The following is a 72089-nucleotide window of genomic DNA, read 5'->3' on the forward strand; positions in this document are numbered from 1 at the left end:
CCAATCTTGCTAGAAGGTCTAGTAGACAAATGAAAGCACTAGAAAAGTATGGATATTTTCCTAATGATTGGAGGTTTATATTTTATTTAAATGCTAATATTGGTGAATTGAGTGTTAGAGTTGATGGAATAACAACTTGACAAGCTCAGATTATAATCTAACAACAAATACTCAGCTACATGGAAGAATTCAGAGCATGAACACAAACATGATTCTCAACAAGTAAAAACTATATTAATGAGAAAAATTGCATAATAATGTTATATTGAAAGTGTTACAAAATGCAAGGTTTGAACATCCTTATAGAGGGTTTCAACCTTTCACCAAGGGGTAAGGTTGGCAAAGCCAGCCTTGTCATCCACTAGGGTAGAATAGGGGTCAACCCAGTCAACTGTTAGGAATAAGGTGTCTCAACCTTGTATAATTCCTATTCTTATTATTTGTTTTGTAAAATGTATTTCTTGCAAATAATGTTGATGTGTCGACATCTTGAATTGTGTATAAGGAGATCATGACTAAAACGGTTATGACAGATTCCTATGACACGTAAGAGCTATGTTAGGAAGATTCAATGACAGGTGAAGACATGTGGCAACTAAGATATTTGAGTACTATATACTCTACCCCAATAGTGGGGTTCCTATTTTCTCGGAGAATGGTAAAACCCTAATACAGTTTACCTTTGGGAGTAGCCCTAAAGTGAAGCGCATGTTATAAGCATTTTTAGGGTTGCGAAGAGATGTGATGTGAAAAAGGTGTATTGTTGGTACTGCGAGTAGCTACTGGAGTCTTCTGTTGTTGATGTTGAACTTGCATTGCAAATGTATTGTAACCTTGTGTTGAAGATAATACATTGTGCAGGTTCTGAAGGGGTGGGGTTGTTTTACTGAAAGGTTTTTCCCCACCGAAAAATCCTTGTGTTATGTGTTCCTTTCTCTGTCTGTTTTCTGTATGCATGGTTGGTTGCAATATTGTTGTTTACATGATATTGAATCTGTAAGTGTAGAAGATTTTAATAGGATTTGCATCATAGTTTCCTTATGAGATTAGTGTAGGAAGCTATTTCTACACCTAAGTTTCCTTACATCAACCACCCACAAAAGTAGGATAGGGTGGTAGGGTTATGACTCATCCACGCAAAAAAGGAGGATAGGGTGACAAGGCACACTCATCCACTCATGAAGTGGTAGGGTTTCCTTATCATCCACCCTAGGGATTGTTAAAAATATAAGAGTAACTAAGAGGGGAGGGGTGAATCAGTTACTCCAAAAATAAAATCTAGAACCCTTAGATGTCAATAAAAATAAAAACTTTGATTAAATTGCATTCTGTTGTAACTCGACAAACACACATGCACTCGATTTACACTAGCAAATGTTGTAACTCGGTAAACATTGAACTAACTTGGCAAATGCTTAACTTGAAAATCTTAATATATTATCTATGATTAGCCTTATTTAACTTAGTTTCATACACATAAAGGAAATAGCATGAACACAATTGACACCAAGATTTAACATGGAAACCAAATTTGGAAAAAACCACCAATTACAACTAGTTACTGATTTTCACTCTTCTAAAGTGAGCCTTGTTAGGAGCCAACCTTTTAAAGGTTACAAAACACAATGTTAGATGTGAACCTATTAGAGGATTTGATCACCCTATTAGGAGTGTCCTTGTTAGAGGTCTTTAAACAGTTCAATATAGAAAAATAGTTGTTAAGCCAACTCTGTTAAGAGATTTAGACAACTGTTACAATGGTTAGAAAGTAACAATGAGATGACCTGATTTCTTATGCAGCTAAATTGTTGATAAAAGATCTCAATTTTTGCTTCTATACTTGATCCTTTGATTAAATTTATCTTTGTAGCTCAACAAGGATATTCTTTTTATCCTTCTAATTCACTTCCTCTAAGCATCTTCAAATATTTTTTTTTGTTCTACATCTTCAATCCTCAAATTGACCTTATATTTATATCTTACACAATGTCAAGTTAGCTTGAATACAACTTAGAATACTTAATATTCATCTCACTAATCAACTAGAACCAGCAAACAAATTAATTGAACTCAATATGCCAAAACAAGAAAATTCTTCATTAGTCGACCCTAATTAGTAGACACTAACTCAAAACAATTCTCCTATGTTAACCAAGTGAACTTGGTTAACACTACATATCCACAAAGTTCCTTTGGTAACCAAGTGAGCTTGGTTAACACTAGTTCCATCCAACATTTCCTTCATTAACCAAGTAAGCTCAGTTAACACTCAACTTCTGTGAACTTCTCTTTCTCACCCAAGTGAACTCAGTAGACACTATCTTCTAAACTTGGCAAACTTTGGAATGCTCAAAAGACATAGGAAATTATCTTCAATGTTCGAGTGAGCTCGACATACACTAATTGGCAATGATATGAAATTTTGTGTAACATCAAAGAAAATACACAATTAATCAATTATTTTCAACAATCTCCCTCTTTGGCATTGATGGCAACACAACATGTCATAATACAATGAAAATTTTAGAGAAAGAATAAAGTAAGGAACATATCCTTAGTTTCATTATGATTCTCATCCATGAGAACTCCCTCTGTCATTATGAACTCCCTCTACCTTTAGTTTCTCCCTCTATTAGCAAAACTATGTCTTCAACATATTCTTCTAATTGCAAACTTTCTCTTTTTGATATCAGACCAAGTTGTCCTCCTTTGACATCTCTAGAAATATATACTCTTCCTCTTGATAAATTTTTTTTGAGATATGACAACAAAGTTTTCCCTCTTTGACATCTTATGCTAAAGAAAATATTCAATGAATATCAATGTACCTCATGCACTGATTCATATGCAATGTGTCCTTTCCAATATTGCATCAACTGACTGGTCTTCAACATGCTCTGGTCACTAGTAAATGTAGACCTAATTTTTTATGAGGATTTGTTGCAATTTTGACACCACTATGTTGACAAAATGATGAACACTATTCTTGATCTTTTTTCATCAAGCTTATGACACCCAAAAATTTTGTTGAAATTTTGATGTTACTATTGTAGATATATTGACAGAGCTATTTTCAGGATATCTACCTCAACCTATAAGCATTATAAGCATCCTCGTCGAAATGCTATGCTCTTTGTCATCAAATTTGTGAATAGCATCCTTGTCAAAATGCTATGCTCTTTGTCATCACAATTGTGATAAAGACGCATTAAAACTCACATCACATGAATATCATCCTCGTTGAAATGCTATGCTCCATCTCATCGAAATGGCGATGAATAGTTGCCAAAACTTACGTTGCACATATAGCATCCTCGTGGAAATGCTATGGTCCCTTTGATCATAATTTCCATGAATACTCATCAAAACTCACGTTGCACATAGAGCATCCTTATCAAAATGCTATGGTCCCTTTCATCAAAATTGTGACATCTGGTTCTATTTTTTTTTTAAAGATATATTATATTATCAATTAAAATATGTAATGCCTTTCAAATCCATGATGTGTGGATTTCAAATGTAGAAGGAATGTGTTCTACCTCAATAATAATATTATTATTCATTACAAAGTATAATAATACTAATAACAACAAAATTTTACTAAGCTTAATGAAGATTTAAAAAATCAAAAAAATCTATGCTTGAGTAGTTCAAAAATCTTTTCATTAAAAAAATGATCTTACATTATGTTTGATGGAATGATGTTGAGTTTCTTGTGAATGGGTCGATTCATTACATTGAAAAAACTTGAATAACTTGCTTGTTTAATCTGAGCATTTTCTTTCTTAGAGATAAGATATTGTATGTAGTTATGAGGAGTACTACTTGATAGTATTTTCACCGGACTTTTACTAAGGATACAGTTCTAGTAGAACTGTAGGAATCATCATGTAGGGAATTGTAAAAGTTTTGTAAAAAATAAGAGATGGTTTCTAGTCATTGATGGAGTTTCATGATTATTTTAGCCATTTATAAAAAATACTTGGCATATTTTAAAGGGTCACCCTTAAACATTACATACTAATGGGAAAGTTAAGCTTGGAAAAATAAGTCAATTTTGATTATTTAATACTTTTAGCATAGGAATCAAGCCTTAGTGTGTGATGTATAAACTATCCTATTTTAAACATACCACTGTTAGAGTAAATAATTAATTTACTAATTATTTATTCTATTTACTTAAGCTTACTTAGGTAAATGCATTTATTAATTAGTTGTAGTCTAGGAGTTTGTTTAAGTTGTTGACAATACGGGAGTTTGTTCTCTCCTAAGTCATACGTATCCTCTCACATTGTTTGAGGACTTTCCACCTAACGTGGATGTATGCTTAGTTGTCACACTTATCTCCTAGCAACTTCTAGCTTGTTCTAGGAGATTCCTAGAGGCCTTTATAAGTGGTCTCTCCCTCATTGTATTTTCAACATATTCTATTGTAAATACATATTTTCTTGTGTTTGCATACTTGTTGTCTCTCATGTCTATTTAGGGTTTTTCCCTTGCTCCACGCTCTTCCTTCCTTGGCTTCTCTTTGACAGGTTTTTGCATGTAGGTGATCTTGGGTGTCTTTGGAGTTAGATTTCATCAACTCGAACATGGTATCAGAGCCTCCCTATTGCTACTTCATTGAAGAATTTTTGAAGCCATGATTTGGAGTCACAAACTCTAGTTTGTTTGTGCATTTTTCTTCAAATTAGGGGAATAGAAAATTTTTAGAGCACTTTCAGCCCAAACGGACACCACCATTGGATCCAGAAGGCCGTTTGCAGTCAGGATTCATATAAAACTTTGCTGCGTGGCTTCACATGGCACTGCCACGTGGCAACCATGTGGCCTTCTTTTTTGCCAACGATTTATGGGTCGTCAAATTTAAGCCCTAGAATGCTGACATCAGCACTACATCATGTACCCCTTGCACCTCTCCTAGGTCATTTTGGACCTACTTTCAGTTTTTTGGCCATAACTTGAGCATACAGAGGTATTTTTCCAATCCAAAAGAAGCATCGAAAAGCTAGTTCTAAGATGGAGATAGTGGTATAGGTATTCTTAGGTTTTGATGCTTTTTATTGCCTTTTTTTTAGTCAAAGTTTGAAGTTATGTTTTTGACTCTAGCAAGCATATCTTTTGCATCCCATGTCAGTTTTTTGAAAACTTTATATTTTTGGAAAGCTGGTTCTGTCACCTTTTTAGAAATGTGGTCCTTTTCCTTGGATTTTGGCCCATGCTCTTTCTATCATTATTTTTGCATTTTTTTCTATATGGTGGATATCTTTAGTGTTTTAGGCCCGAGGATCATTTTCCTGGCATGGTTTCCTTTGTTTTGAGTTGTACTATGTTTTTTTGTAGCTTGTTTTTAGCTTTGATCATTGTAGCTATCATTTGGAAGCACTTTTATGTATCTCACTAAGATAAAGTGCCACTCTTGCATTTCGAGGGTCATGAACGTTGTTTTGAGTCAGTTGTACCTACACTATTTTCATAAAGCACCATGGGGGGGGATAGTTGTTTATTATTTTAGGCATTCTCCCTTTGTCAAGTGAGTGTCCCTTCCATAAAATTAGCCCCATGTAGCATCACTCTGACCATGTCTTTATGGGTGTTTGTACCTCTTCCTCTCTCGTCGTTCTTGGTTCGTTTGCAGGAGACTTTTGCCCATCTTCTCAGTTGCCTGTCATCACAACCTGTCTGCATTAAGGGGGGGTTATGCTATTTTTCTAATACATCTATGGTTTGATGGTTTGATAGTGTGAACTGTGTATTCAGTGGTTGATCCTATATACAAGGCGATTGCAGTGGCTGGCTACCTATGCATTTCCATGAGATGGATCATCTACCATATAGAGATGCTTGGTTCATGCCTTCTTCTTCCTTGGTGGTACTTTAGATCAGTAGTTTGGAAAATTTGCAGCTTCTTCATGCTTCAATGATGCTCTTCATCATCACTCCTTGTTCCTATTTTAGGGGACATTTCCCTAGTTGGAGGCTTCTTCAGTTCTTCACTAGGTTCTTACCTCTTTTTGGGAGAGGGTTTTTTCCATGTGGTTTTCTCTCTTCCCCATTTTTAGAGGTTGCATCTTTTGCATTTGTACATGGGTACCTAACATGGCCTCATTGTCAAGACCCATTTTTCATTTCATCTTAGTTTTGTGAGCTTAAGGCATTTCCCTAAGTTGCACTTAAGGGGGGGTGTTAGAGTAAATAATTAATTTACTAATTATTTATTCAATTTACTTAAGCTTACTTAGGTAAATGCATTCTTTAATTAGTTGTAGCCTAGGAGTTTGTTTAAGTTGTTGACAACATGGGAGTTTGTTCTCTCCTAAGTCATACTTATCCTCTCACATTGTTCGAGGATTTTCCACCTAATGTGGATGTATGCTTAGTTGTCACACTTATCTCCTAGCATCTTCTAGCTTATTCTAGGAGATTCCTGGAGTCCTTTATAAGCAGCCTCTCCCTCATTGTATTTTCAATGCATTCTATTGTAAATACATATTTTCTTGTGTTTGCACACTTGTTGTTTCTCATGTCCATTTAGGGTTTTTCCCTTGCTCCATGCTCTTCCTTCCTTGGCTTCTCTTTGACAGGTTTTTGCATGCAAGTGATCTTGGGCATCTTCGAAGTTGGATTTCATCAACTCCAACAACCACTCCATTGCTATTTGCCAAAATTTGAGACTTTAAAGCACCCCATGTGTCTATGGCACAGGAATACTATTCTATTTCTACCTATTGCTTTATTTTCAAAGAAATTTTATGGAAAATAAAGAATGAAATGCATTACTGCCCACATATGACTGAGTAGGTTGATGCTAGTGAAAATGTATAGATATTCTTAACATGATATTAGATGATCTGAAAGGAAAACAATTAAAACTATTCTTATATGAATTAAAAAATAACAAAATTGACAATTAACTATTGTGATATTACCACTGGGACTTATTTGTGTAGTTTTTGAGTTAAATTCATTGATCCATGTTTCATGAGTAGTGATTCACATAAATTCATCTCAAATGAGAATAAATGGAATACTTGATAATCATTGGATATAGGTGATGCTCACAGAGGTGAAGCAACAAGACTTTCTAGGAGTTTACCCATCCCAATGCTACTCCAACTTGAGTATGCTTAACCATAGAGTTTCCTCCATAGTTAAGCCCACTTTTCTTGCAACTCCATTTGAAAAAAATTCACCAAATTTTGTGTCTTATTATTTTATGAGCTTAAGGGGCTTTCTAATGAATGGTTCATAAGAAACAAAACTTGGTGAAGATTTTGCAACTGGGCTTGCAAGAAGATTGGGTTTAACCATGGAGGAAACTCCATAGTTAAGCACAATCAAGCTAGAGTAGTACTAGAATGGGTGACTTATGCAGGAAGTCTATGTGCTTCACCCATGTGAGCATCACCTAAATCTATTGAGTGTTGAGTGTTCCATTTATTCTAATGAGAGATGGATTCATGTAAATCACTACTCATCAAACATAGATTAATGAGTTTAACTCAAAAACCACACAGTTAAATCCTGATAGCAATATTACAATTTCTGTGGAAAAATATATCCTACTTGTCCATTTTGAAGGCCAAATGTTTGAAATACATTTATAAAATGGTTTGAAGTGGGTTTAGAGGTGTCTTTGTTGAACTGATAATATATTGTTTATAATTTTAATGAGGGAATGTTTGTGATAAACACTAATGTATAATCATGGCTATAAGAGAATAAATCTTACAAAATGTAAGGTTCTACATCGTATGAAATAAAATTGGTTAACCAAAAAAATTTCAGCCTAAGAAATGTAATCTAATATTAAAAAAGTAAAAACAAATTTGTCACATTCTCACATATTTCAGCCTAAAAGTACATTTCTTAGGCTGAAATTTCTTAGGGGAAAATATTGCAATTCAATTGGATGAATTATCACGTTAAACATTGCCTAAATATGGAAAATAAAAAATGAAAACTGTTTAAACTAGTTAGCACAAAGTGAATATTAAAGTTGGATGTTAAAGTTGTCGATTTTGGTATTAAAATATGTGATTAGTTACACATTGCTTTTTTCCTGAAAGCTTTGTGTTGCAAATTAATAAGACAAAATCAAAAATTTTAAGATAGTTTGCATGCTTTTTTGAATCAATGACAATTTAAAAGAACAAAATGAAAATAACGTAGACTTTAAATCTATCGAATGACATCTTGTTTAGCTACACCAGTCAACTGTACTAGCTAATTGGTTAGCAAGTAATATACCTTTTCTCATAAGACTCCTTGAAGCATGTAAGCATTTACACTAAATCCTCAATAGTCAACTACCCAACAAAAATCTTCTAAAAATAAGAATTTGACTCTTCATCAATATTAGCAGCAAATAATTTAGATGGTGACTACTCTGTAACACCAACACTTAATGATTGGGGGTTCACATGGACCATTTCAAAATGTAACCATTTCATTTCTTCCACAAGATCTCAGGACTCTAATCAACCAATATTAGATTGAAGCACCTAAAAAAAATCACAGTCCTATACAAATCAAGATACATTCATTGATTCTAAATATATCAGGGAGAGAAAAATATGACCAACCTTAAAGAAGCTTGCAATGGTATCCAAAGATAGATTGATTATATGTCTCAAACATTGGGCTAAATTTCCTAGTGCATCATTTGATGCTTCAAATAATGTTCTCTCTCTCAAAAACTTCAGACATGCTTGTAGTCAATGACAAGAAAAAAGTATGCACTAGTGACCAAAACATTTGTTTAGTCATTATTTTCACTAGAAAGGTGAAGAGCCCTTAAAAGACATACAAGTAGTCAATGTCATGAAATAGTATGCATTAATCACCAAAACATTTGTTGGGTCACTTTTTTTTCACTAGAAAGGTAAACCACCTTTAAATAGATAAAATCCATGTCACTAAATAAAGCATACAACATTGCTCATTGTAACCAATTTGAAAGGGATAAGCATCATTCAAAACCTTTACCTAAAATAAGGTATCCCTATGAGTGCTCAAATTGTCATTTAGCCATGTTTACAAATTCAAATACTCCCTTATGGATGTAAAAGCCACAAGTTCAATTGCAAAAGAAAAGGGTGTCATGTCCAACACAAGAGACAATGCTTGAAAATTACAAGTTATGTGTTTAATAATGATGACAATAACCTAAATATTAAACCAAAAGCAACTCTAAGATAACAAAACATAAATTATAGGGGCCCTCTCCAGTTGTTTCTTTGAAATTTACTAGAAGGTAAAGAAAACATGAGGTTCCCCAGCTATCGCTAGTACATAATCCATGAGCAATGACATGGTTAATGTTTCTAATATTGACTTTTGCCCAAAATTACCAGCAATTGCAGCACTTGGTTCTTTCTTTATTGCACATTAGTGAGACATGATATGCATAAATAGTCTTTATTAAAATGTGGGCAACCAATATAGCTTCATTGCTACATACCCAACAATAAAAATATGCACATATAATTGTGTTGTAATGAATTCGCTATCTTACCTTTATCTCTTGGCATGCATATGCAATTTTTGAGATACTGCTAGTATCTTTTGAATAGATGTCCATCATACTCTAGAGGACAATTTGAGGATTAATATGCCAAAGATGGTTAAGCACAAGGATGCTACTAAGATTTCCCCCAAGGCATAAGGAAAAAAGAGTAGAAAATATATCACGCTGAAGCATGTTGAAGTTGGTCTGCACAAGTGGTGTTGCATTCTAATTAGTCAACATAAATTAAGTGTCACAAACATAAAAAAGAAATGAAACAAAAGTGCTACAGGAAACTAATTTTGACTAAGGAAAAAATGACGGGCAAAGTCTTTGGACAATTATTAATAGGATACTCAAACATTGAGTGCACAATAGCCCCATGCCCCATCTCTTCCAAATGGCACAGTACCTCTACCAAATCTATAGACAACCATGCCTAATTCATATTACAAAATGGAAGTTTATTTCCATGTGGACCTTCCAAGGGTGCCTGTCAAAGTGGAATTTTTTTAATTAATCAAAAATCAAAAAATAGCATAACAGTGAAGAAGGTTGTGTCAAATGTGATGGGATAAAATTTTAAATCATTGAAGCTTTCATAGTGGAGAGTTATGTTCAACTAGGTAAACCACTGCATCCAATTCTAAGTATGGTGTATTCCAATGGGCAATGCTTTGTGCAAGTCATAGAGAAATAGATTGAAGAGATGACTCACACTCTTAACATTGAAAGGGAAAGGACACTCCACCATTAGAATATCAATCAAAAAAATAGATTTCAGCTGATGCAAATACAACAAATCTCAAGAATGATAGCCAACCTTCATCATTCTTCCATACACTTCCACAAAATGTCTGAACAAGAAGTGGATCCTATAGGCAATTAAAATCCAAAAACCAATTATATTCAATTCATCATTTATGGTTAGCAAACCTATTTTTTTCCTACTTAGGGAGCATTATAGAAATGCACAAAATATATAAGCATGCAAATAGGATCTGGTGATTTTGAACTCTTCCATGTTCACCTGGAAAATTTTTGCATAGGCTGACATCAATATTGAGAATGACTATTGATCTGGTATACAAAACCCTGACTATTGATCTGGTATACAAAACCCTTCATGATATAAAGCTTTCATTACTTTAACCAAACTAATGTTTGGGTCCTACAGTAACAACCAATATCAACTTTTTCCAAAGCTCCTTAAAGCATGACATAAATAAAATATATAGCTTTTCAACAAGTTAAGTAAATCGTAGAAGACTCACCAATTCCTTAATAGAATCTAAAAGAACGTTTATATTCCAGGAGGTTAACCATGAATAGTCATTGTGGAACTACTCAAAAGTGAAGAATAAAATGTTCCATGTATACCATGAGCATCAACAAGGCCTATGTGAGTGCAAACAATAGTACTGGTTATCTTGGAAATAGTCTACTCTGTAAGTGGGAAAAACAATGACAAAACATCTTTGCAATGTGCAACATTGATTGTACAACCATATCCAAGGTCCTCCATTATTCTTGCAACATTAGTAGCCTCTTCCAATTGTGTCAAAATAGTATCTAACATTGCAAATTGCATGCACAAGATTGAAAACTCCTGCAGTGACCAAATAGTACAGAATTGAAGTAGTGTGCATATAAAACTAGCAAAAAAAGGCCAAAAAGAGACATTTTCGAATCAAGGATCTAATCTTGTCTATCCTCTAAGTTCAATAAATAAGAATTGTTGGAAAATTACTAGCTTCACAATAATAAAAGAAAAGAAAAGAAGAAAATACCTTAAAGTGCTAACAACATTTACATCATTTTTTAATAGTGGTTTGAGAAGTAGTGACATGTGCACTTTCAGCTCTAACAATGACAAAACCTAAAGGAAAGAAGCTACACATTTTGATAGCCCTTCACTCTGATGGAGGAATAACAAAATCTTCTCAATAAGATCTTTAGAGATTCCAAATGTAGGATTCTCACAAATTTTAGCCTAAGAAATGTACTCTAATATTTTCCTTCCAAGTTAATGACCAAAATTCACAATCATGAGTGGGACTTGAAGCTTTCTAGGTGCAACACAATACCTCAACAAGTTTGTGAAAAAATCTTATTCTTTCACCACTGAATGAAGTCATAGGTAAAGGAAGAAATTTTACATTGTTACATGAAGACCCATCTCTGACACTTGAGAATGCAAAAACCAACAACAGCCAAACTGATAATCATTCCTTTGCTTGTGAATTTCCTTCTACAATAATCATGTCCTTCATAACAGAGATGCACATTTCCTAAAAGACTACAAAACAAATCAATTTTAAATTAGATAATTATGAACTTTTGGGTTTCAAGCAAAAATAAAAGTTTTGGCAAAGGGAAAAATGACCGATAAAACTGTAATAAAAAGTACTTATTTGTAATGGATTTTTGTTGAGTTCACCTAAGAGTTGGGTTCTTATTATTTTTCAAAGTTACAGGCACTATTCCTTTGAGGTCATTGTTCTGCAAGTCACTGAAATCAATGTTTCATTTGCAACATACTCAAATTGAAGAAACATTATCATCTACTTGAGTTCTATAGCATGCAAAATAATTCCTTTGACATATAAAATTGTAGAACAACTACGAAAATAGAGAGTGCACAATTTTAAAATTTGAAGGAGATACTCACAGTTTCTTCAAGTTTGTCAAACTAGCGAGTGATTCAGGTATTGTTCCATTTAAACTGTTGTCAGACAGATCACTGGAAAAACATAGATATAATTTTTTTACTTAGAGCCTTAAGAAACATGTTATCCCTATTTGAAAATAACTCTAATGATTTACAACTTTCAACTATTATCATTGCACTTTGTAAACCAATATTCAGAAGAAGAAGAAGAATATAAGTGTAAGGGTGGAACTTCAGACCTTATGCCATAGAACCTTTGGGTACCAAAATAATGTTTGTTGTTGGCACAATCCCACAACTTAATGAAGCCTATGCATATTATCTTGTACTTTCCTTTGCAACCCTGCAAAGTTTCTTCCATCCTAGTGAAGCAGATTTGGTTATTGAGCCAACAAAATGAAATACAATCAGAATTGGGAAAAATCAAGCAAGATTTCTCTAAAATAGTTTATCTAAATACCTTCACAAATATAAGAGGAATCTTGAAGGTAGTTACCACTAAACTACAACCTAATGGGATGCCAGTTCTTCTAAGAAGAAAAGCGAACTATTTCCTTGTAAAAAGAAATAAGCAAGAATTGTGTGAGAAAGAAATCATTAATCTTATATCCAAATATATAAATCAGACAATGAAACAGTCCATTTTCTTGCCATGCCATGTATGTACCTAAATTTGATGAGAATGGTAATAAACTAGAAGAAAATAGTTTAGTGGTTAATTATAAGCTATGAAGTGTGTGCATAGAAGATAATCAACATCCTCTGCCTAATAAGGCATAGATGATTATATATAGCTAGCCTTAGAAATTTGAATTCTATTTAGTTTAGTTTGAGCTTCACTTGGTTATGAGAATAGTTTAATAGTCTCTACTTAACAAGGCCAACCACATGAAGGTGGAACCTCATTTGGCCGCCATCCACCGCCCCCCCCAAAAATCACTCTAAATTCCCCATTAACATCTAATAACATTCATTCATTCATTCAACCATTTTTGAAATATAGCATTCAATCATTGTAATCACACAATAACATTCATTAACACATAAAATTCATGAACATCTAATAATATTCATTCAACTATTTTTGAAATATAACATTCAATCATTATAATCACACAATAACATTCATTAACACATAAAATTTATTAACATCTAATAACATTCATTTATTCAACCATTTTTGAAATATAACATTCAATCATTATAATCACTTGATAACATTCATTCACACATAAAATTCATTAACATCTAATAAAATCCATTCATTCAACCATTTTTGAAATATAGCATTCAATCATTATAATCACATGATAACATTCATTAACACATAAAATTCATTAACACACAACATTCATGAATAATTCATTAACACACAACATTCGTGAATATTTCATCACCACATAAAATTTATTAACACACAACATTCATGAATTTTTTCATTACCACATAAAATTCATTAGCACACAACATTCATGAATATTTCATTAACACAAAATTTATTAACATCATTTCCTTTTGGGCTTCTTAATGTTCTTTTTTTTAAAGCCTCTTGTAAGAGGAATATCAATGTCCTTGTCATTCCCCTTGTCATTCCCCTCCTATATTGATTCTAATGCCAACGCATGTCTCCTCCTCATCTATTCATGAAGAGATGGCCACTATAGCAAAGGGGAGTTTGTTGCAAAAACAACTGCACCATCAGTTAAATTCAAACCATTTATAGTAGTGAATTAAATGTATTTAATTAAGTAAAAGAACTATAAATCAAAAAAATTATTTACATGAACAAAACATAGATTTTCTTTACCTAAATGTGCCACATGATCTACATGGTGATTAGTTTGAACATCCTCTGGCACTCATTCAACATGACATTTTGTATCCTCTAAAATATACACAAAAAAGGTTACACCAAGTTCAATTTAAGATGTTAAATTGTATTAATAATTACATAATTATTTTTAAATATCAAATGAACACCTCCATCAAAACTTTGATGCACATCGGGGGCTTCATCATGTAGCGTATAATAAGGATATGTGTTCCAATTAGGAGGCTGCATTGCAATGTCACACACACATTATTATCAAATAGATTGTTTCTCAAGTATTCAATTTCTAATTTTTTTATTTTTTTTTGCATATTTACCTATTCACATGATGCAGGGAGCTTTTGAGTTGGGCCAATGGAAGTTTGGCATAGGCATTTAGCCACGGCTTGATAGCCTTCCTTGAAAGCAATTTTTTAGTGTTCTCTTGTTGCCTATAAATTAAATTTAGAGCCCTACATTTTTTGATTAAACAAAATTATTTCCATTTTATAATTTTTTTTTTTTAGGAATTTATTTACTCCTACTGACAATTCGTGCTTTAATTTTTGAATATGCACTAGAGCCAAGTTTGTCCTACCCAATCTTTTCTAGCCTGGCCTTTGTTGCCTTTGATGTATCCTGGAACCTATAAAGAGTTTGAAATATGTTAGATGATATAGCTATAAAGATGCCTAATCAGTGCATTATTACATTGTACTAATAGTTAATACTATTGCATACCTTCTCTCATTTGTAGGTGTAACTCCTCTTTTAACATCCATTTTTTCCTTTGCATCCAAAATGAAGTCATTCCAATCTCTCACTGAAATAAAGGGAGGACGTTCGTACTTCAGATTGTGGAAAAGAATTCTTCTATAGGTGTCCCTCACAGTGCTTAGATGTTTTGTAGCTTTTTCCAAAAATTTCTTCTTCTTAAAATTTTTACCAAACTCATGCTCAAAATTTGCAATGAACTGATCTTTGAATTTTTTATCTTGCAAGTTCCACCTTTTAAGAAAAAACACAAAATTTTTGGATAGAAAAATTAACTAAATTTGTGTACCTTGAATACACTAAAAGAAAATTTGTGTATCTTATACATATGGTGGACCTAAATATCCTCAGTGCATGGTCATAAAGAATCTTATAAAAGCAATTATTTCTGGCAAAAAAATTGTCATGGGATCTTCAATCCAAAACGTGTTATGAATAGGTAAATGCATATTACAATTAAAAATAATAATAATTTAAAAGTACCAAGAAGTTTAGGACATTTCAAAGGCATCAATTCATTTTTGTCAATCAACAATGACGTCTACATAGCTCCCATGCTAGAAACATGGGTAGATCTAGGAAATGATGGTGAATTATCACCAATACATGTACTATGATCTTTATCTAGTGTCGCAGATCTCAACAATGAATGTACTACTAGATGCACCCATGATTAAAGAAAAAATTATCAAATCATAATTAACACAAAACCAAATATAGAAAAACAAGGATTTACTAGGCATAGACTATGAAGGTGTCGATGTTTGCAAGGTCCTTATTGCCAACATTGAAGTTGGCAATCTCTGATGAACCTCTGTCGACCTCCTAGGAATCTATTGCACTTGATGACCTAGTGAAAAATACATTGTTAGCAAAGAAATTTTGATATAATAAAAGTAAAAGTTAACTTAAGAAGTTTTTGAATGTTTGATCAAAGAAAAAATTCCTTATAACTTGTCAACTTAAGTATTATTTTACCTAAGGCAATCAGAGCTCCACTAGTACCAGCCTCACCGTGATGTCTTGGACTAGGCATTTGAGTTTGCAAAAAATCCTATAACAAGAATACATACATATTTTAGTTCACAACATAAAATTAACCTTTATTGAACTTTTTTTATAATTAAACATTCATTACTACTTACTTCAAAATGACGTGCTATGGCCATCAATTCCTGTTGCCTCTTCAACACCTCCTCCATTGGATTTGGATCTTTGAAAATGCTCATAATTTCAAAATATTTTTTTTTCAATTTTTTCCTCATCATATATGTTAAATTAGGTACCTTTTTGATATCGTCATCAGAAGGGGTAGGTGCCTCTGTTGTTGCAAGCACTTTTCCCCTATCTTGAGCATCAAATTGTGACAGAAATATCGATAAAAATTTCATAAAAACTCCAAAATACTAAATAAAGTAAAATAATAATATAAAAATTTTCAACTATCTAATTTCTACAATTTCAATAAGGCTTACCATTGCTGAGGAATGGGTGGGAGCTAGAGCATCCTCATGGCCTCTATCCTGTGGGGGATCCATATTGTTCTATGACAAAGATTAAATATAAAAAATTCAACGATCATAAAAAATGCTCATTATATCTATATTGATATTTTTAAGTTTTTTTTTCATCATGTATGTTAAATTAGGGACATCTGTGATATCCTCATCAGAAGGGTTAGTAGTTGCCCCCATTCTAGCAAGTGCTCTTCCCCAATCCTGAACATCAAATTGTGATAGAAATATTAGTAAAACTTTCATAAAAACTTCAAAATCATAGCTAAGGACATTAATTAAGATTTCTGATTTTTTTTAGTTTTTAGTTTGCATATCAACTTGTTTTTTATCAAGCTTAATTCAATACATAATCAGTTTGAAATTTTGATACAATATTGATTAACAATAAACTTTATCACTAATTAAGTCAGAAGTTTATCATTTGCAATATGTCATTGTCATATGATTTACAATCTTCTTGTTCATGTTTAAATTATGCATTCTCTGTTATGCATCTAAATAGTTATCATATATTATTATTACAAACATACAACAATTTGAAACTGAAAATAATACATTACACTAGCAAACTTTATCACTATTCTTGTTTTAAAAAAACTTTTCATGACTCCTAATTTCAGATTTTTGATATAGCAGTTAACATTTTGAGGCTATCAATTCTCCTCTATCAATTTGATGGATAGTTGACTAAAATGACATGTTCTATTTTCTTACACTATGAAAGGTTCAAAGAATGAAATGATTTATTCACACAATAATTTAGTTTTGCAAATCTATGTTATATGGCAAGAAAGTAATTAATGAGCAACACATTCCCATGTTAATGAGCAGCCATTTTAATGAGCAACCAATGAAGCAACACCTTACCATGCTAATGAGAAACCATTTTTTTGACATTGTTCAATCCATATTGTCATCCAATCAAGATTGTTCGCAATATAAAATGTATTGCATCCACTCTCAACCAATTGTATTAAAAAATACACCAATTATAAATAACTTATATTGAAGATTTATAAGAATTAAATAACTACAATAACATCTTATATTTAAATTTCACTTTCCTCAATCTACCTTTTCCCATCAAGTACTCCCCTTCAAATTTGTTAATGGAGTTCGGATCCCAAATAAGATCTACATGGATATTTTCTACAAAGTTAGGAAGATATTTACTAATGTACACCATGGCCTAGTATACCATATATCCCTCCACTATAGAACCCTTAGGATGTGCTCTCTATCAAACCAAGCCTTTCAAAAATTTTAAGTGCCTCTCAACCATCCACATTGACCTAGTTGGTGCAGGTCCACACAATTCAATCTCCTCAACTTGATGCATGAGGTAGTGTTCTTGTGCATTGAAAAAGGTTGAAGGTAGACACTTTTGCATTTCACACATAAGATGAGGAATTTTTCTCTTCCAATATTTTATATCTTCTTTATTGATTTATTTTTATGACAACCACCCCATGTATTTTCTAAGATCATATATAACTTGTTTGAAACTCTATTCTCGAAGTGGTGTGGGAGAGATAGAGGTAGAACATACTGCAATATTTGTAAAATGAGACTATCAATATTTTATAAAAGAATACAATGAAAACTAAGTGCAGTATACACATATATAGTGAATACAAAATAACATGAATTACCTTAATAAATGTATGCCAATCATGTGTTTTCTTCCCTAGCCCAAATTCACTTTTCTTTGATATGAGATTGTTTATGTTCACAGCAAATCCTGTGGGAAATCGTATTTTTTATTTGTTTTATAGAATTGCTCTACTACTTTGACAATAACCAAGGGAACTTGTATCAATCTAGTCTCGAGTGTTATTTGATCGAATGAAATTTTCATTGCATGGTTGGATTCTTCAATGTCACTACAAATTTTGACAATTTTGTCTTTGTCACGCCTTCCGTCCAAAATTTTCCATAATGTCTCTGTTACATTCTTTCCAATATGTATAGGATCAAACAAATGCATGATTGGGAGTTGCTCATAGTATGAAAACCTACTAAATTACATAGGATAATTTTTTACTTCTTTTGGAAGTTGGTCATTAATGCCTTGATGACCTTCAGGAGCATCAATTATATCATCACTAAACAAAATCAAAATATAAATTTCAAACAAAAAACCATCAGATGGAATGACATCAGCTCTGTGATTTATTTTATTGTATTCCAACTTCCATAGGTGAGGTGTCATTCTTTGATGTAGTCTCATCTTTCCCATTGAAAACATGTTTTTTGGTAATTCAGTACTTCTGATTTCTATGAAGAAAGTGTTTATTCTCATCAAACACCTATTTTCCTAAACTTTTTGAATGATGAGATTTAATCTTTGGACCACAAAATGGACATGAAAATTTTTCCTTTGTCTAAAGACCTACAAGATCATGTATAATTGGATTAAATATGTTAAATTTTTGTTGGCATTATAACATACCAAAAAAGAGGTGTTAAAAAGAGAACATACCACAACAATGTGTTAGCCTAGGGGCATCATGTATTGTCCATACAAGCATTGCATGGAATTGAAATTGTTTTTGTCCTATTGATCTATAGACATCATACATAGTGATCCCATTCCATAACACTATCAACTCATCAACAAGGGGCTCAATATATACATTGATATCTTTAACTTGGTACTTACCTAGTTGAATGAATAAAAACATTACATAATTATTATGACCATTTTGATGGATTATTTATAATAATGTAATTTAGATGACTATTAAATAAAAAAATACCTAGAATAATCAGTGCCAACATTATATGCTCCCTCTTTATGGTCATCCAAGGAGGAATGTTATTGTTGATAACAAAAATAGGCCACATTGAGTAAGTAGATCTCATCTCTCCAAACGGATCGACACTATCCACTGCCAATGAAAGCTTGAGATTATGAGGTTCTTCCTTAAAGTGTGGCCATTTTTCCTCTATTTACTTAAATGTTGAACCATCTGCAGACACTCACATAATATCATTTCAACTTCTATTGCATGCATGGTAATCCATAAAATGTGCCAAGCTATTGTACCTGAATAATTGTTGTAGATGTGGAATAATGAGAATAACCCGAAGAACCTTGTGAGGCACATTTTTTGTTATTCAATCTAATTGATATCTACTAATATGACAAATAGGGCATTGTATTGCAAATTTATTTTGTTTATGATATATAATATGATCATTTGGACATGCATGTATAGTTTGATACTCCATTCCAATATCTTTCATAATGGCAGTTGATTCTCGGTACGAGTGAGGTAGAATGTTTGATGGTGGTAACAAATACTCACCTATCAACCTATGACAAAAAATATAATTTGTTAATATAAAGAACATTAATTGCTACACAATTCACCCAATGTTAATTTTAAGGGAATTACGATTGAAAAAATGAAAAAAGATGGCATACCTTAACATACGTGTCATTGCTACATTGGATAAACCATTCATAACCTTCAAGCTTACCAACAACAATACAAGAGAAAGAAGAGTTGTTTGGGAGCTTTTGTATAAGGACTTGTGTGCCTTCTCATGTATAGGTACATTAAGGTCTACATCAATATCATCATCATCATCATCATCTTGATCATCATGATCTTCTTCATCATCATGATCTTCTTCAATTGGATCATTACCTTCTACTTCTATATTCACACCACCATGATCCCTCATTTCAAAATCCACATTCTCTAAATTGTCACGGTCCATAATATGAAACCTAGGGTGGTTGGCCCATATCAAAATGATGACCTTATAATAACCATGACCATGATGTCACCATCAAATCATGTCTTATGTATTTTATAAATTATTAAAATACATACCAATTTTCCCCCTTTGATGTGACCATGTTGCCTAAAATGTTCCTCGGTTATTTTGATTAGATATATTTGAGTCTTTAAGCCCTTACAATTTTTTCAAGGACAATAACTTTTTCTATCACCTTTTCTTTTTAAGTTAGACCACAGTCTAGCAATTGTCTCCCTATTTTGTTGTGTGTTGACATCATTAGACATGGTCTTTCTTGAATGGAATGACTGATTGGTGGAAGAACAATGATTTATTTGTGTAAGAATATGGTATAGCTCTGATACCATGTAAGAATTTTCCTAAGGCTATAATTCAACACCAAGATCAAGAAGCTCAGTAGATAGCACAAGAGAGATAAATGATGATCAAATGAGAATGGATATCAAATAATTGGATGACTACATTATAGAAATGTCTTGTATATAAAGGAAATTAATATGACTAGGAGTCAGCAAAGAGATAAGCATAAAAACTACGCACATGTCCACCAAGAGTGGATTATCCTCCATTTTGCATACATGTATGTGCAACAATGAGAGGATAAGAATGCAAAGGTGTATCTTGTAAAGAGATGTAGTAGACAACATGTGCTCAATTAGAGTGCGAACTACTATGTTCTCAACATGACAACTCATATGAATCTACAAACTCCTAAGTGTCTACATGACAACTAATATGCTAATGCATTAACCTAAGTAAACTTAAGTAAAGTGTAATTAGTAAATACTTAATTACACTAACACCCCCCTTAAGTGAAACTTAGGAAAATGTACTTAAGCTCACAAAAGCTAAATAATAATGCAATATGGGTCCTAGTTACTAGGCCATGTTAGGTACCCATGTACAAAATTTTAAAAAAATGCAAGCTCATATAAAGTGGAGAAAGAGAGAAAACCTCATGGAAAAAACCCTCCCCCAAAAAGAGAGATGAAAAAAAAAGATGCATGGATGGATGGAGTAATTAAGACCCACCCATTACAACATACATCATGTATATACAATAGAGAAGTATGCGAAGGACACAATCCCAAAAGAGGAAAAGGTCTGCCCCATAAGAGAGAAGAAGTAGAACGAGAAGAAAGGAGACAAGGTAGTCCCCCCCTCAATATAGAATGTCCATCAATGATACCTACTCCAAGAGGAATGTAAAAGCTGATCCATGATTGTTGAATAATATTGCTACCCTTAGGAAGAAAAAATGTCATAGGTACATATGAGATGCTTCCTCAATGTGTAGAAAGAATCTTGAAGATGAATGGTGTCTCTAAAAATTGCTCAACTGTCCCTATGTCAAAACTAATAGTCACCCCTTCCAACTTTGTTGAAAAGAAAAAGTTTGGATCTAGCAAGGATTGATGTAGAACATATCCCAAAGAGCCATCTCCTTGAATGATAAAGAGACCTCTTGCAACTGTTGTACATAAGGATCCACAATCATATCAACCTTGTAAGACTGATCATGTAGAGATTGGACAAGAAGGTCAGAGTGTTCCCTCACAACAACTGAAGAAGGATCTTCTTCATCAAAGAGAAGATGTATATCATCAATAATGTCTTCCATATCTACTTTGTAGGACTCCACAAACAAACCTAAAATATCTATCAAGTAGTCATCCCCTGATGTTGGAATCGAAAGACAAGGTGTACCCAACTGTACTGAATTAGATGGACCTATCACTATAGCAATGTATGCATGTGGAATTTTCTAATGTTGTGACATAATCTTGCATCTGTCAAAAGGATCTGCCACAAGCGATCCTTTTGAATCACTATCACTGTTGTCACTAGCAGTTTCCATAATGTATGAAGTATGGAGAGGATTAAAGGATAAGCTAGGTGAACTTTCTTCAAAATGAACATTCCTCTCTATGAATATTTCATGAGTCTCAGGATCTATAAGTCTATATGCATTAACACTTTCTTCATATCTAATGAAAGTACAAGGCCTTGGTGGTGGTGCCTTGCATTCCCTTGAAGATTGTTGGAAATATTCTTAACAAGGCTTAGTTACTAAGAGGGGAGGGGTGAATTAGTAATGTCTAAAACTTCTAAAACTTTAATCCAATTAGTACTTAATCCAATATGAGAAACTGAAAGCATGAAAGCATTCATAACACTTTGACACAAAGATTTGGTGACCCAAAAACCTTCCAAATAGAAAGTAAAACTAAGGTGGAGATGATACTCACAAGCTTTAGTACAATAGTATAAAGTTGGCCTGTTAAGGCTTACATTGATCCCTTTTGATGATCTTCCCTATTAGGAGCAATGAGGACTACTAGGTCCACCTTGTTAGAGGATTTACAAACATACAATGAAGTATGCACTCGATAAAGAGATTTTCATAGGACTGTTAGGTCTACCTTGTTAAAGGATTTGACTGATCCACCTATTAGGATGAATCAGTAGCTTATCTCTAATCTACAACTTGGTCTATTGAATGAGATTCCTTTAAGTCTATAAATTACCTTGCTATGATAGATTAATCTTTGATGCTCCTTATACTGTTGTAGTCTTTGTAATTCACAATTTCTGCTCTTCTCTGATGATCACATTGATTCCATGCATATATTCACACATTCATTTACACTCTACGAATACATTGGATGTGATAAAATGCATTACATATATACCAATCCAATTATACAAATTACAAAGCCAACCACAATACAAGTTTACACAAATATTACAAAGTTAGCTCAAATGTAGACACTTGAGTTCTGAAGATTGGCTTAGTGAGGTTTTGATACTTAGCATCCATTATCAATGCTTTGCATTGTCATACACTTAATAGACATAGAATCTTGATCCATATTGATCACTTCTAAGTAGTTTTGTACTCGGTCTACACTAGTGACTCAGTAAATACAATGAAACTTGTCATATAGATTGAATCACTTGTTTACCATAGCATAGCTTGGTAAACACTATCACCTTGAACTCGATATAAACTAGGTCACTTGGTTAACATTGAGTAGTGTGGTTAACACTAGACTCACATCACATTAACTACAAACTTGGTAAGTACTATAAAACTCAGTTTGCACTAGTAAACTTGGCATACACTGAGATGCTCAGTTTAAACTGCTGATCTTCACACTAACTATAGCTGCTTGGTAAACACTGGAATTTTCAAAGGACTCAGTAGCAACTATAGAACTTGGAAACAACTGAAATTCTTCGCAAACATTGTTGACTATACAATAAGCTCCATAGATACTTACAATCTGAATAAGTTTATGTCACTAATAACAAACTTGACTGATATGTCAATAATCTCCCCCTTCAGCATTAGTGACAAAAACACTTATTCCCCAAAATTGAATTCAAAAAAAGTTCCTAAATATCTTTATCCATCACCTTGTGATTCTAGCTTAGTAGAGTGTACTATTTTTGAGATTTTTCAAATTTGGTTTTGTAAGATATATTTTTGTACATGGTAAGGCTTCTATACAATATACTGTACATACTTTCTATACATCTATCTCACATCTATCTCCCCCATTTCCTTTATAGCTTATGTATCAATTCTTACATTTTCTCCCCCATAACTCATTATTTTCATAGCTTCTCTTTATCTTCTCATCCTATATCTTCTATGTCTTCTCCCCCTTTCTATTATATCTTCTCCCCCTTTTCTAACAATAATGCCAAAGATTTATTCTATATATTTACATATTAATTCCAAAATGAGACAAAAGTTCTAAATGTACCTTGAGTATTATAGCCAACTTTTTGTCCCAATTGTCTTACAAGACCTTACATGTGTGTAGTGCAATTTGTACTTTTGCGGACAACTCAATCTTATGGTCTACTATGGAGAAGTTGTTGTCATGGATGAGACTTTTAGAATGTGCAATATGCTTCTAAAGTGCATCCATGTTGGGAAGAATCATGTTCTGAATATCTACTAATGTAGATCTTATTATGGGTTCTACCTCAAGCAATTGTGCCTATAAATTTGACAAAAAATTAATCTTATTGAAATGTAAAGAGCTTCAATTAGGGTCAAGTTGCATCTATTGAGCACTTTCCTTGAGTTCTTCATCTATCTTGGACAATTTTTTGTTTATTTCCTTAGTAAAGTTTGAAACATCACAAAACTTACCAAAAAGTATTGATCCATTTGTACAAGAGGTTTCTGAAGAACCCAAAATGGTAGAGAGTTCTACTTGATAGATTGCAATTTTCTAAGCAATGTTCTCTAGCACCTTATTCTTAAACTTCTTCTCTACCTTCTATAGTAACTTATCCTGTCAATCTATATCTTCATTGAACTTTTGAACTGCCTTTGCTAGCTGAAACAAAATTGGTTGAGATGAATTAGCCTCTATACCTGTAGCCTTTGCCAAAATGTTCTTGGCATGCTCAATGATTTTGAATTCTTTGTCCCTTTCTTCTCTTAGCCTTTGTTACTTCGCTTTCTTTAGGAGAATTTCACCAAATGTTTGCATTTGATCTAGATTAAGTTTGGAAATGTCCCAATTTAGGATCATTATTAGCTCATCACGGTCTATTTCCTCTTCCTTTTCTTTTCCATGGCCCAAATTTTTTTTGCTCAATTGAGACTTGGTCTCAACTATCCTTACACTTATTTCTTGCTTACTAGGAATTGAAACAATAGTAGACATAATAGGACTAGTTACAAAAATTGATACTGCACTAATTGTAGAAATACCTGAAGTAATACTTGTAGTAACAAAAATTGATGTATTAAAAACTAATGTGTCCAAAACTGATATAGCCAACACATTAGAAGAGGGAAGAGTCTATAGCTCGGAAAATGAAGTGGAGGTCACTTTAGTTAATGATGTGCTGAGCTGAGTTGGTGCAAAGATTGGTTAGCTGGTTGTGCTTTGAGTGTTGGTCACAATCAATCCTATAGAGGCCATCTCCATGCTTGATGTGGTCAATACATTTCTTGGAGAATGAGGAAGTGAGGCTATAACCACTACAACAATCTTGACTAGGTTAGTTTCCTCATCATCTTGCATTGCTTCCTCGGTAGCCTCTTGCTCCTATTCTTCTCCATTATCAAAATGTGTTGTCTCTTCAACATTTTCCTCTTCATCTTTGTCATCTTTGTTATCATTATCATCATCTTTTACCTCAATAGAAAAATCACTTGGTTTATGAAGAATATTCCTGCAAGTATTAGTTGCATTTCTTACAACATGCTCAATATCTTTTATCAAAATCGGACACGTGTTAAATTTCAGAATTAGTTTCTCCTCATTTTTCTTTAGAGATTCATTAATCTCCTTCTTTGTTAGACTCAGAATAATCTACCTCATTGTTTTAACATAGATGTATTTTATAGTTTGCATGAGAAATTCCCATCTTGGCTTAATCTTATCCATCAAAATGTTAGGAAGCTAAGAAGTAAGTTGGTTTGGTGAGTATTTCCATGTACTCATTTTGTCCATCATTAGGTCTTCAATTTTCTTATGTTATTCCTTAGTCCTAGTTTCATACTTTAATGCCTTAAAATTTGTTATGCCAGCCCCATTGTATAGTTCTTTTAGGCTATCTTGGACGGTGGGTGGAGGTTTTCTGAATATTATATCTCCTCCTTCCTTCTCAGCTTTCTTCTTTGAGGCCCTTCAGGTAAACACAATAGTGAATGGCTTAACAGGCTTGGTAATAATTACCTTTCCCTTCTTCTTTAGTGGTTCCTCTTCCTCTAATTCTTCCTTATCCTCTACTTCTTCATACTCTCCTTTTCCCTTGGTCAACAAAAGAGTGGAACTAGTTTTCAACTTGGCAATTACTTTCTTGCCTTTGTTTACCACCTATGGGAGCTTGATTTTCAGTTCTATTATGGCCTTGGCTTCATCACATGTACCAAAATATGTAGCCTTGGGATCAACTAGTTCATTTATAAGTGCCTTAATAATATCCATAGTTTCATCTATATTAACCTCATATCCAAGAGGTTTCACCCATGTAATTCTAGGCTTGACTGCCTAAATGTATACCTTATCACTATCTACACTGAAACATACATCATCCTTGTAGTCTTCAACTAATTTCTTTGGAATTCTGAATCTATTATTTATTTTCTCTCTAAATGCATCAAAATAGTTATCCATGATACTATTATAGTTCTCTCCCATCTCAGCAATGTATTCATTAATTTGGTAGAGAACTGGAACATCTTTTCTCCATACAACTGGTCCTTTTGAAGGGAAGAATTTTTTAACATAAAAGAATAAATAAGTTAACAGAGAACCAAACTTAGAAGGGTTGTTCTTTGATGTTCAGATGCTTTCCATGTTCTTGTTGAACTATTTCAACAAAATCTCAGCAAGGTCAACTGAAAGATTATTCTTCACTACCTTGTATGCAAGGTCAACTGCTTCACATGGCATACTATTCAACTAGCTAGAGCTATAGATCTTAGGTGCTATGATATGAATGCAAAATTTTAATTCCATATCAGTGATATTGCTTATCTTCATACCTCTACTATCCCATTTTGTTAGGGTTTTCTTCTCTAGTTCAACCCAACCTAGGGTTTTGGTCATTTTAACCTTAGCCAAATTTAGTAGACCAGTGATTATATGAATCATCTTCTTCATGATTAAAACTCAAGTAAAGTGGATTAGGTATATTCTTATTCAGGTGCATAATGGATAGTTATGGTTGGAACAACCATAACTATCCATCATAACTATCCATTATGCACTTGACTAAGAATATACCTAATCCACTTTACTTGAAATTCACAGGGCATGTGAGGACTATGAGTTAACCCTTTTGTCTCCAGGTGTTGATGTTTAGGTTTCAAGATTCCATTAACACATGATTGATCTAGGGCTTCATCCATTTCCAAAGTACCAATATCTTGAATCTTGTGTTTAAAGTGAGAACAAATGTCATTAATCAACAATACCTTTAAAGGGATTTGAGATTGCACTCCACTTGGATCTAGGGTTTCAGAGATTGTAGGAGTGAGCTTGAAATTTGGAGCCTTCCATTCACCATAACCTAGCATGTTAGAACCTCACTTTGCCTTACTGATATTAGATGCCATCTCCACTTGGTAGGATTTGAGAAAATTCAAAATCTTTTGGTAACAATTTTATCAAATCACTTGGAAGCTCTTGAAGATGACGCTGTGCAATAGCTCTCAAAATTTTAGGGTAAAAATGACTTCAATTCCATTCCTTTTATCAAATTTTTCCATAAATGCTCAGTATGGATGGTAGATCAAAGTGATAGAATATCATCCATTTCCTTGCATTAATTACTTGGCAAATTCTTCCATTATTTGGTAGCCATATGAAACTTTAGTTACTCTTGACCTTGCTCAGTACAGTCTATGACCCAACCTCACTCATTAAGAAAAGTAACTTGGTAGTGACTGGTAGCCTTTCATTTGTTGATCCCTTTGTATCTTGAATATAGATATTGATCTTTTGTCCTTTCAATTAGGGACTAATTTGAATGTCTTCTTTGGTAACCTAGTCCTAGTTTCTCCTTTGAGAAATCAAGTAGAAATTGTGGAGCCACCATATTCTTGAGTGACTTGTTCATCATTGTTTACACTTGCATTCTCGATAGACTTTGGAACCCATTGCTATCTCATCTATTTTTGGATGTTATCAGCCTTTTTCTTCTTTTCATCTTCAATTCTACTAGTATTCATATAGTTCTTGGAAAGATGACCAAGTTCTATACAAATAAAATATCTTTCAGTAGTATTTTTTTTCCTAAAGTGATGCTATACACAATTCATTCCAATGTGTCTAAATTCTCCACAATAATGACATATGCACCAAGTGTTGTAGTCCCAACCAAATATAGCTTTCAAAATTTGTTCTACTAGATTTATTACCTTGGTTTTGCATTCTGATGATTTGTGCCTATGCTTCTTGCATTTGTGACATTTTCCTTCAAACCTTGGTTTCTCTTTGCATTCATTAGCCTTATGACCATGCTTATTGCAATTGAAACATTTTCCACTGAATTTTTCTTTTCATTGCTCCAATATTTGTTCTAAGTATGACCTATCTTATCATAGTGATTGCAAGTAGGTCTTTGATTCTTTTTAGCTCCTTGCTTGGATGATTCTCTTTCTTCTGTATATCCAATTCCCACTTTTCCTTTTTGTCTATAGATATTTTTCTCATTCAATTGATTCATGTCTACTTGGGATTTCATCATTCTTTCATTGATTTTTCTTTCAAAGTTTAGGCCATTCTACAATATTTCATTTTAAAATCTTAGTCTCGTGATTTCTTCACTTGCATTGGAGAGCTAATCAATGAAGTTTTCTTGCTGAAGGGATTGGTGCTGGATTTCATTGTTATTTTCTTCTATCTCTTCTTTTATCTTGTTTTTCTCTTCCATGACTTCACATAGCCTTACTGACTTAATTTCTTGCTCTCTTCTTACTTTTCTTACTTCTTCTTGTAATGAACCATTCTTTTCTAGGAGTTCCTTGATTGCTTCATTTACTTCATCTGGATTGCTTGAATGAAGGTCTTCAATGTAGAGATGATCATTCATTTGAATTGAAAGTTCTTTTCTTCTTTTTAGGGATTAAAAGAGTTATTCATTTGCTTTCTTGAGTTGGGCAATAGCCATTTCCAAATCTAGCTTCTCATTGTCAATAGCTTTGTTAAGTCTGAATGTCTGTATGGCCTTGATCTTTGTTCAAGCTATTAAACTTTCTCCTGAGAACCACAATTCTCTGATACCAATTGTTGGAAATATTCTTAACAAGGCTAAGTTACTAAGAGGGGAGGGGTCAATCAGTAACTTCTAAAACTTCTAAAACTTTAATCCAATTAGCACTTAATCCAATATGAGAAATTGAAAACATAAAAGAATTCATAACACTTTGACACAAAGATTTTGTGATTCAGAAACCTTCCAAATAGAAAGTAAAACTGATGTGGGGATGATACCCATAAGCTTCAATATTGTACTATAAATTTGGCTTGTTAAGACTAACATTGATCACTTTTGATGATCTGCCCTATTAGGAGCAATAAGGACTGCTAGGTCCACCTTGTTAGAGGACCTACAAACATACAATGAAGTATGCACTTGGTAAAGAGATTTGTATAAGACTGTTAGGTCTACCTTGTTAAAGGATTTGATTGATCCACCTATTAAGATGAAGTAGTAGCTAATCTCTGATCTACAACTTGGTTTGCTAAATGAGATTCCTTTAAGTGTATAAATCACCTTGTTGTGATAGATGAATCTTTACTGATCCTTATATTGTGGCAGCCTTTGTAATTCACACTTTCTACTCTTCTCTGATGATCATGTTGATTCCATGCATATATTTGCACATTCATTCACACTCTACTCATACATTGGATGTGATACAATATAGTACATGTATACCAATCCAATTATACAAATTACAAAGTCAGCCACAATACAAGTTTACACAAATATTACAAAGTCGGCCCAAATGTAGACACTCGAGTTCTGAAGACTGACTTGATGAGGTTCTAATACTCAACATCCACTGTCTATGCTTGATATGGTCATGTACTTAGTAGATATAAAAGCTTGGTCCATACTGATCACTTCTAAGTAGTCTTGAACTCAATCTACATTGGTGACTCGGTAAATACTATGAAACTCATCATATAAACTGAATCACTTGTTTAACATAGCATAGCTTGGTAAAGACTATCAACTTGAACTTGGTATAAACTAAGTCACTTGGTTAACACTAAGTAGCTTGGTTAACACTGGACTCGCATCATATTAACTGTGAACTCGGTAAGCACTGCACAGCTCAATTTGCACTAGTAAACTTGGCATACATTAAGATGCTTGGTTTACACTGCTAATCTTCACACTGACTGTAGCTACTCGGTAAACACTGGAATTTGTCCAAAGGAATTGATAGCAACTATAGAACTCAACAATAATTGAAATGCTTGGAAAACACTATTAATTGTACAATAATCTTGGTAGATACTTACAATCTAAATAAGTGTATGTCACTAATAACAAACTTGACTGATATGTCAATAGAAGATATGTGTGCCCATGCTAGACAACCAAAAACTCTAAAGTGTTTCACAACTAGTTTTCTTCTACAGCATGCCTCAAAAGGAGTCATTCCATCTAAGACATTATGATGAGATCTATTAAGGATGTGATTGCCACTACTTATAGCTTCTACCTCAAGTGATGGATCAAGAGACTTAGCTTGAATCATATAACTTGCCATTGACTTAAGAGTTCTAATCCTCATTGCTGCATCTCTTGTCTTTTGTGGACTAAATGCTACAGGATTCTGAAGATCAATACCCTAAAGTTCACAAAAGTCTCTAAGTCTTGAGTTCGCATATTTTCTTTCATTGTCCATACAAAGAACCTTGATGGCTTTACTAGATTTCTTCTCAACATGACTCTTGAAGGCTAGAAACTTATCAAACACTTCATTCTTGTGATCAAGAAAGTAGAACCATGTGTAGCATAAAAAATTCATCAATGAAAGTGAGAACGTAGTGACCCTTACTAACTGATGTCACTGAAAAGGGCTTGCTAGAACTATGTGAACCAACTTAAGAACAACTTATGCTCTCCAAGACTTCCCTTTGTCAAACTTCTCTTCTAGATGCATATCCACTGAACAAGTTGAACATTCACCCTTAGAAAAGTTGATTTTAGGTAGACCTTTGACTATATTTTTTGAGCTAAGTTGATGAAGATAGCAGAAGGCAAGATGTCCATACCACTCATGCCATAATTTACTTTGTGATTGTGAATGTGTCAACAAGGCATATAAAGGAGACTTAGGCACAAAGTAGGAGAAAGAATAAAGTTGTGTGTCATGATTAACTTTACCTACTACAACCAATGAATCATCCTTAAGATTTCACACCATTACTGAATTAGGAAGGAACTCAACTTTATTTCCACCTCCATAGTGAGTGATTTAGTAAATTGAAAGGAGATTAGTGGTAAGGTTAGGAACATAGAGAACATCTTTGAACTCTCCATTTTCCATCTCAACTTTTCATTTCCCTTCAACTTCCACTTGTGTATCATTCCCTACAAATATGTGAGGTACCTTAGATTGCTCCAATGAAGAAAAATGTCCTTTTCAAGAACCCATATAATGTGAGGCACCTGAGTCAAGAATCCATTCCCCTAAAGAACTTGAACTTGCCATAAATGCTTGCCCTTTTCCCTTTGAAGTGGATGGATTTGAATCCTTGGAAGCATTTGGCACATTGATTTCTTCCTAATTAAGTTTTCCAACTCATATATTCTCTTAGTCTTGCAATGATGCTCATCATGATTTGGTTTCTTGCAATATGCACAAAATAGTTTATCCTTCTTGTTGTTGTTTCCCTTCTTGTTGGAAGAAGAATTGCCCTGTTGTGAGGAGGAAGATTGTTGTGTCTCTTATTGTGATTTTGGCTTCCACTTCTTTTTCTTGTTGTTGGCCAAACTTTTCTCACCTTGATTTGTTTGGTTCTCATTACTAACCATCAATTCTTTAGACTTTGATGACTTGAGAATTCCCATATCTATCAACTTGGATTGTTCCAACATCAACATTTCTACAAATGCATCAAATGAAGGCTTAGTGAAGGAACTTTCCCTTGTCAACTTGTGAGTGTTATAACTTGAAACAAAAAAGGCATACTCTGAAGGTAGCCTCTTCAAGATGTGATGAATCAATCTATCATCCTTCATGGGATTACCACAATCCTTAAGTAGTGCTCTCAATTCATTGGCTTTGTTGAGATAGTCTTGAATTGTGTCAATATTCTTAGGATCCAATAGAAGTAGATCATCCTCAATTTGGAATCCCTTTTCCTCATCCAGCTTTCCATACAATCCTTCAAGTTTGTCCCAAGCACCCTTAGCATCATTAAAGCTGGAAATGTGGAAGAAAAGATCACTATGAACACAACTCCTAATAATTCCTAAAGCCTAGTTGTCTTTAATTTTGTAATCAACTTGTGCATCAACATCAATGGGTTTTACAATTGTACCATCAATATATAGATTTAAACCTTTGTCCATTAGTCTACTCCATACAATATCTTTCCATGTAGTATAATTGTGTGAAGTTAAAAGTGGAATTTTAGGTGAACCCATGATGCAAATATTAAAAAGGAACAAAAGAGAAAGAGAGAGACAAGAACACAAGACACCCTCCCCCACTTTTCACTCAATTAAAGAATTCCCCCCCAAAGGTGATTCTTTTGGCACTTTATATATAGTGCATGTACAATTGGCCACTTGTCAAAATAGACCAAAGTGGACTTCTAAATTTGATGGTTACAATAGAAAAGATGAAGCTATAGTGGACTCAAGTACATAAGACACCAGATCTCCCAAGGATCTAAATTAATTACAAGTGCAAAAATAGGCCAAAAATGACCAAATTTTGAAAGTACTGTGTTTACCCAAAATTACTCCAAATTGATACCAGATCTGGAAAGTAGACAAAAAATCATGCACTTGCAAAAAAAAATAGCACCTCAATATGTGTCCATATGAGCCCGAACAATGCCTCTAAAGTTGTAAAAATTGGGATTGGAAATTTTTAGAAAATATGAGAAATAGAAATCACAAACAACCTACACCAATGTGTATATTATGAATTTCTACCCCAAAACCAAAAAAATTGATCAAAAAAAGGAGTCAGTATAAGGGAGATATCATTGTTTGAAAATCACCTCTGTAATTATTTTTCCTGAATTGCCACCATCACACCTTCAAAAATCAAATGACTCTAGATTTCACCTCAGATGTCCAATTTTGATGAAACAAAAGTTTATTTGGGGGTTTTTTGACCTTTTGAATGTGATACCAATATTTGATTTGCACCAGCAAGCTCCAATCTTGACCTGCAAAAAACAAAATCTCTCCAATGGCTATGCAATGAAACTCCTATGGCTATGATACCATGTAAGAATTTTCCTAAGTCAGTAATTCAATGCCAAGGTCAAGAAGCTTAGTAGATAGAACAAGAGAGACAAATGATGATCAAATGAGAATGGATATCAGATGATTGGAAATCAGGTAATTGAATGAATACATTATAGAAGTGCTTTGTATATAAAGGCTACTGATATGACTAGGAATCAGCAAAGAGATAAGCATAACAACTAAGCACATGTCCACCAAGAGTGGATTATCCTCCATTGTGCATAAATGTACATGCAACAATGATAGGATAAGAATGCAAATGTGTATATCATAAAGAGATGTAGTAGACAACATGTGCTCAATTGGAGTGCAAACTACTGTGTTGTCAACATGACAATTCATATGAATCTAAAAACTCCTAGGTGTCTACATAACAACTAATATGCTAATGCATTAACCTAAGTAAACTTGAGTAAAGTGTAATTAGTAAATACTTAATTACACCAATAGTTTGCAACTTGTAGATTCTATATCAAGTGTATTAAAAGAACATCCAAGATTAATAATCAAGATGCCTTTTGGTAGGGTAATAGTTGGATTGAAAATAGTATACAAATCTATTAATATTTAATACTCATTAATATTCACATGATAAACTAGTCATATATTATCTAACCTTGCATTATTTCTCCTCGGTTATTTTACAAGACTAGTCAGGAATATCTTTACATCACCAGTAATAGTATAATAATTGATTATGGTAGGGACCGGTATTAATCAGCAATACATGAAAGAAAAAGATGAACACACCCTTAGATGAACACACTCACCACCTTTAAGAGGAAATAGTTCTTCCAAGGAGCCCTAAATTTGGAAAAGCAATCTGGTCTTTATTAACTATAGCCTAAAGCTCAAAGTCTCGGCCTTGTAGTTGCAGAGCTTTTACTGAGCATGTAGGTGTACTAATTTTGTGAAAGTGTATGGCATGTGAAATGATAAATTAATTTTTTTGGATTTTTAGGCATGTGGGTTTATAATTAATTCTATTGACAAGGGAAGTGAAAAGTGAAGGAATCCTACTTTTGCAAAATGCTGAAGAATAATCTCTTTAGTCTTTTGGTTGTGGCTGCCAAGCTAGTGTAGGAATAATCTCAATTGGAACAGTGCTATAGAATTCTTGAAGAGAAATCAATTTTGCTACCAAAAAAAAAATTATGATTACCAGCTTTAAAGAAAAATGCATCCCCTTTCCACCTACACAACTTATTTATTAAAATCTACAAATAATTTTAAAGAGCAGCTTCTTAAATCTGTTAGACAATAGGATCCATAATTGTTTCATTTTATTTTTTCCTTCACCTATGACCATTCCTTGTACATAAATGGGTAGTTGTAATCTATTTATTTTTGTGCATAATGCTGTCTACCCACAACTTGGGTTGTATCACTAATAGTTTGAAAGAGCAAGGAATTCATTCATTTTGTTTGGATACCCTTCTTTAGGATAAATTGTACATAGAGAGATATCAAATTAGTTTATAATTGCATTGTAACTTAAACGAAAGCAAAGACAATTAAGAGCAAAAAAATCTAAGGCCAGGAAGTATCCAAGTATCAGGTGTCTTGCCTAAACTCATCTCAACTAAGTTTGAATTTATGGTGGATTAAGCATACATAATTTATTTTCACTTGTTTTCTAGTTTATGTGTTTAACAAGCAATTGGCTTAAATGATTTTGATTCTACCATCCATACGTCAGAAAGACTCTACAAAAATATTGAGTGGTGGAAGTGAATTATATATCTGAATAGCATGCTATTATATGGACCAAATCTTTTACTATTTCTTCATTTATGCAGTTCTCAAGTTAGTAGGTTTGTCTCTGATAGCCATAAGTGAGAAATAAAACGTACTTCAATCAACCTTTGTTTTTGGTAAATTTATTTTAGATGTTCTTGATTTAATCAACATTTCCATTCTAAGTTAAAGCTACTAGTTTTTTGTCAAATTGTGCACAACCGATGTGCCATGTATAATCCACTCTAATGACTTTCGAATATTCAACATTCTGCCCATTGACAAGCTTTAGCTTGTCAAATCCTAAGACTAATAAATTTCTCATAGACAAGAAAACCTAATTCTATCCTTTCAACCTTCCTTGGTAATTTTAGTTTGTAATTTGGGGTAAACATGGTGTGATAATGAATTATTAGGACTATCTAGAAAGGTTATAATAGAACTTTGTTTGATATTGAACAGGAGGAAAATAAGTGTCAATTAAAGATATGTTATTTTAAATTGTATATATATACTTCTGAAATGTTTGCTGCCGAGGCTACACATTCATTTGCAATCCAACATATGGCTTCACCTTTTGAGTAACCCATTATGTAGTGCCTCTCCCATTTGAATTTTGTTAGTCATCCTGATGGATGCAACCTTGCTGATCTTTTGTTGAGATGGGATCAGGATTGTGACCCTGAGTGGTCTACACCATCGAGGTGTTTGGATTTATGTTTTTGTATCAGTTGCTTTGTTCATGCTTTTGACTAATCTATGAGATTATAATGTGGTTTTTGGTTCACTGAGGTTTGTGCCAGTGGTTACCAAGATCAATGTGGTATCATGAGGTTGTTCCCTGATTACCTTGAGATGTGTGCAGAGATTGCACTGTGTACTTTTTACCATGCTACACTGGACTAGGTTCCTATAGCAGTGGTTAGTCATGTTTATGATTGTGTTTGCTTATGTGTTTTAAATGCCTTTTTTAATGCGGTATAATCAATCATTATTAAATGCTTAAGTAATTAAATGGGTTGTTCTTGTTGGATTATTTGGTTATGTGCTGCGGACATTACCTTGTTATATTTCTGATTAGAGAGATAATTGTTACTCATGTTATGTTTACATTTGAGATGACCTGAGGGTCAGATGTTACACTTTGATTCCAGTATCATAGATATTGGACTACTATGTTGTTCAGTTAATCATATTGCATGATGATGCCATTTTGAGATGACAGTGTATTTTATGTTGATATCTGGTTACTTGGTATTTGGGCATATCTCTGATTTTGTTATGTGATGGATTTAATGCTATGGTTATTTACTTCATTCCTGTGTTGTTATGCTTTATGCGAACGTGAGTAATATAAATAGATTATTTTAATATAATTAAATAAATGGTTAAATTAGGTGATTTAATGCATTTATTGCTTCGTCTATGTTATTATATGCAATTGCACTTGATCGTGTTATTTAGTGTGTAGGATTTATATCCCTGGCAGTGGCACATGGAGTTAGTGATTCAGCTGTTCATATTTTACCAATGTCGTCCTTGTATGGTCGACGTATCCTTAATTAAATATTTAATTTAAACCTTTCAGTGATTATTAAATCTGAACTCATTTGCATTATGTGATTAGACTAGTAAGTGTGTCTGTGAATTTAGAGGTTCACATTGTTGCAAAAGTTGTTTAAGGAGATTTATGTGTTTTTGAGTTTCTGCGCTTTTTAATTGATTTATTTTAATTTTTGGCAGCTTTGCCATAGATGAATTCCTATTTATAGGAATAGCCTATTTTTGTTTGGGTTGATTCAGGGTTTAACTAGGTTGGCTGGTTATTTTCTCTAATCGATTATTCACTCGAAAAGTGAATAAGTATCCAAAGAGGAATTTAATTCCTCACTTCTCACTTTCAAATTGGAAGTTTGGAGAGTAAAACCCAAAATCCTCTTCATTAGGATTTATTGTTTTGTTCGTTGTGGGAGCTACGGGCATGGGATCATCACGAGGTTGGGCTCGTTGGATCTAGCTCAGGGAAACCTTGGATTGCCACAATTTTTAGCTAATTCTGCAGGATATTTATTTTATGGTTTAGATTCTCATTTTGCCCTTTTGGCTGTGAGGTAGGGCTTTCTTGTTTTATTGTTTCTACTTCGTTTCTGCTTTTGTTTTTGGTAGCCGTTTGGTTGGAGGCTGAGAACTAGTGTTCCCCTCTGTTTTTGTATGTTAGTTCTACCCAGTTGGGCGGGTATGAACATTTCCTTATTTTTTGTAATGAGGGTTTGGGATTTTGCACTGTTATGCTAGCCATTTTTGCATACGGTGTCTGATTCTATTTATTTTTGGATTTTTGAACCCAAATGCCAAATGGGTTTTAATTTTGAAAGTTTTCCAAAATTTGGAGTTTTTACCTCATTTTGCGTGTCACCCTATTTTCTCAATTTTTCTTGGCACAATGTGGGTCGTGGACTTGGATGATCAGTTTGGATATCAGTTAGACCACTTCTGCACTTTTATGTTGCATTGGGATGTGTGTTGCATCCGTACTCCCGATGTTGTGTTCAGTTGAGTGATTTTTTTACCTGTTGTTTTTGTTTCTTTTAGACCTTTGCTTTGTTTCTTGGACACTAGGATTCTTGTAGAATCCATACTCTCGGATTGAGGCTGATTGAGTGGTTTCATCATGTATGGGTTCATTAGCTTTGGGATTCATGTAGAATCTGTCCTTCCCGTGTCGCTTTTAGTTGGGTGTTTTCTTTGCTTTGTGTTCTCATTCCTGTCCTTGTGTTATGATCTTCGTGATGGTGGTGCACCACACACAAGTATGTCTGCATACATTTGTCGAGTGACTTGCAAGGCTCGATCTTCTACGGTACTTCCAAAAGTTATGATCATTGGGGTTGGGATGAGAGTATGCATGCCCACGGGCACTTGTCGTAGGATGAGCATGGGTAGGGTAGGGTAGCATCTGGAGGGGGCTTCTATCTCGCAGCTCGGCGTTCATGGCACCAGAGGTTGATGGAAGATAAGAAGTTTTAAGCAAGTGATAACTAAATAAAATGTGCGATTGTTAATAAAACTTAAGATAAGTAAAATGTGTGAGCACCCGATTAAGTTCGAGGACATAATGTGTGAGCACCCGTTTAAGTTTAAGGACACACGATTCGAGCTTGGGATTTTTGATGCCAAGAAACTCTCTAGGATGTCAGCCCCTACTTAGCAGCCTTTTGAGTGTCTGACCAGGACCTGTACTCCTTGCATTGTCTTAGGTCCTTGGTTGCAGCCATCATACTGTGGGGCATGAGTGTTAGCCTTGGATGTTGTGCTTTATGTGTGTTTGTGGTTGGATCATTATCTCCATCAACACAGTAGGTGTGGACCTATGGGTGCCATGTGGTTAGGAGGCATAGCTACCTTCACCACCACTAGGGATCAGTGTACAAAGACGATCTTTTGTCCTAGTGCGACCATTGCTGGATGTCTTCACTTGGTACTTTAGGTTCTGGAGTATGCTTTCTTGTGATTTATGCTTTCATTGAGATGCTTGTATATCATGTTTAGATGATGTTATTTTATTTGACGCATTCTCTTATTATGATTTTTAGCATATGATTAGATGCTATGAATTGTTGTATTAGCATATCTGTTGCTTATTGTTGTTTAGCATGTGATAGGTGATGTTATCTACTGTAGGATTATCTTATGCTTTACTACTAGCATGTTAGATTTCCTTATGCTTATATTGTTGCATGTTTTAGTAGTGACATCCCTATTATGACAGTATTGATGATCTGGTCAATGGATTGGGATGTTACGCGCGGGGGATGGCTAGGACCCACGATGGTCTTATGATGCTATTAATGGTTGGGAGGATCCGCGTACTTAGTTTGGTTGTTCAGTTCACTGCGATGTTTATTTCAGTGTGTTCTTTACTGCTATAGTTTAGATGGATAGATGTTCTTCTTTCTGTGTTATTCTTGCACTCGAGTGTTCTTTCCTCGAGCCTTTGTGGATCCGATACTCCCTGGTGTGGAGGTTCTTTGGTCTATTCTTCGCCTTTCTGAGTTCTAGAAGTTTCTTTGTTTTCTATGGGTGACATTTGTTTAGCATGGTGCGACACTTTAAAAATTATCCCACACCCATGCAAACTATGTTGTACGACAATGTAAAGTATCGCACGCCTTCTTGAGAAATGTCGTACGACATTGGAAGAGTGTCGCATACCTTCTTGAGGAATATCGTATGATGCTGAAAAGTGTTGCATGCCCTCTTGAGATATGTCGTACGACACTAGAAGAGTGTCGCATCTCTTAAGGAGAAGTGTCACCCTCCCTTAGTAAAAAGTGTCGCACGGTTTTTGTGAAAAACTTACGCAAGCTGTCAGTGGGTACTTTTTTTCATGATCTGAACTTTCTGAGAGTTGTTTTGGATACCCTTTTGGGCATTCTTCGACCCTATGTTGTTGCATTTTGAATTCTGTCAGTTTCTCTTAAAATCCAATTTTCATATTTATGTTTTTGTCTCTTGGGGTTTAAAATATATCGTTTAAGTATAAGTTGACGTATATTTCTTATACTTAAGATATGTTTTAATATATGCGATGAATCTTTTGAGATAGGTTTCAGACCTCTTGGAGACAAGTTAAAGATTCTAGGAAATTTCAGAGCTTCAGAGATCCAGACTTAGCCAATTTTTAGGGCTTCGAGATTTTAGGCTTAGCCAAATTTTAGGTTTTTGCATTTTACCCTAGCTTGGTGTTTTGTTGATGAGTGGTTGTTTCTTGTGCCCTCATCATGTGCGTTGTCGTTGTTGGCTTGGTTTGTGTGTGTTAGTTTGGTATTGGCGTTTGGAGATTCGTTGGTTGCTGGGATGGTGGTGAAGTCTTCCATTGCGATCGTTGTGATCCCTGTATGATGTTTTCATTTGCATTCATACTTGTAAAAAAAAAAATTCTTGCCTTGTATTTCATCCTTGTTTCCAAGGATCTCTGGGCGGGGCATTACACATTAGATGTTTCTTTTTTTTTTTTAAATGAATCATGGATGTAAAGTGTAAAGCAATGATACTAGTTTTCCTTTTGTATTTAGTTAGTATTAGCAAAAGAGAATTCCAAACAAGTCCTTCTGAAGTAAATGGAAGAAAAATAGCAGCATGGAATTCAAATTTTCCTTTGTAAGTGACTAGTTTTGCAACTATAATTTTTACTCTCTTATTTCTACTAATGATCTCAATTTGGTGTAGCCCTATACTAAATCTTCAAGACAATCTAATGGTGTCACTTCTTGATTGCAAGGGTGACACCATTTCTCAAACAAGCTTGTTTTAAAATAACTTTGTAAGTCCTATCTTGATATATAGGATTGAGAATATGTTTGAAATATTTGGCTCATCAAGTTAAAATATGAACTCGTCTACAGAGATTGTAACCCCAATTATTGTAACACATTTAATGATCCATTATCAAAATAAAAAAATGAATAAACCCAATATCAATTGAAGACCTTTGACATAAATTGCAACCCTTGATAAAAATATGGATAATAATTTTACATAAGCACTTTTAAACATTATCTTCTTGTGGTATCATCCATAACTCTTGCAATCATTAACATAGGATTACCAAACCTTAACATTGTATCCACCAACCAACAATTGGCATGAGAACATTATTCTCACTTGGTTGAAGGATTTTGTGTTCATACATATTCCCTATCACAGGATTAGTTCTCAATCTTCACTTGTATACACATAAAACATCATTAACATATTATTTGAAAACTCTTTCGTAGTTCATTATCTCTCTCCCTATTTAATTCTTTGAGTTCATTATGATTGTATTTGTCTGACCTACCACAACACTATCTTATTTTAGGCCAATCATCCTTTACAACAAAATATGACAAATCTAATCAGGGTTTGCATGACTTAATGAGGATACTAAGCATTTTGACAAGTTCATTCTGATGAAAAGCTACACCTTTGAAATACTTTACAAGGAATCATGATGTGATCAGCATTTACATTTCCCATAACCCAAACTTGACAAGTTTGCACTTTCCTATTAGCATATAGGTTAATGCAACCATCTAGTAACCTTAACATACAGTATCTTCCTTAGTCCTACCATTAAAGACACTTTTATCATGATGTGATCAGCATTTACATTGCCCATAACCCAAACTTGACAAGTTTGCACTTTCCTATTAACATATAGGTTAACACAACCATCTAGTAACCTTAACATATAGTATCTTCCTTAACCCTACCATTAAAGACACTTTTAAACATCTCTATTGATTTTCCAAAACTCCAACCATCTTAACACACTAAATATCATTAATCAAATGAAATGAAAACAAGTTTTATACCTTGTTATCATGTCATGATAGTCTACTCCAAATCTATAATTTCTTGTATCCAATTCAAAAATCTTGTTTTCAAACTTAATACAGATCTTTCACACATCAATATACTCTTATTATACTATTTTCATAATATTATATCCATATTTTAACCACCCATCTAACGGACAAAGCCTTGTTGCAACTTCACACACTCAAAAACCTTACCCTATGATAGTTTGCTAGTCACATTCTAGTAATCAAATGCATATTCTTTCCTTGTATGGGTTCCTAAAAATTACTTGGAAATTTTTTATCTACACCTCTCCACATTCAATTGAAATCATGCAAAATATTATATTGGAATGCTCTCGAATTATCCTAGATTAAAGGTTTGCTAGTCAATCTTCAAAGGAATGCTCTCGAGTTACCCTAGGGTACCCTTGTCACATTTGAGAAGAACAATTTTGTGGGGATTCTACTTTGGCAAGGTTAACCCATTCTTTCTCAATATGAATTTGGGTTTGTCTTCATGGGATCCTCTACCAAACAATACACTTGTGGCCCTGTAAAAAAATTAGAGGGTTTTGCACAAGGAGAAAAGATATTCCATGTGTATAAAATAAGCACAATTCAGAAAATAAATCACCTAAATTAGCCGGCTATTGGGTTTCTATGTAGGGATTTTTAAGAATGTGTAATTCTAATATATACAAAATGGGTATCTCAACATTTTCATGCATTGTAATGCATTACCTCAAAAAAAATCTTGCTACCTTTGCATGTGAACTCACCTTTGTATGAAAACCTACCTCCTCCCATGAACAATGACAAATGTGTTTCAACTTTCACTTTTTTTTTTCAAATATAATCCTATGTTCATGAATACTTTGACATATCATTTTCGTGGCTATTTTGACAAACACATGAGTATAAACAAAAAAAATTAGTTCACAAGCCAATTTGGCCTCTCATCAAAAAATTTCATCAATAATAGAGGCCAAATGTACTAGTGGGTTGATGCATCACTAAACTTCATTTTAGTGAGCTTCAAATAGGGGAATGATCCCTAACTTACCTCTTAGATACAAAAATGCATCCTTAGGTAATGACTTAGTGAATATGTCTACAGTTTGTTCTTTAGTATTCACATATTCCAATCTTACCTCTTTATCTTGTACCAATTCTCTAAAAAAATGATATTTTATAGCAATGTACTTGGTTTTGATATGCATCACAAGATTCTTTGATATATTAATTAGATTGGTGTTATCATAGAATATAACCACTAGATCCTTGATTTTTGTCTTCGTACCTGCCAATAGTTGCTTAAACAAAACAATATTTGAACAATTAACTATTGTTGCCACATATTATGCCTCTATTATGGACTGAGAAATACAATTTTGCATCTTGCTTGTCCAAGACACTAGTCTTTTACCAAGAAAGAATGCTCCACCACTGGTGCTCTTTATTTCATCAACACTTCCTGCCCAATCAACATCTATGAATGCTTTTAAATCCAAATTGCCTCATTTTTTGTACCATAATCCATATTCTTCAATACTTTTCAAATGCCTTGTGATTCTCTTGATTGCCTTCGTATAATTTTTTTTGAGATTTGCTGAGAATCTTGCCACCATACCAACTACTAATGCAATATCAGGCCTTGTGTGCACTATATACTATAATTTTCCAATCATTGATCTATATGTGGTTTGATCAACCTCCTTGAAATCATCATTTTTGGAAAGATTATGTCTAGTAGACATAGGTGTTCCAACTGGTCTTGACTCTTCCATTCCAAACTTCTTTAATATCTCCTTGATATATTTGGATTGGGTAATGTAGATACCATCTTTCTTCTACTAGATCTACAATCCAACAAAGAATTTTATCTTTCTAAACATGGATATCTCAAATTCTTTATTCACCTCTTCTAAAAATGCCTTGCATAAGTCATCATTTCCTATAAATAAAGTATCATCCACAAAGATTTCTGCCAATACAATCTTCTTGTATGGTCCTTCTTTGATATACAGATTGTTGTTATCATTTGTTCTTTGATTTATCAAGTAGTTATTAAGTCTTTCATACCAATCTCTGGGAGCTTTCTTGAGCCCATACAATTCTTTGTTTAATTTATAGACCACATCATTTTTTCTAGGATCCACAAAGCCTTTAGGTTGTTCTATGTAAACTTCCTCTTCAAGAATGCAAATTTTACATCCATTTAATAAACTTTAAATCCTTTATGTGTTGCATATGCTAGTAAAGTTCTAACACCTTCTAATCATGCAATAGGAGAAAAATTTTCACCATAATCAATACCTTCTTCTTGAGAATAACCTTTACACACTAACCTTTTTTTGTTTTTATAGACTTCTCCATCTTCATTTAGCTTATTTCTAAAAACCCACTTTGTGCCAATTACATTTTTATCCTTGGGTCTAGGAACAAGACTCTAAGTCTTATTCCTTTCAATCTATTTAATTTCTTCATTCATAGCTTTAATCAAACTTTCATTACCCAAAGCTTCTTTTACTGCTATGGTTTCAAATTCAACAAGAAAACATGTACCTTTTAATTTGTTTCTTGTCATTGTTCCATCTAACTTGTTTCCAATGATCTGATCAAGTGGATGGTATCTTCTAACATATATTGCTAATACATGTACTTTGGATTTATAATTCGTTCTGCTAACCTCTTTATGATCTTCTATATCAAGCATGGGTCCTACTATCTATGACTCAAGCCCATTAGACTCAATTTTCTCTACAAATAGCTCAGTAGCTCCTGATTGCGACTTGGGTCCTTTAGACTATAACTTGAGTTGTACTGTAACTTTGGATATTTTGGGGACTCAGGAGGTGAGGCCTCATGACTTCCAAATATATTTGGCAATGTGGTAGGTTCATAGTAAACAAATCTTTTGCAATCCTTAGGTTCTTTGCTACTTTCTTCTTCACTCTTTTCTACAAACTCATCAATTTTCAATTGTGCAATTTCTATGATTTTATGTGTGGATAAATTCAAAAAAATTTATGCTTTACTTTTGTAGGAGTATCCTAGGAATATACCTTCATCACCTTTGACATCAAATTTACCTTTCCTAGATTCCTTCAAGATACAACATTTGCTACCAAATGCTTTTAAGTAACTTACATTAGGTTTGTAGCCATACCATAGTTCATAAAGAGTTTGATTTGAGTATTTCTTCAACTATACTCGGTTCAAGGTATGCACTATAGTATTGATTGCTTCCTTCCAGTATTTGATTACAACATTATTTTCTATCATCAAGGTTCTTGCACAATCCATGATGGATCTGTTCCTTCTTTCTATTATACTATTATGTTGAGGTGTACTAGGGGCTGATATTTGTATCTTAATTCCTTTTTCAATAAAAAATTCATTGAATTCATTAGAAATGAATTCACCACCTCTTTCTGATCTTAAACATTTTAGCTTCTTTCCTATTTCTTTCTCTACTCTTGCTAGATACCACTTAAATTTTTGAAATTCTTCAGACTTTTCTTTTATATACATTACTATCATCATTCTAGAATAATCATAAACAAAAAAAATAAAGTACTTATCTCTGCTATAACTCTCTATTCCAATAGGTCCACATAAGTCTATATGAACTAGATCCAAGACTTCTTCTGAATGATAGTCTTTGCTTTTGAAACTTTTCTTTCCCATCTTACCAATTTGACAATTTTTGCATAGGCCTATATCAGGTTTCCTCAGGCTAGGAATACCTCTTACTCTTTTCTTTTTTCTTATCTTGATTAGATTATCAAAGTTTACTTGACATAACATTTTATGTTACAACCAACTTTCTTCTATTTGAGCAATAAAACATGAACTTTCACTAAGATCTAGGTAGAATAGATTACCATTTGTTTTTTTTCCAGACCCAACTAGATTTCCTTTTCCATCCAATAGTTTGGCCTTCCCATTCATGAATTCTACCTTGAATCCAATGTTATTCAACTATGCCACACTCAGTAGATTATGCTTTAGTCCTTCAACCCAATAAGCATTATCACATCTAAGTTCATTGCTTAGTGAGATATAGCTTTTTCCCTTTATGCAACAAGGTTCATTGTTTCCAAATCCCACACTACCATCATCATAATGTTCGATGTGTTCAAACTTTTTTTTATCACTAACCATATGATGTGATCAGCCACTATCAATAATCCATGTATATTCATTCTTGCTAACATGAGAGATAAGTGCTATTTTATCTCCTTCATCATCAGATTCATTCTTTATAGGAATATAAACCATTTCATCATCTTCACTACTATTTGAATATTTAGTTATAAATAATATTTCTTACCTTTTTCCTTGTAGTCCTTGAAGTTTTTGAAATCCTTCTTTCCTTTATACTTGTGCTTCATTTCATCTTTGTCTTCTGTATTTGGGCACCTTGCAACAATGTGTCCAACTTTTTCATAAGAGAAATAGATTAGAGGAATCTTTCCTTTATACTTTCCTTTGCCTTTGGGATACCTTCTTGCAAGCAATGCTTTAATGACTTCAAGGTCACTATCAGAACTATCTATCTCTTCACTTTTAGATTGTTTTTTTTTATATATTTTAGCTTTCGTCTTGAGTGATACCTTGGCTTCAAATGTAGACTCAATATTGGTAGAAGTAGGAGTATAATTAGCGTAGTTATCTAGTTCAAATACTATCAATATTAAAACCAGAGCATCCAAAGTTATATTATTATTTGGATCGCATCTCCTCTCTTGAACGAAAGACACTCTAATTACATAGATAGGAAGAAGGGTTTTGAGTACCTTTCTTATCACTATTACATCTTCAATTGTTCCTCCAGAGGCTTTGGTAGCATTGATACTAGCTTTGATTCTTTCAATGTATTTTGCAATGTTTTCATCCTCTCTCATTTTCATCTCATCAAACTGTCCTCTAAGACTTTTAGATTTAGCTCTCCTCACATTTTCATCTCCTCCATATATCACTTTAGCTTGATCCACATTTTATAAGCAATTCCACAATCTTTGACCTCATCAAATTCAGCATAGTTGATAGATGATGTAATATCAATCATCATGATATTATGACTCTTTTTCTTTGCAATTTCTTCAATAGTCATGGTTCTAGTAGGAGCCTTATATTTGGTATCTAGATACTTTAGCCTTGAATCTTTAATGGTTTCCAAGTGTAGCTTCATGAGTTCTTTCCATGCTTTGAAGTTATCTTTGTTTAGCTTTGGGATCTCCCTTTTGTAAGACATCTTAATCTTTAGCTTAGGTCCTTGAAACCTTTTCTGTAACCACCCAAAGCTTTGATACCAATTGTTGCAAATATAAGAGGAGTAACTGGGGGGTGAATTAGGTAATACAAAAATAAATTTCATATCCCTTATATTTCAATACAAATAAAAACTTTGTTTAAGTTGTATTCTGTTGTTAACTTGACAAACACACATGCACTCATTTTACACCAGCAAATGTTGTAACTTGACAAATATTGAAATAACTCGGCAACTACATAACATGAAAATCTTAAGATATTATCTATGTTTATCCTTATTTAACTTAGTTACATACACATAAAGGAAATAGCATGAACATAATTGACACCAAGATTTAGTGTGGAAACCCAATTTGGGAAAAACCACCAATTGCAACTAGTTATTGATTTTGACTCTTTTGAAGTGAGCCATATTAGGAGCCAACCCTATTAAAGGTTAAAAAACAAATTGTTAGGTGTGACCCTATTATGACTGGCCTTTTTAGATGTCTATAATCTAGAAATGTCACCTTGTTAGAGGATTTACAAATAGTTGTTATGCCAACTTTGTTAAGAGATTTAGATCATTGCTATAATGGCTAGAAAGTAACAATGAGATGACATGATTTCTGATTCAACTGAATTGATGGTTACAAATCTCAATCCTAGATTCTATGCTTGATCCTTCCTAATTGAATGTATCTTTGCAGCTCAACAAGGATTTTTTTTTATCCTTCTAATTCATTTCCTCTAAGCATGTTCAAATCTTTTGTTATATCCCACATCTTCAATCGTCAATGTGACCTTGTATTAAATCTTACACAATGTCAAGTTGTCTTGCATATAACTTAGAATACTTAATATTCATCTCATCAGTCGGCTAGAACCAACAAACAAATTAATTGAACTCAATATGCCAAAACAAGAAAATCCTTCATTAGTCAACCTTGCTTAGTAGACATTAACTCAAAATGATTTTCCTATGTTAACCAAGTGAACTCAGTTAACTCTACATATCCAAAAATTTCCTTTGGTAACCAAGTGAGCTTGGTTAACATTGGTTCCATCCAACATTTCCTTCATTAACTGAGTGAGCTTGGTTAACACTCAACTTCTGTGAACTTTTCTTTGTCATCTGAGTGAACTTGGTAGACACTATTTTCTAAGCTTAGCAAACTCTAGAATGCTTAGTAGACACATGAAACTATCTTCAATGCCTAAGTGAGCTCATCATGCACTGACTGGAAATGATGTGAAATTTTGTGTAACATCAAAGACAATATACAATTAATCAATTATTTTCAATAGGGATAAAATTTAATAATGAAAATCATTATTAAATGTTTTAGGTAAAAGTGACATCTTAAGAAGGTAAAAGGTTAGAAAATCTTTACTAAGCTAGAGGTAAAAGTTGAAAATCCTTTTACTCTAACATTGAGATTTATAGAAGAGGTTCTTGGTATGAATGATTTAGAGTCCTAGAAAATAGCCATAGAAGAAGAGATGACAAACCTTAAGAGGAATGACACATGAGACCTTGTACCATTGCCGCAAGGATGAAAGTTTGTTGGTTATAAATGGGTTTTCAAAAGAAAGATGGATTTATATGGAAGCATCAAGAAGTATAAAGCACATTTGGTTGCAAAAGGTTACTCCTAGATTGCAAGAATTGATTATGGTGAAATTTTTTCTCTTGTAGCACAAATGACATCTATTCAATTTTTATTTTCTATTTCAGTAGCTTATGATCTAGAAGTTGAGTAGATGGATGTGAAGACAATTTTCCTTCATGGAGATTTGGAGGAAGAAATTTATATATATGGCATAGCCAGAGAACTTTGTGATGAAAGGAAAAAGTTTGATTACAGAATTAAAATCTCAGCTCTCAGCAAATTTTAAAATGAAAGATCTCAGTGCAACAAGGCACATTTTGGGAATGGAGATTATAAGAGATAAGAAAAATAAAAAGCTTTGGCTAAGCCAAAGTAAGTATTTTGGTACTATTCTGAGAAGATTCAATATGCAAGATTCTAGACCATGGAGTGTTCCTATTACTATGGGAACAAAGATTTCTAGCTCACAGTGTCCAACATCCCCATTAGAGATGGAAGAGATGAGTCAAGTATCATATCATAGTGCTATTGAAATTTTGATGTATGTTATGGTCCGTACAAGACTAGACATTGCCCAAGCAATGGGAGTACTTTCACATTACATGTCTAATCTAGGAAGGCACATTGGGATGAAGTAAAAAGAGTTTTCAAATACTTTCAAATTACCTTAGAGTACTATATATGTTTCCATGGAATAGAAAATGAGTATTCCTTAGATATTCGAGGCTATGTGGATACAGACTAGGTTGTCAATTTTTATAGAATAAGATCCACTTCTGCATATGTGTTTACATTATTCAATCATGCAATCAATTGGATGAGCAAGTGACAAGTTATGGTTTCTTTGTCCACTACAGAGGAAAAGTATATGACAACTACTCATGCCTACAAGGAAGCCATCTAGCTAAAGAGACCATGTACAGATATAGAGTTCAAATATGGTGCAGTGACAATCTATAGTGATAGTCAAAGTGAAATCTTTCTAGTGAAGAACCTGACATTTTATGCCAGGACCAAGCACATTGATGTACAATATCATTTTATGAGAGATATGATCGAGGACATAAAGGTGAAGCTAGAGAAGGTAGAAACTTTGATGAATTTTGTTGATGCATTAACTAAGCCCATGAGCATAGAGAAGTTTGGATGGTTTTCGGAGTCTATGGGTCTCTCGGTCCTGAGAAATTAAGTCCATGACACTCTAGATTCCATGACTCTTGCAAGGCATTCAACAAGTGGGAGAATTTTGAGAATTTTGTCTCAACCATGTAAACTTTTTCCAAAAAAGTCTAGAATTTGTTGGTGGTAGTTCTCCACAAGTTTATGTTTTGGAAAAAGGTGTATGAGTTGTTTAAAATGTGCCTTGTCCCTAGTAGAATATAGGAGGGTCATTTTTAGAGTATAAAAAACTCATTGTATGAATTTTATGTGGGTCTAAACTAGAGGAAAAAATTATGGATGAAAATACTATTTTAACTTGGTTAATTTCCCATCTTGGAGTTACAAATGACAAGTGGATAACATGTTACATAGTTGGTTTTCTCATAGTTTTGACCCATGGTTTTGTAAAACCACAAATTATTTCTAGGTTGTAAGTCACTATAAAAGGGGGCTTGGGGAGGTGTTTGGATCATTGAGTTCAATTTGCAAGACTAGGTACTAGAAGGAATCTCTTTGAGTTTGAGTTATGGTGATGTGATCCTATAAGAACTTGCATTGTAAATGTATTGTAATCTTCTTGATTTGATAATACATTGTGTGGGTTTTGGAGGGTGGGTTTTTTTTCTCTTGGAAGGGTTTCCCCATGGTAAATATTGTGTTATGTGATATTTATGATATTTCATATATGCATATTTATTTGTCCATTTAAATCTTTGTAATAGTTAGCAGAAGTTGCATAATCATCCTCTCAAGATTAGCATAGGAAACGATTTCATGCACCTTTTCTTCCTTACACTTATTTCCAAGAATTATCTAAGAAAATCATTGGTCTTTTATTCTTTGATGAAACTCTACAACTTCTACAGAAATGATGTTGGAAAAGATGGTTGGGATTGACATTACACTTTCCAATTTTATTTGCTTGAAGATTCTTCAATCTATGCTACAAATCTTCCCTAGGCCACAATTTAAATCATCAAGGTGTTTTCTTAGAACACTTCATTTGCATTTCATTTTGTTTCATGTCATGTATCTAAGACTAAATTTCCAACTTCTAATAACCAAAAAATATTTCATTGTCAATCACTTGTTCTATAACCATCAATTGCAGTTTGTTTGAAAGTTTGTACAAAAAGTTATCTGATAAGAGTAAGTGTTTGCTATCCATATCTCAGTTTAATGATATGCCACAAGAACATTACCTTAAAACCTATCAAATAAACTTGGTGTATATAATGTAATCATTTCGTTGTCAAATTCTATTTCCTTGAAGTATTAGTGGAATCCATCTTTATCTTGAGATGTTGCCCTTATATTAAAGTCTATATACTCTAGACTCTCCTATCAAGATTGGTGAAAATTTAAAGGCATCTTATTTCTTTGGATATCTTATTCTCTTATCTTGACTCTAAGACCATATGTTGAACAACGGTTTTAATGGATCTAGGACCTTCCATCTACTGCTTGGATGTTATATCATTCATTTAGTTACTCTTTTATGGCTATTCCATTATGATATGAAAGCACAATTTATTTCCCGCAAACATTTTATTGAATATAACATTATTTGGAAGATTTATAAAAGAACAATAGAGTAGGGGTTGAAATTTTTTAATGAGGAAGAATACAACAAAATATAATTAGAAATTGACTTTAAAATATTTTTTTTATCTAAGTCAAACTTATATGCAAATGATTTATCAATATATCATTATTCATTTATTAAAGTGTAGATAATGTGACAATATTGTGAAGTAGTTTTTTTTCATACATTCAGAGTATGTTTTATAGTTTAGAAAATAAAGTTTTCACTCAAAAGAATATTAATTGTCAATTATGAGATTTGTTTTTCTTAAATAGAAAGACAATATAAATGGATGATACTTTTACAAATAAAGTTTCAGTCATAGAAACATATTTCTGATTCTAATATTAGATATGACATATGATAAAGTTATGATCTTCCAAATGGTTATCACATATTTCATATTTCAAATTTATTATTCAGTGTTGAATGTACTAATAATATTTTATAAGAACTTGTCTTGATGATAAAATAATGTTAATTATGAAAACATATTTCAATATTCCAACTTTAATGTAACTAACTCTATTTAATTTTTAAATAGAGATTTTATCGCTTACGAATTAAAATATGTTTAACTAAAAAATACAATTTTATTTATTAAAACATATATTTATAGAAATATAAAATATTAAGAATTGGTACAAATTAAAGATTACAAAATGTTTCAAAATTTAGCTCATGCTAAATATGGAATAAGAACTATACACATGGTTGGCTAACTACCACAAATTATATTTATAAAATGATGCTAACGAGCATAATGATTTATATAACTTATATTTTAAGAATTTATGAATACGCCACTAAAAAGATTCCAATTACTCCAAGACTTGCAATATATTAAAAAATCAAAAAATCAAAAATGATTAATATTCTAAAAATTAAAAATAAATTAAAGAAACAATCATATTGATTTTTTTCTAAAGAGAAACCAACCCAACAACTTGCCTCAACAAACCTTTCATATTCTCAAACTACAAGCCCATAGAAATAAATATCTCAAAACCATATCAAACCCATTAAAGTATTGTTGTCTCCAACTCTTTACAAGTAAAATAAATACTATTAAAACTCCAAAATTAATGCCATATGACACTCCCACTCCAATCTAGTACCACAAAAGCTCCTCACTTTCTTATTCTTCATTGGCATATACATAAATGGAAGGAGGAGCAAAGGAAAATTCCACCAAGAGAAATTCTTTTGGAGTGGACATCCTCATAAATTTGGATTTCTTTCATATGAAGACTTTGCAAATGTTTTTATGTGTCCTTGTGGCATCCTACCTTAAAGGTTGTTGTTTTATAAGTTTAAAACTTGCAAGTAGCTCAAAGATCCAAGCTTTTGTTGAATTTGTCCAAAAAAGTGATTTGTAGAAAGGTCTAATGATTCTAGTCCACTCATTTGGACAATAATATTGGGAATTAATCCATTGAGATTATTCATGGATAGGTTGAGAACTATCAGGCGTTTCAACCTTCCTATATCAAAAGGAATATTGCCCCTCAATCTATTGTTGGAGAGATAAATGGATGACATGGTGGAGTAAATATATAAGTAGTGTTCATCTCTTCCTTTGGAATTCATATTTAATCCATCCTCATACATGATACCAGTTAGCACATAAAAATATAAATATTCTATACTAGGAGATTGATATACTTGAGCAATGATAAATCCCTCTTTTTCTTGTTTGAGCATTACTTGTAATTTGAATATATTGTGTGCTATAAATTGAGATAGTTGATTTCAAGAAAGGTTCAAGATTTGGAGGTGCTTCAACAACCTAATCCCTATAGGAATGTCACCTTCAAAAAAAAATTTCCTCATTGCTAACACTTGGAATTTTTAAAGGTTTCCAATTGACTTTGGAATCTAGCCTTCAGATAGATTTTCCCCAATATACAAAAAAAGTAATTCAATGCAATTTAATATTAGGGCAGGGAATGCTCCACTTACATGATTATTTTTTATCACTAGTGAATGTAAGTGACTTAGCTCACCAAAATTGGATGGTAGAGTAACCCCCAAACTATTATTCCCCAAATTCAAAATTTGAAGTGAGGCAAAAAATGGCTATGCTTGAAGGGATGATTTCATTCAAATGGTTATTTTCCAAATTTAACACTTGCACTAAGGAACAATTAGCCAATGTTGGAGGAATATTTCCTGTTAATAGATTTTCATTGAGAAATAAGATTTTTATTTAAGGTTGCCAAATTAGATTTATACGTCCAAATAATGTATTATTTGATATATCTAGGGCCTCCATCATCTTCCAGGCTAAATTATTTAGCAAAAGATGACCTTGAAGATGGTTTGATGATGGTATAAGATTGACATAGACCAAGCTCATATCTAGTGGCCATGATGGAAATTTTGCAACAATATTGCTATAAAAAATTGTCAAGTCTTCAAGTGAGAATTGAGTCAAAATCCATGAGGGGATTTGACCATCCACCACCTTGCATGATCTAAGATTCAAATGTGCTAACTAAAATGAGGGAATGCATGTGATGCTCATGTTAATTACATTACTGGATAAAGAAAAATACTCTATATTTCTAAGGTTTTGTAATAAAACCTATGAAATTATCTAATGATTGTTGAATGACATTCGAAGATATTAAATTTTATAGGGTAGCATTGAGGAAGAGATACCAAGATAGTTAAATGTTGAATTTGAACTCATAATGAGTAGAAATATGTGAAAATGTCTCTAATATTCAATTTTAATCAAACTTAACTTATTCAGAGTGGATTTGAGTTAGAAAGTCTTAGAATGCAAAATAATGTAAAGTTGCTCATGATAACTTTGCAAAGTTGTGATGACAACATTGACAACATTTGCAAACAAATGAAACTTTCCCAAAATTAGTTGAAAGAAAAATAAAATGGTTTCTACACATGTAATATTACTATATAAGATCATTTCAAGATTATCACAAGGGTTGGTGATGGTATTGCATAGAGTTGTGATTTGGAGCAATCAACAACACAAAGATAATTGTTCTCAATCCAGTTTCAAGCCACTCATCCACACCTTAATGAATTGTGTTGGTGATATTTTTTGCATGTTTAATTTTAATTTTATTTTTATTTTCTTACCATGTATTTTTATTTTCAAATAATTAAGGTTTGATAGGTGTTTTGTAAATTTATTTATAGTGACATGTTCACTGGTTTGTACATAGCAGATAGCCAAGAAATGGCTCTATCTTGATTTTCAATGGTTGAAATTTTATGACCTCTTGGAATAAAGAAAAAAACTATAAATACTATTTAAATATTTATTTTTGGATCATTTGGAACAATTTTTCCATATTTCTTAACAAGCCCTAGGTGGGATTGTTGTTCCCGACTAGGTGTTTGAAGGAGGGCTAAACATCAAAAGCATGGTTGGATGGATTGGTTTGCATCAATCAAGAACATGGAAGTGTAGATAATTGAGTGGAGATAATTTTACTAGGATTTGGTGGAGATATGAGGCCCTTAGGTGGTCAATTGAACACTTTCAAGCCAAAGTGGTCTAAAACCCTTGAAAACCCTTAAAAATAGGAACATTTTGGAACATTGTTGTATGGATGAGTTGGGGCTTTGAACCCAAGAAAATATTTTTTTTTCCCAAAATTTTTCATAATCTAAGATTATTTTGGGGCCTTATTAAGTATTTTTAGTAGTTATTGCAGGAAAAACCAATTAAGAGACATAATTGGGGTCCAAGGGCTACTAGGCATAAAAGTGCAAGTTTGATGAGATCGATAAGGAAACAATGGAAAATAAGGGAAGGAACATAGTTAACCTAATGGATTTGACAAAGGAAGAATCCATATACTACATTATGGACTTGGAAAGAATTTTGGTCAATTGAGTGAAGAATTGGAGTCCTAATTAGTGAAGCTAGTTGCAAGCAACAAATTATTAAGAAGATCCTTAGAAGGAAGGATGAGTTGGGATAGGAATTCCCCTAGTATAGGATCATAGAGTGAACCCTAAATGACTTATATAGATCCTTATGGGGTCCTAGAGAGAGAGGGAGAAATGGTACAAGGATCTTTCCCCATCACAATTATGGCAGTGTTACATTTGCAAAAAATGATCCTACAAACTTAACAATTATGTATGCATCGCTCTAATTAAGTGTCATAGGGGGTTGATGTTTGCCTTTTTTTGTCATTTACCTTTGTCTAGTGAGTATCCCTCCTATTACATTAGCCTCATTATGTGTTTGGGATTGATCACCTCATTATATAATTCTATTTTTTTTGTACATCTTAATCATGGTCCCTTTTTGTGCAATTCTTTTTGGCCAAACTATAAAGTCTGCAGTTGGCATGCAAAGTAAAAGAATTAAAGGTCTGGATGCTTGAAGGGTGAAAAAGATGTTAGAGTTAAAGTGTGTGAAATCAAAGTAGAATGGAGGACAAAAACAAAGATCTATAATCTACAAAGTGAGTTGTAAGTTGTTATCAGATCAAGCCTTATTGTTACTCTCTAATCATTGTATTAGTCTAGGGTAAATTCTTTGGATTAAGGTTGACCTAATAGTTATTTGTAAATCCTTTAACTAGTTGATATTCCAATTGAATGATCTAAAGTCCTCTAACAAGGCTCACTCCTAATAGGGTGATTAAAATCCTTAACTAGGTTGCATTGAACAATGTGCATTGTAACCTTTAATAGGGTTAGCCTTTCACAGGGCATCACTTCAAAAGAGTGAGAATTAGTAGCATGTTACTGGTGGTTTTTCCCAAATTGGGTTTCCACATAAAATCATTGTGTCAAATATGTTATGTGTCATGCTTACATTTTTGTAAAGTTGATTTGATAGTAACCTACAAATTTAAGTGAATGTATGATCTAATGAATGCATGCATGATTAATATGTTATATGGATATGGGTTCACTAAGCTATGAAAAGGTTTATTTGTACATTTAGACCTTTCATAATTGATTCCCCCCCACCCTCAATACACCCTCTCAATTACTGTAAAGAATTCCAACAATTGGTATCAAAGCCATCTACTTAAGAGGACTAGTTTGGAGGTACTAGAAGTAAAAAGTTCAAGCTATCAAAAAGAGAGGTACCCAAGCTTAAAATAGATAACTTCCCTACATGGTAAAGTCTAATGAAGCTACACCTTGGAGGCCTTGGAGATCATGCACAATCTACCATCACCATAGAGCATGTTGACCCTGCTAGAGCCCTAACTATTGAAGATCTAAAAAATAAGAAAGAACACAACTAGGCAATGTTGGAGATTTCCTCCGCCCTAAGTTATGTTGAGTTCGATGATATCAAGGGTTGTGATAGTGGAAAGAAAATGTGGAATTCTCTACACACTATTTATGGAGGAGACAGTAATATTCTAAGAGCCAAATCTGAAAGTCTTAGAGGTAAGTTCAATGATATGAGAATTTTGCTCAATATTGATCTATAATAAAGGATGTTGTTAATGCAATAAGGGTATCTACTAGTAAGATAGATGATGAAACTGTACTAAGAAATTTTTTTAGAACACTGCTGCACATTTATGCTATTAGAGTTTTTGGAATACATGAACCAAGATGTATACCAGGTTCTAATCTGACTCTTGAAGGCCTAGAAGGTAGGCTCACTAATTTTGAGCTATCTAATTTTGATAACTTCAAATATAACAATGTTGAATCTTCGTTCAAAGCTAAGTTGTCATTGAAGGAACCTAATGAGAAGAAGAAGAAGAAAAAGGTGAAATATGTGTCCAAAGATAATGAAATGGATGAGGAAGATGTAGAACAACTTGAAGCACTACTAGCAAGGAGATTTCATAGAGGTAAAGGAAAATTCAAAGGTAAGTTACCTATCATATGTTTCAATTGCAATGAGGTTGATCATATTGGTACTAGATATCTAGAGAAGAAAAATTACAAAGGTGGAGACAAGTACAAAAGTAGAAAAGATGAAGATAGAAAAGATTACAAAGAAAAAGGCAAGAAGGTTTGCAACATTGTTGAAGAGAAAATCAAAGGTGAATGTGATGATCATGATGATGAAGTAATGTATGTTGCAATGAAAAATGATTCTGATGAGGATCAGGCAACTATACTAGTGTCTTGTGTGAACAAGAATGACAGATTGATCATTAATAGTAGGTGTTCACATCACATGACACGAGATAAAAGTAAGCTCATTAACTTAAATTATTATGATGTAAATAGTATAAGGTTTGGTAATGATGCACCCTGTCTAATAAAAGGAAAAGGTTCTATAAAATTCACCAAAAAGATTATATGTTACAATGCTTATTATATTGAAGGACTTAACTATAATTTGTTGAGTGTGACACTATTGAATAGTTTAGGTTTTAACCTTGAGTTTGAGAATAGGATTGCTAAAATATATGATACTAATGGAAAAATAATTGGAAAAGGTGATCAAACTAGAGGTAATTAGGCATAGCTCTTCTACTTACTGCTCTCACACACCATGCTTGTAGGTTTCCCACCATCGCTTTCCTAGTGGTGGTGATCTGGTTAGCAATGTCGCATGGCTTCTCTACCTCAATGTGGCTTAGGATGGTCCCTAGGTCCAATGGCTCCTCCTCTTGGTGCTCCTCATGCAGTTTTTAGAAAATGGCCTTTTCACCTAGAGTTGGCTATTTCACCCCTGTGAGCTAATACAAAAGATGAAGACTAGGCCCCTGATGATGATGTTGATGGCTAGAATATTCCCAGCTTGCTTACAAATCCTAGGGATGACTAGGGTTTCCATGATCATGATGAACCACCCCCCTCAGCTGACACTACTTTGGAAGCCCGAGGGGTTGCTTAATATTTTTTTTTAATGAATAGTTGTTGATTCTGGCTTTGACTGTGTGAACTCTTGTGGGGTGATCTTGTATCCCCTGGCCTTTTTTTGTGAATTGTAACTAGTATATTATTTATTAATAGAAAAGGATTATCCATCAAAAAAAAAAACTAGAGGTAATCTATTCTACCTTGATATGGATAATGCTGCTTGTTTAGTTGTAGAATTTGATGATGTGTGGCTATGGCACAAGAGATTATGTCATTTTAATTTTGATAACTTGGTTAGTATTAGTAACATAAGAAGAGTGAGAGGTTTGCCTAAGTTGAAGAAACCTAACAATATGATTTGCAAACAATGTCAATTAGGAAAAATGATAAAGTCATGTTTTAAAAGTAAGACTCACACCTCTAAAGGAATATTAGAGATTGTTCATACTTACTTGTGTGGACCAATTGAGGTGTGAAGCTACAAAGGAGATAAGTACATTATGTTATTTGTTGATGATTATTCTAGAATGATGATAGTTATGTTTTTGAAATAGAAATCTCATGCTTTCCAAATGTTTAAGTGGTACTTAGAAAGAGTTGAGAAGGAAATAGGTAAAAATCTAAAATGCTTGAGATCTGACAGAGGAAGAGAATTTACATCAAATGAGTTTGAGATGTTTTGTAATGATAGAGGAATAAAAAGACAAACATCTGCCCCTAGGACCCCTCCACAAAACAAAATTTTTGAAAGGAGGAATAGAGTTGTGATAAACTATGCTAGGACATTCATGATGGAGAAAAATGTTTCTTTGAAATACTGGAGAAAAGTTGTGAGTACAACTCTCTATACCTTGAACCATGTGCAAGTCAAAAAAGGTACTCATTCGACACCTTTTGAACTATGGTATGGATACTCACCTAATGTAAATATTTTAAGGTATTTAGAAGCAAGTTTTATATTGTCAAGGATTTTAGGAAGGGTAAACTATTGGAATATTCAAATATGGAAAGAGTACTTATGAGAGGGGGGGGGGGGGTGAATCAGAAGTATCACACTTTAGCCAATAAAACTTTTAGGTGGAAGTAAGTTGCATACATGTAAATACATCAAGTAAACATGAAACTAAACACATGCATCAACAACACATAACACTGGAATTTGGTAACCCAGAAACTCTCCAGGAATAAGAAGGTAAAATTGGGGTGGGGATGATACCCACAAAAATTACTATAGCAATATTGTTCAACCACTTCTAATGGTTTGCCCTATTAAAGGCTTTACACTATGTCAATAGTGACCTGGTTAAAGGATTTCAAACACTTAACATAAAGTGTCACCCTATTAAAGGATTTAATCACCTTTTGATAAGGATCTACAAATAGCTGTTAAGCCAACCTATCTACATAGTATTTTCTTTCTAATACAATGGTAAGAGAAAATTAGGTATTATAAACCTTATTGTTTGCAATCCTTGATTACTGAATGCAGGAACTTGTTCTGGCTCTTTCTCTGATTTCAATCCTCTGAGATCTGATTTCTGTTTGTCTACCTTGCTTTTCTCTGATCAACTAATTAATGAATTACTGCTCTTACTTTCTAAGTCTCCTCTCATTTTTATCAATGAACCTTTCGTCTTCCTTAAAAAGACTTCAAAGACTTAGGGTTAGATATGGATCTACAATCCACATTGAATCTCAATTTCTCGCTCAATACTTGTCTTTTTTTGATTGGTTGCATGCCTTTCCAAGTTTTCCAATTGGATGCATGCAAATTGCATAGGAAATGTAAAAGATTCATTCTTATCTCTATATCTTTCAATATTTATCTTATGTCGGCTACAAAAATAGTTTACATCATAGTTTGTGCAATCACAAACTCTTATGCTATTATCCTAAGTTACTCAGCTCCTGAAGCATTACTGATGCTCAGTACATGATGTTTCCTAGATAGCTTGGCACCTAAACAAAACTGTATCACTTGGCACCTACTGTTACTCGGCACTTTTTAACACTCGGCACTTGTTAACACTCGGCACCTACTGTTACTCAACACCTACTGTTACTCAGCACTTGTTAACACTCGGCACCTACTGTTACTCGTCACTTGTTATAGCTTGGCACTTCATATTACTCAGCACCTACTCTTTGGTTAGCATTGTTTAGTGGAAAAATGGTTAAGTGTATTGACACTCAGTTGTCAAAATAATTCTTTAAACTAACATAAACTAGATGCAAAAAGTGAAGAAGGTATATTCCACAAGAAGTAAAGCTTATAAGTGTTTAAATACTAACACTAACAAGGTTTTGAAAAGTGCAAATGTGAAATTTGATGAATATACAGAAGTACATGAGGTTGAACCTATGAAGGAACTAGAAGAATACAAATCATTTGTATATTTTTATGAAGGCATTCCTACTAATGGAGATGTTGTAAATCAAGTTGTAAACCAACAACAAGTTTCAGTGATTGTTGAGTCACATATTATGTGTTGGGACTCAAAATTGCATTCCCATTTTTAGTACAATCTCAAACTTTTGAGTTATTTTGAGCCCTTTATGTGCATTTAATGCATGTGTGCCTAGCCATCTTGTTAATTCCTATGAAGTGTTTAATATTTCTAACACTTCACATTCAGTATATCCATGCATCTCATGAAGATAAATTGTCATTTCGAGTCATTCCATGATAGAAAGCCTAGTTTGCATTTGAATATCTTGCACCTGGTTATGTTTCATGACTCTCCACTTTGGGAGTGTTTAGTACACATATAAAAGAACCTATGTTTTAAATTTCAAGTCATTTTGACCTCTTTTTACTAGGTTTTGAGTTCCCCAAAGTTGGTCATTTACTATTGTCATACTTATGCTAATTGTTTAGAATTCTGGGAGGCCCTATTTGACCAGTTATAACTCTAACCTAGTTGACCAAAATGATAAAATTTCTTTTGCATTGCATTCTATAGGTCAAATACTTGTTACATTTCAGTTTTGAACTTATGATAAATCTATTTGACTAGTTTTCAAATGTTATTCCAAATGCAATTTCTAAAGTTTTACTGGTGTCAAGAAATGCAGATTAATTAGTACCCTTGTTCAAAATGTCATAATTATGAATCCATGATTTCTCAAATTAAATGCATTGTACCATTATGTTATACTCTCAAAATTATTTAAGTGTGTTAGTTTTCAAGTGTTGACAAATCCATCTACAAACTTTCCCATGTCCATTCCATTTGCAAAATTCTTTTTTTTGCCACTATTCCCAACTATACAAACTCAAGTAGCCCACTTTGACCGCTTGCCAATATGCCCAATTATTCATCACAAGACCTAATCCCAAATTTATACTCTCCTTATGAAAATGAACTAAAATCCTATTTTTCATGCCCCCAAGTGTTAGTTTGACCTATTTTTGAAGCCAAAACCAAACACACTTTATGGTTTTCTAACATGTTTGCTTGTAGGTAGTTTTGAGAAGGCAACTTTGATGATCAATATATTTTGACCTAAATGTTGTCATGACACAAAATATGACAAGGTACAAGAATGTGGAACAAAGAATTAGTGTGCCAAATCCCAAGGTTCACTTAGGGGTTTTGGTCAGTTTTCAAAGCTAGCTCTCAAGCCTCTTAACATGAAATTGTTAGTTTGAAAAATGAGTTTTGACTGGTCAGTTAGTGTATGATTTGGAATCTAGTTAGTATGATATGCTTGGTGGATCAGTTTGGAGAATCAATTGTTTGAGTTCAAAATCATTTTTTAGTTGGACCCTCTTTGGAGCTCGACTGTTTCCCACTAGACCGATAAGATATTGGACATTCAAAGTGTTCAAAAGATCAATCTCCACCAGTTATCAATAAACAAGATCATTTTGAATATGTTGTGAGTATCATGACTGATACAATTAGCTTTAAAAAGCTTGCAACTATGAGAAACTAAAATTTGAGGTTGAATATGGACTAAAATGAGGAACAATAGACAATTCTCATATTATTGAAGGGCCACTGGGAATAGCATTGAGAGATGTGTTACATCAAGCTTTCACAGATGAATACATTAGGATTCTCATGTACACAAAAGATATTGGCTTGCTAAAATATGTTATTATTAGACATTTAAAGTCCTAAGCATATAGATAGTTTGATTGCTCTTGGAAAACTACTAGAATAGAAGCCTTCATTTGCATTCTCTTTGGATCTATATTGCTCCAACCTTATTACATGATTGTTATCAATGGTTTGATGGAATGTGTATCGATGATCCAACAACACAACTCTTATTCATTCAAAAATATTTAATGTGCATGCTTGCACAAACAATGATTTTGATATTGGAGGATGGGAAGCATATGGAAGGGATTGCTGATGAGAATTTCACAAACATATGAATCATTTGGATGTCCACCATATGGTGTTCTACATGAAATCTAAGTCTATGATTGATTTCCCAATGAGTGTGCATTGAAAGCACAAAACATATAAAAAAAATTCATTTAGATTATTGTTTGTCATGATTAGACCTTTGAGGATAAGGGACTTGATTATTTGCAAAATTTGACTAGAACATCATGATGGGCAAGGTTGATCGCATAAGACCTGATAGGAAAGTCACAAGTTGAGCATATGAGAAGAGAAACTAGTGCACAACTGCTCCCTTTTGATTTCCCTATGGAATGCAGATTTTTCCTACTTGGCATAATATGTAGGAAATTATGGGAGAGTAGTTGAGTTTGCACAACACATTGAGGGAAGGGATGAGCTCCATGACAAGAGGGAGGAGGTCAACATATAGGATGGAAGATCATTCCAGACATGGGAGTGAGGAGTGCAGAGCAATAAAAGAGTGTGAGTAAGAGGTGGAGATTGAAAAAAGGGAAATAACTTCTTTTGCATTTGCTCCTAATCTGCCTGCAAATTACATAGGAATCTCAATGATTCTCCAAACATAGTTACACAAAAGAAAGGAAGAGACATGATGAAGTAACATTTAAAAAATGAATGCATGAGAGCTCCCATTCACATTGTGAAGAGATTTTTTCCTTAGTCAACAAGAGAAGGTGAGGGTCATTGAGGATCATCACTGGCATGCACAAGTGTTGCATAACTTTTAATTTCCACTATTTCCAATCATTGAATTTCCACATCAACAAGTGAAGCACGAAAATGAGGGAGAGTGGTAGTTTTGAATTAGATAGGAAGGGGGCAAGGGCATCATTAGATGCGTGGAGAGCATGTGAAAGAAAAAGCCTGATGTTTTCCTTAAGGAGCCCTTGTTATAGCATTTTCAGTGCCACAACCATGATAAGAGTAGCTAGTGTTTGCGTAGTTGGGTTGTTGTTTAAAAGTAGCGAAGTGATACTTTTGGTAAACTGCTTATTTTGAAGTGATACTCATTTTTGGGATGAATGGATAAATGGTTAGAATGAAGTTTTTTCTCCTTCTACATTCATAAGCATTGGAAATAAGCCAAGGCCTTTAGTCCCACATCCACCAAGAAGCAAAATAATATAACATTTATAAGAAATAACACAATTTTTACAATTGTCTTTAAGACAAAAAGGCTTTTAAAGCCTCAAGCTTGTGTGGTGGGGCTCGTGGATGGATGACCAGCTAGAGGAAGGATACAAATTTTAAATGGACATGCAGAATAATGTGATGATGTTAGCAATGATGCAGCAATAATATGGACCTGAGAGCAAATTACGAGGTGACACCTGGCATGCATTTCGAGGAGATGTTGACATAATGAACTAAAAATTGACACTCATGATTGTGACAAGTAGTGAGATTGGATGACTAGTGCTTCCTTGCATTTCAAAGATGTAAGGTGGTTAAAAAATGTGAGAAAGCACCTTACCACCATGTGGCAGTTGATAATGATGTGGCACATTCTTTGAGTAGTTCACTAGATTGCACCACATGTCAAATCAGACGACTTGTGCATTTCTACATTGTGCAGTTGCACAAAAGTTAGAGAATGGGGGAAAAGTGCCTTGCCACTATGTCAAAGTGGGTCTAGGTGGCAAGGGTAGAATATTCTAGCAAATCAAAAGATGCCACATGGCAATGATGTGGTAGGGCGTGTAGCTGACAAGTGATGTGGCAATGACAATATAGAATGAGATCCAATGAGAAACTTCCACATGGTAGTCTATTAGGCAAAAAGTGGTAGACCATTAGACCAATCAAAGGGTTCACATGGCACCCAATGGTAGGTGATGGAGTGGATGGTAAACCAATCACGTGCTAACACGTGGCACAAAAGTCAAACAAGTTTGACTTAGATAGATCATTGAAGGAAAAATTTAGAAATTCAAAAAGTATAATTTTTTAAAATTATTTTGTTCAAAAATTACTTACAGGGCCATTTGAAATTTAACAAAAACTATATGCTAAAGTTTTAACTTTAGCCCAAATGAAATTTTTGCATAAAATAAAGACCTGAAAGCCAATCTGGGAGCCTAATTTTCAAACTAATATTTTGGGCATCTCTAGTAAGAAAATATATGACTATCATATACTATTGGAATTGGGAGGGAATGAGGTTTCTGTATTTGAGATTTTTTTTACATAGGAATCCATTTGTTTGATTTATTCAAGGTTTTGTACTAGGCTCCTATTTTTCAACCTCATTTAGTTAAGGCAATTCAGATCTGACTTTTTGCAAAATGTTGAACTAGGTGAGCTAGTAGGGATATAGTTAGAGATAGATTTTCTCACCTCCAAGTCAGCTTAGTGAAGGTTTTATTAGCATTTCATATGCATATCTAATTATTTTGTTAGGGTAAGGGTTTCTCATCAGTTAGAGGAAATATTTTCAATTTGTTGAGATACAATGATGAGATTCCTTTCTAATTTTGGTTGTAGAGAGAAGAGATATGTTTTGCAACAATAGGGAATGAAGATTTAAGTGAACACATGTCACTTCTAGATCAGATCTAGTTTCTTCTTCCTTTCCTATATCATCATCTTTCTCTCTCATTGTAAGGGTTCCATTTTTGGACAATTTTTTTAATTATTGTGATACCACGGTTAGTTCTAGTTTGTCGATAATACGAGAAGGTTGGATTTAGAGCTATGCTTCCATCATTTCTTCAACTTTCTATCTTGTATGAACAACAATAATGAAGCTAATGTAGATAGTTTTGATCTATTTAGTAGTTTTTGTAGTTATTTACATGTGTAATCACCTAAAAATTGTCATCTAGACTATTAGCCCCCTTCTCAACATTTTGGCTAATTTAATTAATCATTTACCTAGACCAAATTTCTAATAATCATTTAATTTAATTATAACCTATAGTTTGACTATGCTACCCTAAGTTTATTATTTGATTAAAAGAACATGTCCTCTTTTAATTAAATAAAAGACCCCATTCTTCTAAGCCACTTAAAGTTCACACATAAAGTCCTTTTTCTATTTTGCAATTAAAAAAAGACTTTTGTCTTATATGACAAGTCAACTTATTTTCTATTGGTTGACTTGTGTATGCACATGGATCCCTCACTTTTTTGAATTCAACCATTGATCATCCACCATCTCAATCTTGATCTCTACCATCTGTATGGCTTTAAAAGGGAAAGAGCTTTCCCCCTTAAAGGATCCACACTCTTGAGTATTGTTATGTTGTAGGTTTTCTATTCAAATGCTTGAGAGCTTTTGTGGAGAACTTCATTTCTTGTCTACATTTATTTCATCTATAGCATTTTGTCATACGGCATTCTAGTTTAGTTGCATGTAGTGTAATTCTTTTGCAAGTAGTTTAAATCACATAGTCTAACTAGTATGGATGCAACACTTTTATTTTCTTAGCTTAGTTGCATTGTGCATTTCATCTTAGTTTACTCTCATCCTTGCATTGCATATTCAAGAGTTCTTTGACACTAGCATTCTTTCTCTTGCTCAAAGAATCTCCCATTTTATGGTTTACTAGCAAGGGTTGCATTCCTAAGGCTCAGCTAAGAGCCATTTTATGCTCATTTGTATTTTTTTGCACTCCATGACTAGGGAGCCCTAAGTCATCATTTCAAGCTTTCCAATCTATGGAAAACCTTGGATAGAAGAGTTTAGGGAAGTGCACTTTTCTTAGCTTACATTTTTGGCGCTCACCGTGGGGCAGAATGTCATGTTTTTTCCTTTGCTTTACTATTTTTATTGCATTTTCACTGGCTGTCTATTCCTTTTTTCCTTTTTCAAGTCGTATTTCACGGGCGATATTTTTTTAGTTTCGTACGATAGTTCACATAACTATTGTGTGATACCTTGTTGGAAAAAGGGTTGCACCACCATACTGAAGTATATAGAAGATTCTATCATTTGGCTTAAAAATAAAAATCACACAGGGAAGTTTTGTCACATGGATGTACTGAGAAGTATTGTATGATATTCTTCTAGCAAAAACTATCACTTGATAGAGATTGCTTGTGGTTTAGGGTGTTTTGATCAGTTTTTAATTATTGTTGGCTAGTTACTGGGTTTTATAGGTCTTTAAACTATTTTACAGTGGTCCATTTATAGGTTTCCTTTTGTTTTTAGAGCTAACCCATGGTGCTAATAGTTGTGGTTGCAAGTTGCCATTTTGAAAAAATTGAAATATTACCTAAAAGAATGCATGTCAAAGCTCCAAATGCAAAAGGGTTACTAACAGTTTTTTGTAGGGCTACTCGACACATAAAAACTAAACATTTTCTTGTTTTTTTTAATTTCATGTGAGACATCTACTAGTTGTTCTTTTTTTAGGCACATTAAACTTGTGATTGAGGTTCTTTGGTGATAAGAGAGTATGCTCTTGACCCTTGTAGTGAATCAAAAATCTTGACCCACCTTTAGATTTCAAAAGAAAGAGGGTAATTCAATGTTCTTGATGTGTGTGGGGGAAGCAATCAAGGTAGGAGAGTATGCTCTTCACCCTTGAGGTGAATCAGAAATCTTCACCCTTGAGGTGAATCAGAAATCTTGACCCTTGAGAGTGGATCCATTTTGTTTTAGTTAGGATATTTTAGAGGGCCTACTCTCAAACAACCTAAGAAGAATGACCCAAGTGGGGACAAGAAAATTACCCAACTTTTCCAATCCACTATAAACTCAAGGCTATCAAGGACACAAAACCTTGGTAGACATAGTGTTTGTCTTTGATTAGTGTGATCACTTATGGGATTTTGACCATAGGGAGATCACTAGGAAAGATTGCTTAAGGTGCTCTTCTGACTATGAGGTATGTTACCCACTACAAGGTGGGGTGTCCCTTAATTGGTTGTAAAAGGAACACTACAAATGGAAGCCCTATCTAGACACCCTAGGTTAGTATCCACCCTATTTTGCTACTCAACTTCTTGGTGCAAGGATCGATCCTAGTGGACTACTTGGATCACCCCAAGATTTACACTCGCCATATTTGTTCCCTTGGTTGTGCTTATGGCACTTCTATGACAAAGCCAATATCTCTTGTGAGTAACCACTTGGTGTGAGGTGAAGGAGCATCAAGCGTGGGCCAAGTTGTTGAGTAATGAACCATGACCTTAAGGTAGATTGCTTGGCTATTATTTTTAAATGTGTTGAAAATTGTAATATTAGTAGAAAGGCTATTATGATATCACAAGTGCATGTTGGTAAAGTTTTTTTTACCCTTTTTCAACTATTTAAGACATTTTAAAACACTTATTGTTTGCAAACCTTGCTAATAACTGACACGAACTAGAAACATACACTATCTGATTCAAAAAATCACTTGATTATCAAGACTGAAACACAAATTTTGGAGTCAAAACTAATCTTTTGTAGACAAACTGGCAATTTATCACTTGATCTCTAAAGAAATATTGCACGACTACAATTTTCCAAAATTGTATTACCTGCATGCTATGAGTTATATCACACTTGTATACTGAGATCTATCGCACCACTTTGTGCAAACTATCATCTATAAGAAAAGTATCACCCTCCTGTTCTAAAGTGTATCACAAAAAATTTAATGTCGTCATACTATCACCTAGTAACTGAGAAAGTATCACCTAGAACTATTTCTTGCCAAAACAATGTTTGCATTTTGGTTTTTCTGGTCTAGGGTGCATCACTTCCATCTCTTGGGTTCTGGTTGCACATTTGTATGTTAGAAAGTTGTCCTAGGTTGAAATGATGGGTTTAGTCCATCAAATGTAAGTCTTGAAACATCACTAATAAATCACTTGTCAAAATTTGGTTATCGTTCTTTTTAGCTACTTGCTATTAATCTTCTTGCTTGCTTTCTCAGCTCTAGTCACTAGTGCAATAAATTCTTGAGCATTGTTTGACAAGCCATCTATCACACTTTGACAAGTGACTAATCTTGATTATAAAAGCTTCAAAAACAACTTACTTTTCTCATCCTATTAAACAAAGACAAGTCCTTACATGCCGATGACAACTAGATTTCAAGTTTAGAGTGGTAGTCATACCCCTTTTCTTTTTCAGACAATTAGAAACCCCACCTAGATGTCCTCGCAGAAAACCTTGTGTGGAGGACTCTAAGCCTATTGAAACACTAACAACTAACATTAGGCATAATCTACTTTACAATTTTGAAAACCCATTCGAAACACCTTGTGAGACACCTAAGGGTGAGAACAGTTTGGTCACCATGGTACACTTTGATGAAGTCCAATGTCATTTTGAGGAATAAGTATGTGAAAATCAAAGGATCTTAGAAGCCATGTACACTAGGGAGAAAGAACATCAACAAGTTGAAAAAATAACTATACCCATGTTGGAAATGAGAATAGAGTAACTGAGAGGGGGAGGGGGTGAATCAGTTACTACAAAACTTTCCACAGTCCCTAAGATGTCTAAATATACCCTTGATCTAATTAATATAAAATGTTGAAACTTGATAATGCAGAAAATGATAAATATTAAGAAAGCAATTCAGCAATTAAGAACACAAGAGACACCAGTTTTAACGTGGAAACCCAATATGGGAAAAACCACCAATGTAACTAGATATTGTTTTTCACTCTTCTGAAGTGAGCCCTATTAGGAGCCAACCCTGTTAAATGATTTAATCACCCTGTTAGGAGTGGCCTTGCTAGAGGTCTTTAGAACAATTCAACTGAACTGTCACCTTGTTAGAGGATTTATTGAATGGTTGTTAAACCAAATCTATTAAGAGATTTTGAATTCACTGTTACAATGGTTAGAAAGCAACAATGAAGTGACCTAATATAATGCGCAACTTATCTTTGCTGATTACAGATCTCTGTTATGCTTGATTGGATCCTTACTGATCAAATACAACTTTACAGCTCCTTCAACACATCTGATCCTTCATCAAACTTTGCTCAACATTCGCTTTTTCATTTCATACTATAATTCGCATTCATAACTTCTTTTTCACAATCACACACACATTTTAATTCATAACTTGAATGACCATATATACCTTTCAAATTATCTTAGTTGGCTCAAATCACTGACTAAAAAAATAATTACAACAGTCAGCTAGAAGTAATTAATTAGCAAATCCCTATACTGGCCGACCCTGCACGGTGAACTTTGTTCAGAAAATAATTCCTGTGTTAACCGACTGAGCTCGGTTAATACAGTGAACTTCGTGACAATCCTTCAATCACCAAGAGAACTCGGTAAGTATTGAGTTTCCTGAGATAACCGACTGAGCTCGGTGGAAGCTACCCTTTGGAGACCGAGTGAAGCTCGATTAACACTGACTTCTCCATGATTCCTTCATTGACCGAGTGAGCTCGGCGGAAACTACCCTTTGGAGACCGAGTGAAGCTTGGTTAACATTGACTTCTCCATGATTCCTTCATCAACTGAGTGAGCTCGATGAACACTGTCTTTCACCTTTCCTTTGTTGACCGAGTTAGCTCAGTTAACACTGTCTTCCACATTTCCTTCAATGATCGAGTGAGCTTGGTTGGCACTATAGATTGCATTACAGACTGTCTGAGCTCGGTGAACTTGAGACTAATGACTGATATGACGTTTGTGTGACATCAAGGACAACATTATCCAACAACCTGCCATGAAGGGAACAAGGGGACTTGCTCCCGAAATCCTTTTGATGGCAATGATGGTAAAAGCACACCTCCAAGAACTCTTAGAGTCACCATGAGTGCATGCCCTTTTCATTATGAAAATGATGAAGAAGTAACTAGCGAAGATGTTATAAAATTCCAACAAGATGGCTTTGCTTAAAAATTGATGCTTAGAACTTTAGAGGAAAATGAAGACCAATACTTCCGATACTTGGCAGCAAGAGGATAGAAACTTCCCCAAGATTTTGATATAGAGCACATGATTCCAAAATGAGAACCCACTAAAGTTGAAATATTAAGGGAAGAAATACAAGAACTGAGGAAACAATTTGTACAACTACAAGCTTCAAAAGAACCACCTAAAACTTCATTTTTTGAATCAATATGTGCACTTCCATTTGATAGGAGTCTCTACATGCTACCATTTCTGAAGGATATAGAGGTTCCTAAGTATGATAAATATGATGAAAATGGTGATCCTCATGATCATGTGAGGCATTTTTATGGTCTTAGCAGGGATTTTATGCATGAAGACACCTTTCTTATGAGGTTATTCCCTAGGAATCTAAGAGGGCAAGGTATGGAATGGTTCACCAAATTGAGTCCACCTATTAAAATATTTGATGAGCTTGCACAACATTTTATCCAGCGATACTCCTATAATATTCAACATCATGTAATAGTGTTGGACTTATGCAACATCAAACAAAAATCAAGAGAACCTTTTACAATAGATCTTCAATGATGGAGGTCATTATACTCTCGATATCCCTGGCAAGTTCCTGAGGCTGAAAATTTTGATATTTTTGTCAATACACTCATACCAAAATTATACTTTGATCTAAGGAAATAGCTATTCACATCTTTCAATGCCATTATTGGGAGTGCTTATCATATTGAAGATGTTGCTATCAAAAGGGGTGATATTATCATAAACAAAGACAAGAACAACAATGGAAATGGTAAAGACAAAGGTAAACCTTGGAATAAAAACAAGTATGTTGTGAATGATGGAGTAGTGGACACTCCTAAAACCAAGGAATGCGCATTTAATCTTTCCACTACCATCTATGCCACAAAGCAACAAGAAAATGTGAAACCAAAAACACTTGACAAAAGCTCTAAGTTTATCAAGAAACAACGTGTTTACACACCAATGGTTGAGCCCTATGAAGTGGTCTTAAAAAATCTAATTGCAAACAAGTTGATTACTTTGCTAAATAATTCATGACCCTATGACCCACCCATTAAACCCTTATGGTGGAGAGAGGACCATATCTATAGTTACCATCGAAGCAAGGGTCACAACACTAAAAATTGTTTTAAGCTCAAAGATATAATTCAAGATCTTATCGAGGAAGGAAAAGTTGTCACAAATGGTCTTGAAAAAAATGCTGATCACAAAGCTTATAAGAAACCCTTACCAGAATATGAGAAGGGTGAAACCTCTAAAGCCACTAAAAAAAATCATGATGCCAAGATTAGCTATGCTTATGCTGACACAGACAATGCTATAGGTATGCTTGAGCCCATTGAGTATTTATGCATGGCAAGTTATAATGATGACAACCGATATGTAGATGAACAACCTAAATTTTTCTTTAAAATGTGCAATGTTCCTCAATACCATAATGACTCTAGACCTAAGGTGGTCCTCTGGGTGACCGATTCTTTTTTATCACAAAAGTGAACCACTTAATGTTGTTACTAGGGGGCAATCTAGGGTTATTCTAAAAGTTTCCTAGGATTCCAAGAATACTTCATCTTCTAAACAACCAACAACTTCTAAGATCTCTAACTATGACCTTGTCAGTCAATTACAGTGTACCCCAGCTCAAAATTCTATTTTTGAGTTATTAGAGTTATCTCCTTTGCACAAGGATATCCTTGAAAAAGCTTTATGCTCTACCAATGTTCCCAAAGATATTAATGCAGAACAGTTCCAAGCTATGGTGAATCATATCTCTTCACCTTATCACCTCACCTTTTCTAAAGAAGATGATTGAGCTCTCACTCATCCCCACAACCTTGCTCTCCATGTCAAAGTCCAAATCTTATGTACTCATGTTCACTGAGTCTTGATAGACAATGGTGCAGGGTTAAAAATTATTTCCTTTAATGTGATCCAATAGTTGGACATATCAAAATTTGCTATTGATCCTAGGTGCAAGATCACCCTAAAAGCTTATGATGAGGTTGAAAGACCTTCCAAGGGTCTACTTGTGCTACCAATTAGAGTTGGTCCAATGGAGAAGGATGTTGTTTTCCATGTCCTAGATATACCCCTTGCATATAATTTGTTGTTGGGATGACCATGGATTCATGACATGCAAGCAGTGCCTTCTCCATACCATCAATTCATCAAGTTTCCTTTTAATGGTACTAAATTAGTTGTCCCTAGTGACAACTCAATCGCCATCAAAAAATTGTCTATTGTTGAAATACTAGTTTCACACAATTGCTCCTCATGAGCCAACACCATCTCTTACAAAGTGTGAACAGAAAATAAAAATGACGAGTCTTGGTATGGGCGAATACAC

This window comes from Cupressus sempervirens, chromosome 8, assembly GCF_028749045.1.
Source record: "Cupressus sempervirens isolate cs-2001-9-10 chromosome 8, ASM2874904v1, whole genome shotgun sequence".
In the NCBI taxonomy this organism is placed as follows: domain Eukaryota; kingdom Viridiplantae; phylum Streptophyta; class Pinopsida; order Cupressales; family Cupressaceae; genus Cupressus; species Cupressus sempervirens.